Source organism: Callithrix jacchus, chromosome 2 (assembly GCF_049354715.1).
Source record: "Callithrix jacchus isolate 240 chromosome 2, calJac240_pri, whole genome shotgun sequence".
Classification (NCBI taxonomy): domain Eukaryota; kingdom Metazoa; phylum Chordata; class Mammalia; order Primates; family Cebidae; genus Callithrix; species Callithrix jacchus.
This window is the reverse complement of record NC_133503.1, coordinates 87546399-87618487: the sequence shown is the minus strand read 5'-3', so window position 1 is coordinate 87618487 and position 72089 is coordinate 87546399. Positions and strand designations below refer to the sequence as shown.

The following is a 72089-nucleotide window of genomic DNA, read 5'->3' as shown; positions in this document are numbered from 1 at the left end:
ATATAAGAGAGCCTAGTTAAGAATTTTAAGCCAAGAGATTATATTCGATTTCTTTCTTACATGGGGCATTTTAGCTTTTTATTATATAAAACTATGTGTTAATGTTTATAATGCAGAATAATTGCTTGGCACAATTCACAAATTACATTCACTACTTTCTCTATCAAAGCAAAATTTAATTTTTCAATGAACTCAAACTGTACAAATTATAATTGGTTGCCAAAAATGGGCTGGTGGCCTCTCCATCCCCCTGCACACAGCCCAGTGTGACTGATGCCCCATAAAAATACCATCTGCCTCTGGTCTTACAGCTCAAGGGATTTTCTAATGCTGCCTGCCACCCTTATTTACTCTCACTCTGGTCTGCTTTCCATAGTTTCCAACTGTTGGAGCCTACGCAGAATCTGTCACTCTTTCCAATAATAGCCTAGCTGAGCTTTCTGTGGACTTTGGTTTCCAGGTTTCACTGGCACACCTTCAGGTCTGCTTTGCTTCACACTCTGTTCCTAGCAGACAAGTCCCTCCTGCCCACAAGGTTCCCTGGTCTGCAGTCCCAAACCTGATTCACTGTTCCAGGGATAGGAAAGAATCCGAGTGACGCCCAAGTGCTAGTTCAATAAAAGTTGCAATTTTCCAACTCCCTTTGGAGTTTTAAAGAAAATAACAGAAATAAGTAAGAATTAAATTGAAGATTCAGAAGCATGAGTTTTATATAAAAATGTTTAAAAGAACATAAAATCTCTGACTCAAGATTTAAACTGTGAACTATAGCTGTTTGTAAGATTAGGCCATATGATTTAAATGTTTGAATATTTTTATAGAAAAAATTAAGTGTCCATTTACATTTATTCGCACTATCCACAAATTATTGTACACACTGACAGAAATGTATTACACTCACTTTTTTAATGGTGCTTGGCCTGAAGGTTTTTTATTACAAAGTTTCTCAGGACCTAATGCACACAAAACTAACTACAGAATAAAAGCCACTTCAAGTGGTCCAATAGAACTATAATGTGAGCCATGTTATACAAGTATCTTATGTATTTTATACTCACAGAACATCTCAATTACTTAATAACCATATGTGAATAGGGGCTACCATACTGACAGCACAAGCTTAGAAGAATAGATACTTGCTATCAATTTCCTATAAAAAGAATTATTTATGTAATGATAATATATTATTTAAAATAATACATAAAGTTCATGTTTATTAATATCCTCCCAAAGCTAAAATGATTTTACTTCTCAACAACACGTCTATTCTTTACATACTCAGTTACAATATGTAATCACAAGTTATAGTTTTGAATTCCTGTTGCTGCCAGACAAAACTGCTCTCATTCTAGGCATCCACGTGGCTGGGTGTTCCACGTAAAATTGTCTCAGGCCTTGCTATGGAAATACAGCCCTGGGATGAGGTACGGCAGGCTAATGGAATAGTACATTCAGTGAAGAGAATATGTAACAACAAGGACTTAGAAATAGTGCATTTTCAATTTTGTGTGCAATTTCAAGGCTGACAAAACATTTCCATGAATTCTTGCTTCCTTCATTAACTTTTTATGCTCTCTTCTTTCCTTATGTCTAAGCAACTCTACAAATTTAATGAGAATTGATTTGATCACAAGGGTTTTCTAAGAAGAACAACTCTAGTTTTTTAAAGATCATTTTAGAAAAACCTTTTCATTTATAGTAAGAAATACTAACATATTTATTTTTAAAAGCCTAAAACAATATACCAAAAATGCTTTGTGCAATTTATTTAACAACATCACAGTTATGTATTCATTTACTCATTCACTGAAGCAGCATTGAATAGATATTATACACCATATAGTGTGCATGGAACAGAAATACAATGAAGAACATCCCAGCTCCTGCCTAGAAGCTGACATTCTATTGAAGGAGACAGAAATGGGCACTGTCTGTATTCAGAAGCCTACAAGGGAAGTAGCCACAAAGCAGTTGGAGAAACATCAAGAGGACACCTTAACTTGTTTACATGGGCAAATCATCTCTGAAAGTTGTGATAGCTAAGCTGAGCCTTGAATGCTAAGTAGAAATTTCAAGGCCAAGGTAAGAGAAGAGAGAAAACACAAGTGGTGTTGAAAGAACTTCAGTTCACATAAGGTAGTCTTGTATATAAGCTTAAGAAAGTTTGTGTGGCAAGAAATAAGGCTAAGGAATCAAGTAAACAGAAGCCACATTTTGAAGAGTTTAGTAAAACCATTCCAATCATGAGGAGCTACCAGAGAGTTTTGTGCTGGAAAGTGATTTACCATAATGTATTAGTCTGTTTACATGCTGCTGATAAAGACATACCTGAGACTGGGAAGAAAAAGAGGTTTAATTGGACTTACAGTTCCACATGACTGGGGAGACATCAGAATCATGGTGGGAGGCAAAAGGCATTTCTTACCTGGCTGGGGCAAGAGAAAAAATGAAAAAGATGCAAAAGTGGAAACCTCTGATAAAACCATCAGATCCAATGAGACTTGCTCACTACCAAAAGAACAGTATGGGAAACCACCCTCAAGATTCTAATGTTCTCTCTCCTACCCAGTCCTTCCCACAACATGTGGGAATTATGGGAGTACAATTCAAAATGAGAGTTGGGTGGGGACACAGAGCCAAACCGTATCACATATTATGCATTATAAAAGACATTCTGTTCGCTCTGTGGATCCCACATGGCTGGAGAGTAACACTCAATGAGGAAAACTCATTGAGAAAAATGATACACTTCAATAATTGGTGACTATCTAGACATTTAATGATTGGATGTAGGTGAGGGAAGAATTTGATGATTCCCCAGGTGCTTGCTCTGGTAATAAAGGAATAGTAAAGCCATTTATTGAAGCAGAGGATCATAAGAATGCATGTCAAATCAAGCACTTACTCTGTGCCAAGCATTGTACTTGTTTTTCATATCAAGTTATTGAATCTTCACAACAAACATACAAAGGCAGTACTACGATTATCTCAACCATTACAGAGAGACATGGAAAGCTGTAACTTGCCCAAATATTGTACAAATTAAGAGAAGAACACAAATAAATACAGGAGCTACATAATATCATATACATTAGCTACATAATATCAGCATTTGCAGAAGAAAAAGGAGAAGGGAGCAATAAGGAGTCTGACTCAATAGTCAAGAATGATTGACTGGAATGAGCTGCAGCCAACTGGAGAATTGAATCTCAAACACCAGGGATTTTACCCACTCCATTACATGGTAAATGCAAGAGATTTGCTACAAAAATGAAAGGAACTGATGCAGTCTACTCACAAGAAATCTCAAAAGAGTTTTCTTTCTGTACAGGGACCAACATGAATTAAAAAGAAAGTGCTGGGAATAAAATCAAAATTGCAGGAATTACCACATTAGTTGATATAGCTCTTAATGTTATGTTGATATGAAGTGGCAGCTCCACAGACCTCACAAATGATCAAGCATGAGTGAACCAAGTGACTTATATTTGTGTGTCCAAAATAATATATATATATATATATATATATATATTTTTTTTTTTTTTTTTTTTTTTTTTGAGACAGAGTTTCGCTCTTGTTACCCAGGCTGGAGTGCAATGGCGCCATCTCGGCTCACCGCAACCTCCGCCTCCTGGATTCAGGCAATCCTCCTGCCTCAGCCTCCTGAGTAGCTGGGATTACAGGCATGCGCTACCGTGCCCAGCTAATTTTTTGTATTTTTAGTAGAGACGGGGTTTCACCATGTTGACCAGGATGGTCTCCATCTCTTGACCTCGTGATCCACCCGCCTCTGCCTCCTAAAGTGCTGGGATTACAGGCGTGAGCCACCGCACCCGGCCCAAAAAATATTTTACATGAAGCTATTAGAAGCATTTTGAATACAATTACAAGTTTGGTCCTGCCAAAGGTATTTACTAACATCTCCATGAAAATCCCTGGTCAAATATGGGAGACTAGAAGAACAAGAGTGATATATTGTTTCTCACCTTGTCTCTCTTCTCAAAAAAATCTGAAAGTTTTCAATAGTGTATGTCGTTATCTGTGTGTCAGAGTTCTGAGAATTCCTCATTAACAGCTGCATCAAAAAATTTCCATCATTAGTCAGCTCTCAGAACTGAATGGATCTACACTGAAAGAAAATTGTTCATTTTCAAAGCCACTCAGACTAAACGTGGGAAAGCACACATATTTTAAACAGAAATTATATACAATTTCCTTGAATATTATAGTTTACTTCTATCTGCACCACATTAGCACGTGTATTCCTAATGTTTGGGATTCAAACAATGCTCAACAATAGTAATTGTTTTTAACATATATTCTAAATTGCAATTATTTATCTGAACTGCCAAATAATATTGATTATGAAGTTTTTTTGAAATATTTTTTCCTAAGTCATATATGTAATAATATCATCGATAATAAAAATTCATACTCATGACTATTTAAAACCCTTACAAATATCATAAATATACATAGAGAGTATCAATTGCTATCACCACATTCTGGAGAAGCTAGCACCCAGTCCTAAGACTAAGACTGAAAAATACAAATCTGATTTAAATTATATATTCTTTATTTTCCAAAATATACTTTCTTAAAGCAATATTGAAAGTTCAGTTTTGTATTTTGAAAAATGCAAAGAGAGTAGATGTTAAGTGTCCTCACAGTAAAAATGAAAACTATGTGAGGTAATGCATTTGTTAATTAGCTACATTTAACCAATCTACCTATATATTTGCTAGAAAACATCATGGTGTATATAAATACACACAATACTATCTGCCAATTTTTTAAAAAGAAACAAAACGAGAAAAAATAAATGAAACCAAGAAAAACACTATTATCTTTTCACTGAAAAATGCAAATTAAAAAAACAGCATTTTCAGTGGATTCAGGTGAAACCCAAAGTTTAACTCATTCAGGTTTTAAAATGTGATTATAATAATCTGTCTTCTAGAATAGGCAGTTATTTGAGCTGGCAAAAGTTCTTGAATATTAAGAGAAAATGTTATCTTTCAGTTGTGTTGAGCATGAAGATTAGTTTTTTTTTTTAGACGGAGTTTCACTCTTGTTACCCAGGCTAGAGTGCAATGGTGCCATCTCGGTTCACCGCAACCTCCGCCTCCTGGGTTCAGGCAATTCTCCTGCCTCAGCCTCCCGAGTAGCTGGGATTACAGGCACTCGCCACCATGCCCAGCTAATTTTTTGTATTTTTAGTAGAGACGGGGTTTCACGATGTTGACCAGGATGGTCTCGATCTCTTGACCTCGTGATCCACCCGCCTCGGTCTCCCAAAGTGCTGGGATTACAGGCTTGAGCCACCGCGCCCGGCCGAAGATTAGTTTTATAGGTCAATTTGAGTAGACTAAGGGATGCCCCAATGGCTGGTAAAATGTTACTTCTGGGTGTGTCTATGAGGATGTTTCAAAAAAGAACAGCATTGGAATCAGCAGAGTGAGTAAAGAAGACCTGCTCTCACCAATGTGGGCAGGCAGCAGCCAGTTCTTGAGGGCCTGAATAGTACAAAAAGGCAGAAGAAGGGTGAGCTCTCTCTCTCTCTTGCTCTATTTCTCTTTCTCTTCTTGAGCTGGGACTTAGGAGCTTCTGATTCTTGGGCCTTTGGACTTAGACCGAGTTATACTACCTGCCTTCCTGGTTGCAGACAACATACTGTGGGGCTTTCTGACCTCCATAACCACATCAGCCAATTCTCATAATAAATCTCCTGCGGTACATCTATATACAGCCTTTTAGTCCTGTTTCACTGGTTTCAATTGAGAAAAATGACAAGACAAGTCTCAATCATTTTCAGAGATTTCTTTGCTAAAGTTAGCGACTTGTGCCCAGAAGTCAGGTCTATGCCTTTCTCCAAAGATGATTTTGAGGGCTCCAAATTTAAAGGGGAAAGGACAGGATTTTGGAAGTACACAGTTTTCTTGCAAGAGGTGATTAGGGAAAAATAGCCATTCACACCTTTGTCTGGCTCTGTGAATCTGTATTTTTTTACATAAGATGACATAGACAAATAAGGCAGAAAAAAATTGCAGGGAATCTGCATTTTACATAAGATAATAGAGACAAAATGGGGCAGAGGAACAATCAGATTGCATTTGTGTCTGGTGGGCTGGGGATGACCACACCTATAATGATAAGCTATCAGTTTGCATTGCCATGGTGAAATTTTAACAGCTCACTAAGAATTTCCTTGTGGGCAGAATATGGAGGCATGTAGTTTCTCATCTTGTAGCCATTTCATTTAGGAACCAGGTTTGCATGACCCAGTTGCCAGCTTGACTTTTTCCTTTGGCTAAATGAGTTTGGGGTCCCAAAATTTAATATCCTTTCTTACTGGGAAGCCCTGATAATAAATTAGGTAAATAGAAATCAGAAGGTTTTATGTCTATAAATTTGATTTCTGAAAATAATATTCTCCATTTTCTAGCTTCTTAGTACCAAAAGTTTATGCTCAGTTATAGTACCCAAATGTATGCTCTGTAAGAAGAACTGGCTTCTCTACTTATGCTCTGTAAGAACTGACTTTTCTTGAAAATGATATCTATCCAATCATAGCAGTCATTATATTCCAATTTTATATCTAGCAATATTGCCATTTGATTTGAGTTTAGGTACAAATATCTGAATGTGTCAAAGCATTTGTTTCAGAAAGTGGGCATTGGAACCTAAAAACATAAAGGAGTAACTGTTAGCTCAATTAGGAGCACAGAGATACAAAGACCAGGTAAGCAAATAGCTCTTCATTTGCTACTGGAGGGGCACTCTTTTGGGACAATAGGCTATTAGTCCTTTAAAAGCAGAAATAATATGTTTTTACTTTTGTATCCCCAATATTTAACGCAATGCTTGGCATACAGTAGTACTAAATATAAGTGTACACCGACACTTAGGAATTAAAGTGCATATAATGTTATAACTGTAAAAATGTTTTAACTTGTATTCCTTATATAGGATGTATTTATAACAGAAAGTTTTAGATTGTAGGACATGTACTTTTATCTCTCTTTTTTTGAGATAGAGTTTTGCTCTTGTCACCTAGGCTGGAGTACAATGGTACCATCTTGGCTCACTGCAACCTCCACCTCCCGGATTCAAGGGATTCTCCTGCCTCAGGCTCCCAAGTAGCTAGGATTACAGGTGCCCACCACCACGCCCAGCTAATTTTTGTATTTTTAGTAGAGATGGGATTTCTCTATGTTGCCCAGGCTGGTCTCAAACTCCTGACCTCAGGTGATCTGCCCACCTTGCGCTCCCAAAGTGCTAGGATTACAAGCATGAGCCACCGTGACTGGCCTTATCTTGTAAGTTTTAAGTAAAACAAAAATTAACAAGTAACAGCTTCACTGACTTTAGAGCATTTTTAATGCTTAGGGAAAAAACTGTTTTACGTATCCTTCTACCTTAACATTATACCATACTACGATTTATAGATTGCCTTCTAGTGTTTGTCTATGCACATATCTTATGCAGTTATGCCCAAATTTTATATTCATTGCTTTGCTCTGTATTTTTAATTTAACATTTTAATATTGCAATGTTTTCATGTTGATGTATTGTCTGAATAATAATCATTTTTATGGCTTCATAATATTTCAATAAGTAAATGACAAAATTTATTTAACCATATATCCTACTATTACATTTTAGAGGAAATACATATTTATCTGATCTATTCTTTACAGAGCATAATTTCAGATATTTAAAAACATGTTTGGATGCAGACATTTTTCTTTATAAGAGCACTTACCTCTGGCATCTACTAAAGAATGCAAAACAATCAAACTTTAAGGCTAGTATAAATTGGGTCAGATTGTTTGTACCTACTCGGGGATGCCCCTTCATCTATTTTGATTTGAAATGTCGATTTCTTAGCTGGAGGCCTAGGAATAGCTCTCTGACTGGCGTCTTTGAATTGACTATGAAGAAATGGAAGATGACTCAGCTCAGTGTTCAGGTCTGGCATTGGCTTTAATTTTGAAAATATTATGAAACTTTTTCAGGTTCTTGAATTTACCAAATCTAAACTTTGAAAATTCTGAACCTCCATTTCACTTCTCTAAAACAGTTATATTGAAGGCTCATCTGTTACAGACATTTTTCAATTTATTTTTTACAAAGTCAAGCTTCCCTTTCCTAGCAATTCTCTTTATGAAATCGCTTATCTCTGGAAGTAGAGGTAGCCTTAGAGAAAAAAATAAAAGCCAGAGATCTATTTAGTAATAAACATTCTTTAATGCCTTTAAAATCTCAAAGCATTGATAAGAGAATAAAATTATCATAGCTAACACTTATTGAGGGCTCTTAGCCAAGGACAGTGCATAATGTTATATATAATTTAATCATCACAGAAATCTTATAAGATGGATACTATTATTAACTTCATTTTACAAGGGAGAAAAAGGAGTTCTTAAGCTTTGTAAGTAAACTACACAAGATCACATCATTTGTAAATGTTAATGTTGAGCAAGATTGATTCTTAATTTTATTCAGTTGGGGAATCAACAATGTAAACCCAAGAATTAAATACCAGCATTGCACAGAAAAGATAAGAAATGAACGCTTTCTATTATATGAAAATAAACTAAATAATATGTTCCCCAGATCTATTTCTGCGAAGTATGCCATGCTTCCTCTTATTTCCCATGCATTCAGGCCTGGTGGAAAAGCCTGTAAGAGCATCTTCTATAGAGGAAGCTTCAGAATCTTTCTCAAAACAGCAGTCTGGAGGCTACCCCCAATCAACTGGAGCAGGCTAAAGAGATTGCTCCTGTTGTCTATTACTCCTAGGAATGTTGTAATTCAGAAGTGGTGCTGGGAATGCCTCACAGGTTTAACTGCCTCACAGTCACAGTCTAGACATTTCCAGAAAGGCTCTGTGGCCTGTGAGGTAAATAAGACAGGAAGATGATAGTATCATGTACCTCATATAACTGTAGGAAGGATTAAATGAGCAAAACCAAAGTTCCAGATAACATAGGCTTGATAAATATCCCCCACCACACAGACACACACACACACACACACACACACACACACACACAAACACATACACACACACATACAAACATTGTTATGATCCAGGCACTTTTCTATATCCTATTCATCAATGAACATAACAGAAGAAAATCCACCCACCCTGAAGCACCACCTTTCAAATGTTTAAGGCAAGGAATATTCTTCATATTTATTCAGTATTTTACACATGTATGCATTCATATATTCATTTATTTTTCACAATAATTTGATTATCCTGTGCCTAGTAATGCTTTTTATTTGAAGAATATAAATAATGCAACCTCTGCCTTTAAGAACACTGTTAATCAGGACAGACAAAAATAAATGACTACAATAAAATGTATTACACATTGTTATATAAGTAAAGGTAAACAGCTATGGAGATATAAGCAGTAGTGAATCTTCTTAAAGACATAAATCTTGACTGACAGTAGAAAGATATAACCTATTAATACTTGTTTTTAAAAAATTCTCAATGGATCCAAGTATCAATTTTAAAGGCCAGAATCTTTTTCTCTTTCTAACAAAAATTTCATTTCACTTAATTATATGTGCTTGCTTTTAAAAAAGGACAAGATACTGTTGAGTCCACATTGTAGTTAAAAAAATATATAATATATATAGTAATTGACTCAGTGTAATACAACTATCACTTGTCCAATCTTCTTATTTCCCGAAGGAATACTATAATTCAGAAATGGTGCTGGGAATGCCTCACAGGTTTAATTTAACTAGTACAGTTCTGACCTTTTCATAGTATTAACATATAATCTTCTGTCCCAAAGCTTACCGCACATTGATTTCCAATTACTAGTTTATAAAACTGCCAAGTCATCTCTGTCAAATTACTGTTTTCACCAAAGCAGCTTAAAAATCATGCAAGTCAAGTCAAGTAACTGAAGTATTAATTAAAATTTGCAGATTATAAAGATGGACCCAAGAGACATGAAAGCACTGTTCAGGAAGAGACTTGTCTCTAAAATCATCTGCCACTGTAATTAACTGCCATGTCCTGGTCATATTGCCATAGACCAGAAATTTCAGATTTGTATAATGAACAAATAATTGTTCATTATTTGTTCATTATACAAATAATCAGTAAACATCTATGATGTTTAAGCTACTGATAGACATATAAGATTATTTCGTAAACAGTACAATTCTGACTAAATAACCTGAGAACCTTAAAGGCCTTGTGTAAGAATTCAGACATTTATATATTAATATAGATGATGCCCTGTATATTAGTAAGGACTAGAATCACCTGAGAGTAAGGAAGATCTAAGCCATCATTGGTTAAACCAAACAGGAATTTTGTTTCTTAATAGGCCTGAGGCAGAGGGCAGCTCCGGTCCACTAAGTCTTAAGGATCTAAAATCTTTTCCAGCTGTTTGCCTCACCGTCTGTATTCTCATCCTCATGGTTTGAAGGGGAAGTTAGAACCTGGGGATCAGAACAGGAAGCAGGAAAAAAAGAAGGGTTTAAAAAATTGAGCAAAAGTGGGTCATTATATATTAAGAAACCCAGAAGCTGCCACATACAGTCACTCAGCCAGATTTAGTTACATGGTCACTCCTGGCTGCAATGAAGGCAGAAAAATGTTCTTTTTATTCTGACAGCCAACTGCCTCTGCTGACACATGAGCATCCTATGACTGGAGGGTGAAGGGAAAATTGACATTAGAACAGGAGTCTCCAACCCCTGTGCAATGGACTGGCAGTGTTCCATGGCCTCTTAGGAGCTGGGCTACACAGCAGGAGGTAAGCAGCTGCTGAGCAAGTATTACCACCCTAGTTCTGCCTCCTGTCAGCAGAAGCATTTGATTCTCATGGGAGCTCACACCCTATTGTAAACTGTTAGGTTGGACACTCCTTATAAGAATCTAACAAATGCCTGATGATCTGAGGTAAAACAGTTTCATCCTGAAACCATTTCCGTTTTACCCCTGCCACCCCCACCCTTCCACAAAGCTGGTCCCTGGTGCCAAAAAGGTTGGGGACCACCATGTTAGGTCTCCTACTAATCTCTACCACACCCTTTGATTACTGAGTGATTTAAAATATCTTGGTAGTTTAACAATGAACTAAAGATGTATTATTTGTAGACAACAAACTGAGAAAACAGTAGTTTTCTCAGTTTGTTGGCCAAATTAAGAAATAACAAAGAATTAAAATCAACCTTTCTAATAATTTGAAGAATCCTCAAATAACTAAAAAAAGAACTGCCTCATAATCCAGGAATCCCACTGCTGGATATGTATTCAAAGAAAGGAAATCAGTAAACTGAAGAGACACCTGCATGACCATATTTATTGAAGCACTTTTAATAATACCCCAGGTAAGGAATCAGCCCAGGAGTCCATCAACAGATGAATAGATAAAGAAAATGTGGTATACATGAACAATGTATTATCCAGCCAAAAAAAGAAAAAATCCTGACATTTGCAGCAACAGGGATGAGCCTAGAGGCTCATCATGGTAAGTAAAATAAGCTGGCAGAGACAGAGGTCATTCTTCTCAGTCATATGTGTGATAGCTAAGAAAGAGAATCTCATGGAGATAAAACACAGAATGATGGTTTCCACAGGTTGGGAAGGGTATGGGGAGGGACAGATGAAGCGAATTTGGTGAAGGAGTACAAAAATACAGTTAGAATAAGTTCTGTTTGATAACACAGTAGGATGACTACGGTTATCAATAATTTATTGTATATTTTTGAATAGCTAGAAGGAACAATTTGAAATGTTCCCATCACAAAGAAATGATAAATGTTTGAGGTGATAAATATACCAATTACCCTGATTTGATCATTACACATTGTATGCATGTATCAAAATATTATGTGTACTCCATAAATACATACAATTACTATGCATCAATTAAAAATAAATTTTGAATATTAGAAATGGGTGATAAAAAATAATATACCACTTATCAGAATATAAATATAGGGAAGGAAAAGGAAGGAATGTACAAAGCTTTAACAGCAGGTTAATAAGTAAAGAACAAATGTCAAACCAATTGAAGAAGGCAGCATTAAACAGAAAAGCTATAGCCAAGACTCTTAGTGCTCCAGATGACTAAGATTTGATTTTTTTAAAGTAAATTAGATATTTAAAAATACATTATTAGGGCATCTATAAAATTTAAAATTAGAATAGTGCTAGGAGCTCTAAAATATGCAAATATATGTATTGCAATAAAATCTTTTTCATATAGGGCTTTTGAACCTCATACAAGAGATATTTTTATTCACTAATGTTAATAATTCTATAATGAATACATAAATATGGAAGACAATGACAAAATGAGTAACTTTGGAGGAGAGTGCACAAGAGCGGGACCTTGTAGGAAAACAGAGACATCAACAGGCAGCTGCACCTGGGGACTGAGAGAGAGGAATACAACCAGTAAAGCCACTGAGCAGCTTCACCTGGGGGTTCAGGGTATAAAAGATTTATGTCTGCAGAAAAGTTAGGAAAATTACAGTCTACCTTAGACTGCTCTCCTCTCTGTGCTCATATTTGAAACTCATCTCTAAGTAGATTGAGACAAAAGAAATCACCACTGATTAGTAGGTGATCATCATGTACCATTGTTTGGCCTGCCCTCTTTCACTTTTGTAAACATCTCTCAAACCCTGAAAGTCTTATTAAAAATAATATGTTGTGGTAAAATTTAGATCACGCATTAGAGTCCAAGAATATAAAATAAATGTGGATGTGTTAATTCTCTTATATAAAGGTGACTCTGAAAAATAAAATAAAGCCAACCAGCTGTGAGAACTAGGGACAACAGGCTTCTGTCTCCAGTACCCCAGTGTGGAGGAGTGTTCCACAAAAAGCCTAATCACCCCACCCCAAAACAAAACCAGATGTTTTCCTTAAACAATACCAGGCAAACTAAATAAATTAGCATATTTTCTTACTTCTAACAGTATCCATCAAATATATTGTATCATGGCGATTCCAAATCCTGTTGGTTAGTCAACTCTATGTGCCATTGATTAATTAAAAATGGGAAAATCAACTATTATTCAGTAAGTGCTTTGCTGCCAAAACTTTTCAAAAAATGAAATTTTTGAGTTAAAAGTAAAAGACAACTGAAGAGATTCCTGGTGATAGAAAATGGCTGGGGAACACTGAACTAATTTTGAGAAATTATACAATGTTACTCCTTTGTAGAAGATAATTTCAGGTAATAGTACTTTTCTATATTTAGGTTCATTTTCTGGATAGTTGAAAAGGTATCAGTCAATTTTTTAATAATCAGTATTTAATGCAAATATTAAAAATTTACTTTATCCTTCATGATGTTTTTCAAAGGGATAGTTAAGAAAGTTGTCAAGAACAATATTTATTCTCTCATCTTAATCTGCTTTAAGACAGTCATTATAGAAGTCTCTAAAAATAAACTATTAAGATTTTCAAAATATCATTTGTCTTTGTACAGCTACTTTCAATAGAGCCATAGTATTAAGACAAATTGGTGGTTATAATTGATCATCTGATTTTTTGATATTCCTGTCAATATGAGCATTAAGGCTTGCCCCATCAAAATTTTTTGAAAATCAAATGTACATCTGAAATATGTTCATCATGCAAGCCCAGTTTTGATTCTGAAACAGAGTTTTACTATTCTATAGGGAATTATAGAGCAAAACCAAAAGACTAAATTGAAAATCAAGAACTCTGATCTAGTTTCAGATAAGGTACTAGCTTCTAAAGTTAAACCAATTGGAGAACTCAGAGGGAAGAGGCATACCTTGAATAACTCAGGAAAGAACATTAAATCAAGAATTCCTCAGAGAAGTAGATCATATGACATGTTTTGCAATTTTTCCAAATTAATTAAAAATCCAAGCACCCTCTTTTACTTCAAATAATCTGATTTTTTATCTTGGAATGTTATAATTCTCTTTTTAGCTTTATTTCAGATTAATTTTATATTTTCTAAAGAGGAAAAAATGCATTTGTTTGTACAAGTATGAGAGAAATTATCATTTAGAATTTATGTAACAGACATACAGCTTGAAATTTATTAGGAGAAAATAAATATTTTTAAAGATTGCCAGCTTTTCATTACATTAGAAACAATTCTTTGCAACATTTTATCTTTGGTCTTTATGCAAAGAAATGAACATAAAGCAAAGCTATCTAAGCAGTGGAATTCAATAATCAATTTTCCAACATCTAATTTTATATTGCATACTTTTGTAACAAGAGTTGGCAACCTTTGGCCTATGGGCCAAATCTGGTTGTCCACCTGTTTTTGTAAATAAAATTTTATTGGAACACAATCATGCTCATTCATTTATGTACTGTCTATAGCTGCTTTTGCACTTCAATGGCAAAACTGAGTAGTTATGACTGAGATCATATATCTTGCAATACCAAAAATATATGCTACCTGGCCCTTTACAGAAAGAGGGTTGACTCAGGAGGTCTGGGGTGTTCAAATCCTGCACATTCCAATAAAAGGATGGCCCTTGACCAGCTCCTGGAAATAACCTCTAAGCCCAAGATATTTTAGTGAAATAATCTGAAGTAAGTAATAAAAGAGTACAAAGGAGTATTCTGAAATTTTGATACCACAAAGCATCTCCATTTTGATATAGTTCTAACAACATCTTATATTATTAAACTTCTGGTAGGACACAGAGACATGGAATGCCTTGGTTTATCTGGGGCCTTTGGCCATGCCACATAGTTTGTGCTAATAATTGTGATTTATGGTGGGTCCTTAGGCCACACAGTTTTAGTTTGGCCTCTGGAGAACCTAGAAAATAACCTGCAATAAAATATTTCAATACTAAGACTTGGATGAGCTTTGCTGGATAGCAATGTTGTCACACATTTTTGCTGGGGGAATTAAGCACTGGTCATATACCCACTGGAAAAAGACAGGTAGAAGCTTGAGCTTGGTTTCTTCTGCACTTGGCCCCATGCATGCTTTGCTGATTTTAACCACATTCTCCTGCTCTAAATAACTGTCATTGTGAGTATAACAGCTTTTGTGAGTTCTGTGGGTTGTTTCAGTGAATTATTAAATCTAAGGGTGGTCTTCAAGACCTCTAAACTTACTGGACTTTTCCAGAAATGTTTGCTGATCCTTGCCCTGGACATTTTTGAAATTTAAAATGTCAGATAAACAAAACTGATAATACATAAGTTAATAGGATATATTTAAAACTTTTTAGAGTTCACGTTTTTTTCTAACTTATTAGCAATCATCCAATTACATTTTCTAGCAAATTCAATCCCTGAAACAAGACCATTCCATGAGTAAACAACATCAAGCCAACCTATTTTCCTTAATCCAAGTTTGCAGTTCCTTAACAAGTTCTCAGTTATGAGTATTTTCAGCATATAATATTTATGTGGCACCATCACAAGAATAAACAGCTCATGATGCATTCTCTACTGTAGCCAGCAGTGACTGCCAGGATTTAAACTTATAAAAATATAAGGAAATGAACCTTACTGTGAATGGACTTTATTCTTTTTTTTTTTTTTTTTTTGACTCATACAAAAGTCAAGAAAGGTAATAGGAAACTCAGTCCACATATTGAATTACTAAGTTTGGCCTTTAAGCAGTACAAAAATAAATTTGCCATGATCGATTTGTAAAATAAAAAGCAAAATTTAGGCCTAACTAAAGAGAATATATTCAGAAGGATTATTTCAATAAGGAGAGAGGGACAATTGCAATAGAGAGAAAGCCTGACCTAAGATCTACAAGCCTTTCAAAAATTAAAGAGAAAGGGCTTTTCTTTTATAGGAAAGAGTCAACAAGTCTAGAAAGAACCAGACACAAAAAAGTGGGAGGAGGAAGGGTGGCAAGATCTGACAGCACCTCAGAGAATGTTTTCTCAGTGGTCAGCCTATTCTCAGAAGCTTGCAGTTAAGTGTGGGCTGTATGCTGGCTCAGGCCGAGGGAGGATCAAATTTGAGAGCGTATTGGGGAAAGGAAAGAAACTTGAAGTTCAGTTAGTATTTTGTTTCAGTGATCAGTGGGGAAAAGATAGTTCAGCTAATCATATGTCTGGCCTTGTCATAGCTAAATAGGGGCATCCATAAATCTTATCTAACTCATATGGGGAAGGATTTTTTTTCCAGAATATAAAGGTGTGGGGGGATCTCTTAATCCCCACTATGTTCCAGAAGCACGGGGTTCAGGTAAAATTCAATGTTGTCAGATCGTACAATTAACGATGACAACAACAAATCATTTAGGTAGTATGGTGCTGTACAGCATCAGAAATATGAGTGATTCTAATGGGAGAACGGAATTATTTCATAGAAAATCTAAATAAGGTAAAGCAATATTAATAATGTTTTAGCTGAAAAGAATGGCTTCAAAGTCATTTAATATTAAAGACACTACAGGAGTGAAAATATCCTGTTAAAACAAAAAGAAAGTCAACTTTTATGCCTTACTGATGTTGTAGGAGAATCTAAACTGGCTTCTAGAAACCTAGGCTAGTGTTGAGTTACACAGAAAGGGTTCCAAGAGTGGTGAAAAGGACTATGATCCAAGCATCAACCTCAGAGTATGAGCTTAGAACAAGAAATTCCTTACATTTTCTTACATTATTTTTAATATTTGCAAAGCAAAGAATGCAGCAGGAGAATTTTAGTAATAGCAATAATAAATAAGTCTTTTCCATTTGGGAGAAACTATATATATTTCTATTTAAGTAATTTAGTTTAAAAATAAAGATCATTGGCCTATACTCGGAACCAGGCACTTGAATAGGTGGTTGAGAGTGTGCAAAAAACTAGATAAAGCCCTGACTTTGTAGAGTTTTATCTCCAGTGGAGAGGAAAGGTAAAAGAAAGTAAATAAAGAAAAAGATCATATTATTTTAGGTAATTGTCATGGGCTGCATTGCATGCTTCCAAAATTCATATGTTGAAGTCCTAACTCCCAGGATGTCAAAATGTGACTATTTAAAGATAAGGTATTCAAGAGATAATTAAAATGAAATGAAGTCTTTAGGGTTAGCTTTACGCCTGTTTGACTATATGGTGTCCTTAAAGAAGAGGAGACTGGGATACAGAAACACACAGTAGATCATGTAAAGACACAGGGAGAAGACGGTCATCTACAGGCTGAGAGAGGCCTCAGAAGAAATCAGCCTTACCAATACCTTGATCTTGGATTCCTAGCCTCCAGAATTATGAGACAATACATTTCTTTTGTGTGAGCTATGTTTATTATACTTCGTGAGAGCAGCCTTAGCTGCCACAGCTGCACAGCTGTATAGTTTGTTAGAGAAGTCACAGAAGATCTGTCTGAAGAGATGACATTTTGACCTGAACAAATCATGTCAAAACCCAGATAGCCACATTCCTGGCAGAGAATACTGTTTCAAAATCCCCAGAGAACATGAATGAGGCCAATGTGGCTGAAGGAATCGAGAAAACATGAGAGCAGAATGAGATGACTTTGGAAAGGTCACACTTAAATATGGTTCCCTGAATTTTGGCCTCTATAAAACACACAGAGAATATTCCAAGGCCTAGAGATTGTGTTTTGACTCCCTTCTCACTTTTGGAATTCATAAGCACAAATCTTTTGGGTGGCCAAAGTCAAAATTAGGCAAAAACTTAACTGAGGACTGAGGACCTATATGTTACTCTCAAAATGTGAGCAGTAATAAAAATCACAATGAGAATTTGACAGGCTTTTCATCCAAATAGTATATCTTTTGTCCATTGCTACTTGATTACCTCTAAAGGAGATAGAAAATAGCGTGCCAGATTTCTGGCTTCCAGCTACACTGAGTGGCCTTTGCTTTGGAGATTCTCAGTGCTGCAGATTATGTCCGTAAGGCGCAGTCTCTCGTGTCTCTTCTAGACATGAGTGCATTCCATCCTGAAGAAATTGGTTCACTCCATGGCTGTCATAGGAGCCCCATTGACAGAAGGGCAGAAAAGAAAAGAAGTGGAGCATGGTCCCGCTGCTGTAAGAGAAGCTGGCTTGCTGAAAAGGCTCTCCAGTTTGGGCTGCCACCTAAAAGACTTTGGAGATTTGAATTTTATTCCAGTCCCCAAAGATGATCTCTACAACAACCTAATAGTGAATCCACGCTCAGTGGGTCTTGCCAACCAGGAACTGGCTGAGGTGGTTAGTAGAGCTGTGTCAGATGGCTACAGCTGTGTCACATTGGGAGGAGACCACAGCCTGGCAATTGGTACCATTAGTGGCCATGCTCAACACTGCCCAGACCTTTGCGTTATCTAGGTTGATGCCCATGCTGACATCAACACACCCCTTACCACTTTATCAGGAAATCTCCATGGACAGCCAGTTTCATTTCTCCTCAGAGAACTACAAGACAAGGTACCACAACGCCCAGGATTTTCTTGGATCAAACCTTGTATCTCTTCCCCAAGTATTGTGTATATTGGTCTAAGAGATGTGGACCCTCCTGAATGGAGACAAAGACCAATCCATCTGAGTTTTGATATTGATGCATTTGACCCTACATTTGCTCCAGCCACAGGAACTCCTGTGGTAGGAGGACTAACCTATTGAGAAGGCATGTATATTGCTGAGGAAATACACAATACAGGGTTGTTGTCGGCACTGGATCTTGTTGAAGTCAATCCTCAGTTGGCCACCTCAGAGGAAGAGGCAAAGACTACAGCTAACCTGGCAGTGGATGTGATTGCTTCAAGTTTTGGTCAGACAAGGGAAGGAGGGCACATTGTCTATGATCAACTTCCTACTCCCAGTTCACCAGATGAATCGGAAAATCAAGCATGTGTGAGAATTTAGGAGATATTGTGCACTGACATATTTCAGAATGGGCATTCCAGAATTCTGAGGCATTTGAGGGGACAGATACTAAATGGTTGTCTGATCAGTACTGCCTTAATGAGAATATCTGCATATTCTCACAATTGTAAAGTTTCCCCTCTATTTTGGTAACCAATACTACTATAAATGTATTTGGTTTTTCTGCAGTTCACAGGGTATTAATATGCTACAGTACTATGTACATTTAAAGAAGTCATAAACAGCATTTATTACCGTGGTATATATATATTAAAAAAAGAAAATAGCGTGCCATATAAAAGAAGCACAAATAAAAATCGATTCAAGGAAGTACAGAAAGAGTTATATAAACACTGAATTAGGTAATTTGTGCTGAAAGGCATGTTTCCAAAATTGCTTATGATCTCAAATATAAATAAATTAATGGTTAAAGAAAAAGAAAAACATAACATTAAAATGTCCTCCTATCACCTCAACTCCCACAGAGACAGGATTAGACATACTGTGAAAACCTAACTCAATTGCATGCCTAGGAAGACTTTCAGCTTTAAAAAGTATTTCTCAGAACAGGCATATCAAACTCTTTAAGGTTATAAGGAGAAATACAGTTTACACTGAAATTATAAGATAAAATATATCGAGGGGAGAAAATATATGACAGATATTTTTCTCTCCTGTTTTTGGCTCTGAAACTTCTGATAAATATCACCAATCTCTCCTGACCCCCTAATAGCATCCCAATTATGTCCATCGGGATGCACTCAATCATTATAAATAGGTAATACTGTTTAAACTATTTGAATGTTTTTCCCATTTACACTTCTGTCCACGTGACATTCTCTCTAGTTGGCCTAGGCCTTAGAGTTACTCTAGGGAATTACTACAGGGAATGTCACAGGGACATTGGGGAACAGAGAGAAGATTAACAGCTTGTCATAGAAAGAATATAAAGAGATAAAAGAGATAATCTACTTTTATTTGCAATAATACAATAGACTTAAAAGCACAGCTTTGTCGGAGGAAGATAATGTCACACATTCCCCTATCTGCTATTTTGGAATAAGAATATAGACTTAATGGCCTTCATAAAGGAGCTTAATATTAGAGAGATATTGGCCAAATGGCAAGCAAAAGGTGGTAAAATTTCATTACTGACAGAAGCAGACACTCAGACACATGATGTCACATTCTTTCTCATGGCCAAAACCCCAAAGTGGGAAGTTATGTTAGAAAGTTTGGTAAAATCTTAGGACTCTAGAAGTCAATTTTCTTATAGACAACCCCCAAGGAAACCCAGAAGCAGCCATATCAAAATAAACTGAGTGAAATAAACTGAAACAAAGACCTCCATTGGTTCCTATGTGGCATAGTGTACAGAAGCCTAGAGGTCCCCACGTGTCCTGTGGGTACATGGAAGACAGTTGAGTTGACCTGCCCCAAATGGAGGGAAATCCCAGGGCAAAAATTAAGAAGCTAATGGATCAGGTGAGGGAGCTGATTATGTTACCAGGTCAAAATCAACTGGTTGATACCAATTGTGAAACGTTTTAATGCAACAGAGAGACTAGTTGTCATCAGTCAGGTATTAACCCAGACTAGTTATATCTAGCAGCAATCAGCAAGATTACAGAAGATTCCATATAAATTTCTGCCCTTCATCACCAAGAAGACATATCATACCCTTTCCATATGATCAACCTGCAAAGGAACAAGGAAGAGGGTAGAACTCTAAGACTGAGCATTTATCTATAAAGTTCTTTTATTATTACACTAAACTGAATTACCAGTTTGGAGTCAGATCTTTAGTTGTCACTTCCATATACATATTATCCAGCAACATAGAGTTTAATGAGGAAACTCCAACCAGTTAATTATTTTTTCAAAAAGAAGTTATTTTATCTGGTCCTGTCAGTATAAGTAAACTAATAAACCTACTAGACAATAAACTGTAACTATTCAAGTTTGTGGGCCACCTTTTTCTTGAACACAGCTAATGTAAATACTAAAAACATTTTTCTCTATGAGGCTACTTTTTTCTAAATTGACCTAACTGACTTTTCTCTAAAACCAAACAGATTGACACGTTCTATTTGGAAAATGTCAATTCAGACTGGTTATATCAGGTCCCACCATCCTAGAAGACATGCAATTGTTCTTTTGGGAGTTGTTTTCCTAATATCTATGGCATTAACAGTCTTTAACTAGAAGACCAATCTACTTATTTATTCTCAAAGTTCTTTGGAGCATTTGTTGAAGATGGGGTGGGAAAGGCAAATGATGTTTCCAAACTTACAGCAAAAGCAAAATCAGCATATTAAGATATCTTTCACTTAAAGTAGATTTATTTACAAAAGTATCATACAAATTACACTTTTTCTAGTAAATATTAGAACATATATAGACTGGCTATGGGTTCATTAACATACTTTAAACCACTATCTCTTTCCCTGAGATTCTAATTTTATAAATGTTTTTCCTCTTTCCTCCCTGCAACCCCTTCCCTCCCCGTCACAATATTCTCTCATTATTTTTCTAATTGGATTCCCAGGTTTTATCTTGTAGACATAAAAATTCCACCATGGGTTGACAGGATTCACTTTGACTTTCATTTCTTTTATCTCCAGTTTCAAAAGAAGTTCTTCACTGGAGGATCCAAGATGGCCAAATAGGATCGGGATTGCAGTTCCCAGCTAAAACACAGAGAGTGAGTGATCACCACATTTCCAAATGAATTTTTACTGCCCACAGACCAGGAGATTCCCTGGTGGAAAAGCACCACGAGTCTCCAATGCGGCCATTTCAGATGGCGCAGTGGGTCTCTGCACAAAAACTCACACAAATCCGGGTGCCATCTCAACTGGCAACTGGAACACCTGGGAGACAGTCACCCATTTAACTAAAAAAAAGGGGGGGCTGAAACAGGGAGCCAGGTGATCTCCCTTGGCTTGTCCCACCCCGACAAAGACCAGCAACCTGAAATGCTCTGGATTGAGAGTTTCACAGCAAGCACAGCTGGACCCTGGATGGTCCAGCTCTGTGGGGGAGAAGGGTGTCTGCCATTACCGAGGCAGTCCATCACTACCAAGGCAGTTGCCACTACCAAGGCAGTCCACCATTACTGAGATAGTCAACTATTTCCAAGGTAGACTGTCATTACTGAGGCAATTCACCATTACCAAAGCAGTCTACTATTACAGAGGCAGTCCACCATTACTGAGGCAGAGTGCTATTACTGAGACAGTTCTAACTATACCCTTATAAATAAAACTGCAAGGAAGTTCACACAGCAGCTGGGCAAAGCCCACAGCAGCTCAGCAACTGCCTGTGCTAGCAGACTGTGACTAGGCTACTCCTTGCTGGGCAGGGCATCTCTGAGAAAAAAAGATGGTTATGGGTTCCACTGCAGCAGACTTAAACATACCTGCCCAACAGCTCTAACAGAACAATGTCGCTCACGGCTCAGCACTTGAACTCCAATAAGGGACAGATGGTCTCCTCAAGCAGCTCCCTGATCCCCATATAACCAAAGAGACACCTCATAAAGGAGAGCTCATGTTAACATCTGGTGGGTATCATTCTGGGACAAAGATAGCAAAAGAAGAAACTGGCAACAACCCTTACTATTCTGTAGTCACCGCAGGTGATCCCCAGGCAAGCAGGGTCTGGAGTAGACCTCCAGCAGTCCTACAGCAGAGGGGCCGAACTGTTAGAAGGAAAACTAAGAAACGAAAGAAATAACTTCATCATCAACAAACAGGCCATCCACTCAGAGACCCCATTGGAAAGTCAGCAACAACAAAGGCCAGAGGTAGATAAATCCACAAACATGGGAAGAAACCAGTGCAAAATAAGGATGAAAATACCCAAAACCAGAACACATCTCGTTCTCCACGGGATCACAACTCCTCACCAGCAAGGGAACAAGGCTGGATGGAGAATGAGTGTGATGAATTGACAGAAACAGGCTTCAGAAGGTGAGTAATAACAGACTTCACTGAGCTAAAAGATCATGTTTTAACCCAATGTAAAGAAACTAAAAACCTTGAAAAAAGGTTTGACAAAATGCTAACGAGAATAAACAGCTTAGAGAGGAACATAAATGAATTGATGGAGCTCAAAAACAACAAAAGAACTTCATGAAGCATATACACATTTCAATAGCAAAATCGACCAAGCAAAAGAAAGGATATCAGAGATTGAAGACCAGCTCAAAAATAAAATGAGAAGGCAAGCTTAGAGAAAAAAGAGTAAAAAGAAATGAACAAAACCTCCAAGAAATACAGGATTATGTAAAAAGACCTAATCTCCGTTTGATAGGTGTACCTGAACGTGACGGAGAAAATTAATCCAAGCAGGAAAACACTCTTCAGGATATTATCCAGGAGAACTTCTTCAACCTAGCAAGGCAGGCCAACATTCAAGTCCAGGAAATATGGAGAACATCACAAAGTTATATTCCTCAAGAAGAGCAACCCCAAGGCACATAATCATCAGATGCACCAGGGTTGGAATGAAGGAAAACATGCTAAGGGCAGCCAGAGAGAAGGGTCAGGTTACTCACAAAGGGAAGCCCCCCAGACTCACAGCATATCTCTCAACAGAAACCCTACAAACCAGAAGAGAGTGGGGGCCAATATTCAACATCCTTAAAGAAAGGAACTTTCAACCTAGAATTTCATATCCAGCCAAACTAAGCTTCATAAGCAAAGGAGAAAGAAAATCCTTTATGAATACTCAATTGCTGAAAGATTTTGTCACCACTAGGCCTGCTTTACAAGAGCTCCTGAAAGAAGTACTAAACATAGAAAGGAACAACCAGTACCAGCCACTCCAAAAACGTATCAGATGGTAAGAGCATTGACACAATGAAGAGACTACATCAACTAATAGACAAAAAAAACCAGTTAGCATCAAAATGGCAGTATCAAATTCACACATAACAGCATTAACCTTAAATGTAAATGGGTTAAATGTCCCAATCAAAAGACACAGACTGAAAAATTGGATACAAAGTCAAAACTCATAGGTGTGCTGTATCCAGGAAACCCATCTCACATGCAAGGATACACATAGGCTCAAAATAAAGGGATGGAAGAAGATCTACCAAGCACATGGAGAGCAAAAAAAAGAAGTTGCAATCCAAGTCACTGATAAAAGAGACTTTAAACCAACAGAGATCTAAAAATACAAAGAAGGGAATTACATAATGGTAAAAGGATCAATGCAATGAGAAGAGCTAACAAACTTAAATAAATACACGACCAATACAGAAGCACCTAGATACATAAAGCAAGTTCTTAATGACCTAGAAAGAAACTTAGACTCCCACATAATAATAGTGGGAAACTTTAATACTCCAATATCAATATTAGACAGATCAATGAGACAGAAAATTAACAAGGATATCCAGGACTTGAACTCAGACTGAGATCAAGAAAATCTAATAGACATTTACAGAACTTGCCACCTCAAATCCACAGAATATGCATTCTTCTTAGCACCACATCACACCTATTCTAAAATTGACCATATAAATGGAAGTAAATCACCCCTCAGCAAATGCAAAAGAATGGAAATCATGGCAAACAATCTCTCAGACCACAGGGCAATCAAATTAGAACTCAGAATTAAGAAACTAACTCAGAACCACACAACGTCATGGAAACTGAACAACTGGCTCTTGAACGTTGACTGGATAAACAATGTAATGAAGGCAGAGATAAAGATGTTCTTTGAAACCAACAAGAACAAAGATACAACATACTAGAATCTCTGGGACACATTTAAAGCAGTGTCTAGAGGAAAATATATAGCCATAAATGCCCAAATGAGAAGCAAAGAAAGATCTAAAATTGACACCCTCTCCTCAAAATTGAAAGAGTTATAGGAGCAAGATCAAAAAAAAAAAAAAAAAAACTCAAAACCTAGCAGAAGACAATAAATAACTGAGATCAAAGAAGGACTGAAGAAGATAGAGACACAAAAAACCCTTCAAAGAATCAGTAAATCCAGCAGCTGGGTTTTGAAAATATCAACAAAATAGACAAATTAATGAAAAAGAAAAGAGAGAAGAATCAAATAGATGCAATAAAAAATGATAAAGGGGATATCATCACAGATTCCAAAGAAATACAAACCACTATCAGAACCACACAACCTACAAACAAATCTATGCACATAAACCAGTAAACCTGGAAGAAATGGATAAATTCCTGGACACTTATACCCTTCCAAGCCTAAACCAGGAAAAGGTTGAAACCCTGAATAGACCAGTAACAAGGGCTGAAGTTGAGGCAGCAATTAAGAGCCTACCAACCAAAAAGCCCAGGTTCACAGCCCAATTCTACCAGACATACAAAGAGGACCTTGTACCACTCCTTCTGAAACTATTCCAAACAATCTAAAAAGCAGGAATCCTTCCCACATCATTTTATGAGACCAACAACATCCTGCTGCTAAAACCAAGCAGATACTCAAAAACAAAAGAAAACTTCGGGCCAATATCCATGATGAACATAGATGCAAAAATCTTCAATAAAATACTGGCAAACCAATTGCAACAGCACATCAAAAAGCTTATCCATCATGATCAAATAGGCTTCATCCTGAGGATGCAAGGCTGGTTCAACATATACAAGTGTATAAATGTAATTCACCACATAAACAGGACCAAAGACAAAAACCACATGATTATCCCCATAGATGCAGGGACGAAGGCCTTTGACAAAATTCAACAGCCCTTTATGATAAAAACTCCCACTAAACTAAGTATCAATGGAACACATCTCAAAATAATAAAAGCTATTTACAACAATCCCACAGCCAATATCATACTGAATGGGCGAAAACTGGAAGCATTCCCTTTGAAATCTGGCACTAGACAAGGATGTCTTATCTAAACACTGCTATTCAATATAGTATAGGAAGTTCTGGCCAAGAGCAATCAGGCAAGAAAAAGAAATAAATTGTATCCAATTAGGAAAGGGAGAAGTCAATTGTCTCTATTTGCAGACAAGGTGATAGCATATTTAGAAAACCCTATTGTCTCAGCTCAAAATCTCCTTAAACTGAGAAACAACTTCAGCAAAGTCTCAGGGTACAAAATCAATGTGCAAAAATCACAAGCATTCCTATACACCAATAACAGATTTAAAGAGAGCCAAATCAAGAATGAACTGCCATTCACAATTGCTACAAAGATGATAAAATCCCTAGAAATACAACTAACAAATAATGTAAAGGACCTCTTCAAGGAGAACTACAAACCACTCAATGAAATAAGAGAGGACACAAACAGATGGAGAAACATTCCATGCTCATGTTTAGAAAGAATCAATATCGTGAAAATGGCCATACTGCCCAAAGCAATTTACAGATTCAACACTATCCCCATCAAGCTACCAATGACCTTCTTCACAGAACTGGAAAAAAAAAAACCACCTTAAACTTCATATGGCACCAAAAGAGAGCCCGCATAGCCAAGTCAATTCTAAGCAAAAAGAACAAAGCTGAAGGCATCACACTAACTGACTTCAAACTATACTACAAGGCTACCATAAACAAAACAGCATAGTACTGATACCAAAATAGAGATATAGACCAATGGAACAGAACAGAGGCCTCAGAAGCAATGCCACACATCTATAACCATCTGATATTTGACAAACCTGACAAAAACAAGCAATGGGGAAAGGATTCCCTGTTTAATAAATGGTGTTGGGAAAACTGGCTAGCTTGGGCAGAAAGCAGAAACTGGACCCCTCCCTGACACCTTACACTAAAATTAACTCCAGATGAATTAAAGACTTAAACATAAGGCCTAACACCATAAAAACCCTGGAAGAAAATCTAGGCATAACCATTCAGGACATAGGCATAGGCAAGGACTTCATGACTAAAACACCAAAAGCATTGGCAACAAAAGCCAAAATAGACAAATGGGATCTAACTAAATTCGAGAGCTTCTGCAGAGCAAAAGAAATAATCATTAAAGTGAACTGGCAACCAATGGAATGGGAAATAATTTTTGCAATCTACCCATCTGACAAAGGGCTACTATCCAGAATCTACAGAGAACTTAAATCCACAAAAAAATAAAAAACAACCAATTCCTTTAAAAACTGGGCAGAGGATATGAACAGAAACTTATTGAAAGAAGCCATTTATGCAGCCAATAAACATATGAAAAAAGGCTCATCACTGGTCATTAAAGAAATGCAAATCAAAACTACATTGACATACCATCTCATGCCAGTTAGAATGGAGATCATTAAAAATCTGAATACAACAGATGCTGGAGAGGATATGGAGAAATAGGTACACTTTTATACTGTTGGTGGGAGTGTAAATTAGTTCAACCATTGTGGAAGACAGTGTGGCACTTCCTCAAGGACCTAGAAATAGAAATTCCATTTCACCCAGCAATCCCATTACTGGGTATATATCCAAAGGATTATAAATCATTCTATTATAAGGACATATGCACACGTATGTTCACTGCAGCACTGTTTACAATAGCAAAGACCTGGAACCAACCCAAATGACATATACATCATGGAATACTATGCAGCCATAAAAAAAATGAGTTCGTGTCCTTTGTAGGGACACGGAAACCATCATTCTTAGCAAACTGACACAAAAACAGAAAACCAAACACCAAAAGTTCTCACCCTTGGGGAGTGTTGAACAATGAGAACTCATGGACACAGGGAGGGGAGTATCACACACTGAGGTCTGTCATGGGGGACTAGGGGAGGGACAGTGGGGGTAGTGAGTTGGGGAGTGATAACATGGGGAGAAATGCCAGATATAGGTGATGGGGATGGAGGCAGGAAACCACATTACCATGTATGTACCTATGCAACAATCCTGCATGTTCTTTATATGTGCCCCAGTGTTGTGAACTGAATACAAGCCCGGGAATCTCGTCCAGCAAGAGGGTCCCAAACCTGGAAGAGAGCATGCGCCGGAAAAAAAGGAGATAGAAAAGAGCGAGGTCTGGAGGGCTACATGTGCTATGCTCATGCAGCAATTTTATTTTTACAATATGTTCCATTATATACTTTTCTGAAGTTAATGTTGTTTATGCCAGATCAACATACTTAAGTTACAGTAAGCAAGTTACGCCCACTAAGTTACACCCAGTAAGTAAGTTAAGCCCAGCAAGTAAGTTACGCCCAGTAAGTTAAGTTAAGCCCAGCAAGTAAGTTATGCCCAGTAAGTACTTAACAATTGTAAGCAAGTTACAGTTACGCCCAGTAAGTTATGGTAAGTAAGTTACAGTTACATCCAGTAAGTTACGGTAAGTTACCAAGTGTAAATACTTAAGTTAATATTTTACAATGAAGGTAACAAGGGTCCAAAATGAACACAATCAAGCAATAAACCATAAGAAGCTGAAAGTGGACACAATCCCTCCCAAGTCCTCATATCCATAAAGTACTGTCTGTTAATTATTTAGAATAACATAATCCCTCTCTCGGTTCCTGCTTTCCCTCAGCTCGACTCCCCCAACTGGGGATCTGTGTCTGGGTTCAAGCTCACCATATGGCGAGGCCCATTTCCTAGGGGCCTCACACGGGAGCGATCCCCACAGGTCTCCCTTACCCCAGAGCCTAACATACACACGTACACACACACACACACAAAGAAGTTCTTCATGATGAAGAAAGACAACCACATGTTCTTTTTTGTAGAGCTATGCATTTCTATAATTCTGAAAACAAGTGGCATAACTTAATACTATGAAACTGTAGGCTCTGTTCAGGTATTTATGCTTTCTCTGTGCAATGCTAGTCTTACAAATGCATTTCATATTAGTATTCTTAGTGGGCTAGTAATAGTGCTACCTTATAAAGGGAAAAAAAAAAGGAAATATTTCTTTATTTCTACTAAGCAATGGCCTCTTTTGAAACTATACTGCAAATGCTTGAATGGATAGGAGACAAGATTAAAGTGACAAATAAGAACAACCTTTAAAAGCTTTATTTAGTATTTTTCCATTATAGATAGCATGCTGTGCTATAATGTGATTTGTAATTTCATGTATTGTCTTACATGCATAATTAGTACTTTTGTATTTAAATATTATTGCTATTTCTTATAATGAAGTTATCTTAATTATAAAAATACCAGATTTACGTTAGTTTTATTGAAAACACTTTTAAACACTCAATTCAGCAGTTTTCATGAATGAGTTATTTAAGCCAATTATAACAGTAGGTAATATCTTGGTCAATTTGATGAAATAAAAAGAATAACAAATAGAGGGTCTGGATTGTTAACCAAGCATCTCTAGCCAGCAGTTTCCTCATCTGTCAAATGGGCAAATTGGACTTTATCTCTAAATCCCTTTTCAAGTCTACATTCCCCTGGCAACCTATTCTATACTATTGAATACTTTGAAAAGGTGGTTATAATATAACAAAGTTTGGATAATTGTTCCCACCCAAATCTCAGGTTGAAATATAATCCCAAATATTGGAAGTGGAGCCTGGTGAGAGGTATGATGGGCTCATGAGGTAAGATCCCTCGTGGTTTAGCGCTATCCTTGCAATATTGAGTGAGTAGTATTTGTGATATCTGGTTGTTTAAGTGTGTGGCACCCATGCCCTCCTCCCTAGTTCTAACTTCTTCTTGCTCCTGCCTTTGCCATGTGACATGCAAGCCCCTACTTCACCTTCAACATAAGTAAAAGCTCCCTGAGGCCTTCCCAGAAGCTAGGCAGATGTACCATGCATCTTGTACAGCCTGCAGAACCATGAGACAAGTAAACATCTTTTCTTTATAAATTAGCCAGTCAGATATTTCTTTATAGAAATGCAAGAATGGCCTAAAACAGAAAATTAGTACTGAGAGGTGGGGCTTTGTATAAAGATACCTAAAAATGTGGAAGTAACTTTGGAACTAAAGCATGGGCAGAGGTTAGAAGAGTTTGTAGAGCTCCAAAGGAAATAGGAAGATGAGGGAATGTTTTGAACTTCTTAGAGACTGGTTCAATGGTTGTGACCCAAATGCTGATAGTGACATGGACAGCGAAATCCAGATTGACAAGGTCTCAGATGGAAACAAGAAACTGGAACAAAGGTGACCTGTGTTATGCCTTAGCAAAGAGCTTAGCTGCATTCTGCTGAGGCTCTAGAGATCTGTTTAACTTCAGAATGATGACTAAGGGTATTTAGCAGAAGAAATTTCTAAGCAGCAATGTGCTCAAAATTGGGCTTGGGCACTTCAAACATCCTATGTTCATATGTGGGAGCCAAGAAATGACTTAGAGTCAGAACTTACATTTAAACAGGAAGCACAGTGTAAAAGTTTGAAAAACTAGCAGCCTAGCCATGTGGTAGAAAAGAAAAGCCCAATTTCAGGGGATAAATTTAAGTAGAGTGTGGAGCAACAATTTGATAGATAAATTTGCAAAACTAAAAAGGAGCCAAGTGCTAAAAGCCAAGACAATGTGAAAAAGGCCTTGAAGGCATTTCAGAGACCTTCTACCCCTCCCATGGCAAGTCCAAAGGCCCAGGAGTACTAAATGGTTTCAGGAGCCAGGCCCAGGGCTCTGCTACCCTTCACAGCCTCAGGACACTGCTCCCCACTTCCAGGCCACTTCAGCTCCATCCTTAGCTCAGAGGGCACTAGGAACAGCTCAGGCCACAACACTGGAGGGCATAAGCCATGAGCCTTGGTGGCTTTCAATTGATATTAAGCTGGCAGGCACATAGAATGCAAGAGTAGTAGAGGGTTGGTAGTCTCCACCTAGATTCAGAGTATGTATGAAAAAGCCTGGATGCCCAGGAAGAAGCCTGCTTCAGGGGTGGATCCCTCACAGAGAACCTCTACTAGGAAGTGTGGAGGGGAAATGTAGGCTTTGAAGTCCCACACAGAGTCCTCACCAGGGTACTGCACAGTGGAGCTGTGGGAGGGGAACCACCGTCATCCAGACCTTAAAATGGTAGATCTACCAGCAGCTTGAACCCTGTGCCTGGAAAAGTCACAGGCACTCAACAACCTGGAGAACATCCATGGGAGCTGAACTCTTCAAAGCTGCAGAAGTGGAACTTCTCAAGGCTATGGGAGCCCACAAGAAGACTGTTTTGGAGTTTTAAAATTTAATGAATGCCCTGCTGAGTTTTGAACTTGCATGGCCTGTAGCCCCTTTCCTTTTGCTGATATCTCTCTTTTGAAATGGGAACATTTACCCAAGGACTATACCACCATTGTATTATGGAAGTAAATAACTATTTTTATTTTACAGGCTCATAGATGGAAGAAACTTGCTTTGTCTCAGATTAGATTTTGGACTTTAGAGTTAATGCTAGAATGATTTAAGGCATTGGGGGACTGTTGGGAAGCCATGATTGTGTTTTGCAATGTGACCAGGACAAGAGATTTGAGGGACCAGCGCTGCAATAATATAGTTTGTATATTTATCCCCATCCAAATCTCATGTTGAAATATAATCCCCAACATTGGAGGTGGGCCTTGATGGGAGGTGTATTGCTTATGAGGATGGATTCCTTACAACAGAAAATGAGTACTCATAAGATCTGGTGTTCACATATATGACACCCCACCCTGACATTCCCTCTTGCTCCTGTTTTTGCCATATGACATGCAAGCTCCTGCTTCATCTTCCACCATAAGTAAAAGTTCTCTGAGGTCTCCCCAGAAGCCAAGTCAATATCAGCACCATATTTCCTGTACAGCCTATGGAACCATGAGCCAATTAAACCTCTTTTCTTTATAAATTACCTAGTCTCAGGTATTTCTTTATAGAAACTCAACAACAGCCTAACACATAATATAAGTACAAATAAATATGGCTTTTCCTCATTTGGTTTATATATTTGAAGCTGCATATTCAAAACAATATTGGATAGTGTACTTGGCTGAATGGTGGCCCAAAAGAATATGTCCATATTCTAACTCCTGGAATCAGCAAATGTGATCTTATTTAGGAAAAGGGTCTCTCTAGATGTGACTAAGTTAAGGAACTTGAGAAAGAGTATATTCTAGATTACCCAGGTGGGCCCTAAATGTAATCACCTAGAGGCAGAGACATTTTTCACACACAGAGAAGACACAGAAAAAAGAGGTAATGTGACCACAAAGGCAGAGATTGGAGTCAGGTGGCCACAAGCCAAGGAGTTCTGCAGCCATGAGAAGATAAAAGAGGAGTGCTTTCTCTCCTAGAGAGGGTACAGCCCTGTTCATAACTTGATTCAGTCTCTCATCTCTAGTATTGTAAAAGAATAAGTTGCCACCCAGTACCTAGTAATTTGTTTTAGCAGCCTCAGAAAATGAATATATTGCCTTAGATTTCTCTCTTGCTTGACTTCTTGGTTATCTTGAAACAAGATTCTACTCATGGAGTCAGGGAAAGAGTCCAAGTTGCTGCAATGGCAGAGTCTTCCAGTTCCCACTCATGTTTTTTGTACTAGGCTCATGTCTTTATTTCTGCTCCCTCTTCCTTCAGTTTCTAGTGCTGTCCAGCATAGTACCAGTTGCTTATTATATTCAGTGATTTACCATCCAATGGTATTTAAAAAGAAAAGAGGAACATTCCCCAGCTTTCTTGGAGAAAAATTCCATGAAACTAGTAGTTTAATGCTATTATATGTAAAAATCTGTACTACATGAACTTTGAAGAATCAAAAGGGATTATTTCCCAAATTTCTTAAAGAAAATTTCCGTATGGTACTTCTGTTTTTTTGTTTTTGTTTTTGTTTTTGAGACGGAGTTTTGCTCTTGTTCCCCAGGCCAGAGTGAAATGGCACAATCTCGGCTCACCTCAACCTCTGCCTCCTGGGTTCAGGCAATTCTCCTGCCTCAGCCTCCTGAGTAGCTGGGATTACAGGCATGCGCCACCATGCCCAGCTAATTTTTTGTATTTTTAGTCGAGACAGGGTTTCACCATGTTGATCAGGATGGTCTCGATCTCTTGACCTCGTGATCCACCCACCTTGGCCTCCCAAAGTGCTGGGAATACAGGCATGAGCCACCGCGCCTGGCCCGGTACTTCTATAAATCTTCAGCTATGGACTTCTTTACTCTCAGAACTGCTTTTATCTTTCATTCTCTACCTTAACCCTTTGAATAAACAACTGTAAATTTAATACTAAATAAGATCTATAACTTCCAATTTGGTCTTCTCATGAGTTAGTTTCTTTTATCTGTTTGAAAATTGATTATATTCTTCTTTTTTTCAACCTTTAATAATGGCCTAATTTCATCAACTAGCATGCGAGCAAATAGAAATGAAAATATTAAGCCAGGTTTACCCAGGAGGTTCCATATAAAGTAACTTAGATATAAACATGGTGGTCAATTCAAGCAGAAAGAACCACATGAACAAAAACATCTAGATGGGAAAGTACATGGAGAAAGTGGTTTCTGAGAAAGGGCTTAAGAACTACATTGATTGCTCATATCCTAGAAGTTGTTAGTCACAAGTTGTTCCGTGAATAAACCCAGCAATTCATCTCTGGATAACTACTCCCACTCACTCCATCACCAGGTAGTTTTTCTAAGTGTGTCCTCTGTAGTATATATTTTGAAAAGTCTATAAACTCACTTTATTCCTAGAAGTTAAAAAGAAATGTCTTTGGACCTCAGATTTGATATGGTTTTCAATTAGTTTATTTATACTTGGTTTGCATTTGGAAGAACAGAGCAATTTTTACCAATCTAATCTCATTAATCTCCAAGTTATCTTTCTGAGAGAGAAAAGCTACGTAGCAGGCTATTTATTTTCTGTTCAATGAATTCTTGTGTCATTCTCTTTGCAGTTTAATGAGCAGTTTCCCCAAATCCTCAGAGCAATTGAAGTGTTTATTTCAGCAAATAATATGTTTTCAGAAGCACACATTATTACAGAAGTCTTTCCTGGGAATCTTCTCTTCTGATATATTACAGCCTCTTACTCCACTGTGCAAAGGAAGGTCATAGTAAAGCACATTTATGCTTAGCTCAATGCTGCAGACTTTCACTAATAATAAAGTACTGGAATCTGACAAGGCATTTAAATTATCAAATAAAATGATGTTTTTAATATTAGTTTTCTTTCCAGGCAGTCTTGATTTGTTACTTTTTTTTTAAGTATAATATATGTGTAAGTACACATGTATATCTATAAATTTTTTTAAATTGCATGCATTCAAGTTACTAATACCCAAATCAAGAAACAGTCAATTTCCAGCAACCTAGAAGATGCCCTCATGCCACTTTATAAAAACTACCTCTAAGCTCAATACCATTCTGACTTTTATCACCATAGAGTAACTTGTATTAACACTTTATACATTTTTTCATGTCTGACTTATTTTATTAAACATTTATCATATTCTTCCATATTGTTTCATGTTCTTATAGATCTTTCATTCTCATTCTACATAATATGATCTCATTTTGTGAATTTTTATACTTTATTTATCCATTACATTGTTGATGAACATTTGAGTAGCAGGCTACTCAAATGGGATAGATTTAGAAATCAGGTTTTGCTGAACATTCTTGTATACATTTTGGTGAAAATCAGTATCCATTTCTGTTGGATTTCTTCTAGGAGTGAAATTGCAGAATCATTGTATATGTATATGCTCAAGTTTAACAAATAACACGAGTTTTACAAATTAGTCGTCCCACTTGCAACAGTATTTGAGCATTCCAGTTGCTTCACATGGTCATCAACATTTGATACTGTCTTTCATTTAATACATTCTGATAGGTATGCAGTGGCATGACATTGGGGTTTAATTGGCATTTCCTTAATTACTGTGTTAGAACATCATTTTTATATAAACTGGCTACAAATATATATATATGTACGTATATGCATATATTTGGTTTTGTCCAGATACATTGATTCTGTTCACATATATGCATTTTTTTATATATTTGCATTTCATAGGTATGCAAACATATATCATTATTCAAGTGTTTTGCTTATTATTCTACTTAGTTGCTCTCTTTTCTTTAATTTTCAAAATTTCTTTATAAATTGTGGATGTAAGTACTCTGTGAAAAAATGTATTATAAATATATTCTCTCACTCTGGGAGATGCCTTTTCCCTTCTATATGAGACGGAAGAATTTCCCTCTATTCTCTGAGGGCTCAATAACTGAGTGTATGAAATAAACTGACAACAGACAGATTAACAGTAGAACAGGTATACATTTCTTAACTGCACAGGGGCATCACAGCAAAGAAAAATGAAGAGCCAAAACCTCAGTGACACTCAAAAGCTTATATACCCTCTTCACAGGGAGTGGGGGATGTAGGAAACTTAGGGAAGAATAAATGGCTTTTGCAAAAGATAAATCAGCCTTTTGAAAAACAAGTGACACTCTGTGACAATGTTTGTCTGGGTGTGGTGTTGAATTCTAGCCTGGAATGACAATTGAATCCTTTTGAAGAATATGTCCCTAGGTAGATAAGGGGAGCCCAGATAAAGCCTTTTCCTGCGTCCGCTGTGCCCCAGGTGCCCTCAGTTTGAAGTAATCAGTATACTAAGGTGGCATATTTGGGGATGCCATTTTGAAAACCCATTCACTCCCTTAATGCTCTCTCCTGATGAATAAAAGTTCTTCAATTTTACTGTAGATAAATTTTTAAATTTTAACTTCTGTGGTGGACACTTATTTGCATGTTTAAGAAACCTTTGCCTACAAAAGAATCATGAAGATGTTCTCATATGCACGTGTTTTTAATCTTTAGTGATTTAACTTCTTCATTTAGATGGAAATCCAGCTGTAATTAAGTTTTAGATATGGCATAAGATAGAAATAAAGATATTTCCATGGATATGCAATCCATCCAGCACTATTTATTGGAAATCCATCCTTTTGTTTACTATACTTTCAAGACATTAATTTTTCATGACAATCAGTCAGGATCAATCTAGCATATTTTTTAAAATCTTCTCTGTAATCACAAGTTTAAATCTTAATTTGAAAAAAATATAAATCCACTGAGAGACAAATAAATGATATATTTAATTACTAAATTTCAAATCGGGAACAAACAAGATTTTAAAATGTTTGGGGAGGATTATTTCCTTTTTACTTGATGTTTTGTTATTTAAAATGTATCACTGGTCTATAACAATAATCACTAATGTTTCCCCATCCCCTTTGTCTTGAGGTCCAATTTATCCTGAGAATGCCATGAAAACAAGCATTTGACTAGGTCCCATAGAGGGATATGTAAGGAAATTATCACTCCTTTTAGCAGGCACAGCTTTTTGCTCTCTTTTTCACTTCATCTATTCCAATATCCACTTATTTCCAAATGTATTGATGTTTCTTCCTTTTCTAAATGATCTTCAACAACCTTTTTGCCTTAGTCTTGCCAGTGGAAAACATTTAATGAATATTTGTTATGTATTGAGCAGTGTATTATATGTAGACCCAAAGAGTCTCCAAAGGAAAATACTTCTTAATTTTTCAGCTGTAATTATCACTGATATTTTAATGAAGTTATATTCCTTGAAAATTTGATGAAAGATTTAATTTTTATCTCCTGAAAATATACATATATATAAAAAGTTATAAATATAGTTTCAGAGGTTCCCAGGCTACTAGAGGCTATAGGTTGAGAAATTTTCCACTAGAGAAAGTCATTATTTTTCTGTGATGATGATTATCCATGAGCAGCATTAATGATTAAACATCACAGTGTATGCAACACACTGCTTTATTGAGAATAATTTTATGGTCTCGCTTAGGGCTGAATAAATGATTCCATTATAAAAATGTGTCAAACTGAATATAATAGCTACTATTCATTCTAGATAAATTTGGAATACTTCATTTTGATACTAAAAGTTTCTAAAAATCTCCTTTCAAAATGAAGTGTCATTAGAAGTAGACATTTCTTTCAACTATGTAATGAAATACTTAGTGGTTGCCCCTCCAACCTATCTTTAAGAGACATATGTATATACGTATATATACATATGTATATACACATACGTATATATATGTATATACATATATATAATTATATTTTAAGTTCTGGGGTACGTGTGCAGATGATGCAGGATTGCTACATAGGTATACATAAGCCATGGGGATTTGCTACATCCATCCTCCCATCATCTACATTAAATATTTCTTCTAATGTTATCCCTCTATTATACCCCCACCACCTGCTATCCCTCCCCATTCCCTCAACTCCCCGACAGGCCCCGGTGTGTGATGTTCCCCTTTCTGTGTCCATGTGTTCTCATTGTTCAACACCCACTTATGAGTGAAAACATGTGGTGTTTGGTTTTCTGATCTTGTGCCAGTTTGCTGAGAATGATGGTTTCCAGCTTCATCTATGTCCCTGCAAAGGACATTAACTCATCCTTTTTATGGCTGCATAGTGTTCCATGGTGTGTATATGCCACATTTTCTTTATCCAGTCTTTCATTAATGGGCATCTGGGTTGGTTCCAAGTCTTTGATGTTGCAAACAGTGCTTTTTTCAAATAAATAAAAGAACAAAGAATAATTATTTTTGCATAATTATAACAGGGCAAAGCAGCCATCCCTTCCTTTAAAGAATATAGAATAATCAACTATGTCATAAAATATATCAATTATGACCTTCAGAAATTCCACATAGAGCACTTTGCAGTACCATATGGAGCACAGACACACAGAGAGCCTCTCACCCCTAAATGCTAGGCTGAAACAGAAAGCCTACACATGGTGTCAGATACATCTGTGTATGCAAAGAACTGCAACTTCAGTTTCTCATCCTCAAATATTCTCTTACTCGAAATTCCACTCTTTTAATTTTTTTCTTACTGCTCCATGAATTCTAGAGCTGTCAGCGTTGAGTTTTATCTAATAGGAGAATTCTTCACTTCACTGAAATAAAATCATGCTCCAGGAATTAACACCTGCTTAGATGTGACACCATAGAACGAGTAGATTAATCTCCTTGAGCTGGTAACTTCTTCCACATGTTCCAGTTAGCTCTATAAGTCAAGATTTTAAAAAGTCAAAACTATTTTTACTCTAAAGATTTTACATTTAGTCATTTCTAAAATCATTTTGTTTCATGGAACTCTTTTATAATCCTTATACTCCAACAGATAAGGCAGTCTTTATTTCCTGTTGACCTTGTCAACCCATATTAGAATCCCAAGTCTATAGGACAAGAGAATGTTGTGCTGACTTTTTGACACTGACTGTTTGCCAGGAAGAGTAGTGACTACTTTTGTTTCTAGAGGGTATTACTACAGAAGGAAATAAATTAGAAGTTCACAAAATAATTTGAAATTCATTGGAGAAATATGAATTACACAGAATCAAGACTTAAAAAGATAATTAACAATTGAAATATTAAGAAAAGTGTTGCTAAACACTTAAAGATAATTCAATTGTCATCATATCATATTACTCTGACCTCACTTGCCATCATTTTTTTACCTATGTAATCTCCCACAACCACCTATCACTATGAATGTCTACCTTGGATATCTAATTTTTTTTTTTTTTTTTGGTTAGACAACAACTGAATGTTTGAATGACACAAGGAATCTCTGGTGTACAATTTAAAAAATATTTATCAAAATAATGTTCAACAGCAGAAGTTCCCACTATCTTTATACAAGACTAAAAATTAAATACTTAAAATATGATAATGTAATATATTATGACCAGGAATGTAAAAATGATATATCCTATCTATTAGAAAATTACATGGAAGGCAAATATTAAAACAGCCTTAAAAATGAGCTCAGAATATATAAAACTTTTTGTCCTTCCTCCAATCTCTACCTGTTTTTTAAGGCTTGAATGGCCAGGTATCTGCATAGTGACTTTTCCTTCTTGCTCCCGTCTTTCCCCATAAGTGGAGAGGATATTTAGAATGTCTAAGTAAACAAGCTTCTCTTAAAACCCTGGACTTTTAACCCTGGGAGTGTTTGTTTTGTGTGAGAAAACCAATTTCTGTCTTGTTTGAGTCACTGTATTTTGGAGTATCTTTGCTACATACAGCAGCTTACCCTGGACTGTCACTGACACAGAGAGAGAGAGAGAGAGAGAGAGAGAGAGAGAGAGAGAGAGAGAGAGAGAGGAGAGAGAGAGAGAGAGAGAGAGAGAGAGAGAGAGAGAGAGAGAGAGAGAGAGAGAGAAAACACAGAAAAGGAGCAAAAGAAAAAGAAAGGAGTAAGAAGAATTTAGAGTTCATTGAAATATAAATAACACCCTTACATTTTCAAACAACAGAATAGCTGAGAATACAACATAATTAACATATTATCAGGATGAGGTTGGATTTTACCCTTGACTGAAAATCGGTATCACTGCTTATGTCCCACATAGAGGAAAAGCAGAACAGAAAGAGAATTCCGAAAATTTTCCCAAAATAGAAAATATACTTTCTTAAAGTGTCTAAAAGCACCACTGACCTTGTAATTATGCATTTTCATTAGTCTTCTCCTATTACCCAAGTAGGTTTCCATGGTCCATTATTCTATTCACTCTCTCATTTACTCACAACTTCCTCACCTCTTTTATATTTCAAACTCACCTTTACAAACCTCAGTTAAGACAAAAATCTAACTTTCTCATCATTTTGAACCTATTTCTGAAAAGCTAAATGGCTAGCACAAAACCATTCAAGCATTCTGACTTTAAATTAATGATCACAAACCTGGAGTAAGCTCTTAATACTGCCCTGCCATCCTACTATATTTCCCTAGCCAATTCATACTGCCTCTTCTGAATTGATTATTTTCTACCTTTTCCTAGTTCTTACTCCTTCCAAATCCTCCTTCCTCTCAGGAGATGACATGGTTAATATTTTAATGAAAAAAACACAAACAATTTGAAGAGAACTTCTGTATCCCTCCAAGTTGGTCTAAAATTTCCAACTTGCCAGCAACTGCACTCACATGTATAATCATCACTTCTGTCACAAAGGTTTAAAGACAGTAACTCTACTTTAGCAATGGGACCAATTTTGAAATACTTCACTTCTGCAAGTGATCACTGTCTCCTACATCACCTTTTCCTTTCAATAGATTTATTTCCATCACCATACAAACATGTTTCAATATTGTTTATCTAAAAAAAAATAAACATGCTCCCCTTTAGCCCCTACCAACTCCTTCCAGAGGGCATTAACAAAGAAGGAAAGAAATTAGAATCTTTCTTCCTGTGAAGCAAGGCTCTTCTTAGAATTCATAATTGCTTTTGGTACTTCCTCTCCACTCATCATCCAAAGTAGGTCCTCTTCCTCATTGTCACCACTTCACTAAAATCACTTATGATAGGATCACAAATTATAGGATCTCCATGTTGTGAAATCCGTGATTATTTATCTGCCCATCCCCATGTCTTTCTCTATCATTCAGTGCCTTTAGCACAGTCATCTCTCATCTTTGAAATATTTTCTTCCAATTACTTTCTAGACACCACACTCTCTCGATTCTGCTTCTATCTTACTAGTTGTTTCCTTTTGGTCTCCTTGACCCTCCAAGGACCTAGCTCTCAAATTTTCATTATATATCTCATTTATACATATTCTTTTTATGATTGTATCCATTCATGTGCTTTACACAGTCTATATACTGATAACTTACATTTTTTTTAATTCTAACTCAAGCCCTTCGACTAAGCTCTGTCCTTCTATATCCATCAGGGTAGCTTGGTGTCACCTCTTTGGTGCCAAATAGGCAAGTATAACAAACTTAATACATAAAATTGAAGTCCTGACATCCTCTCGTATCTTCTCCAAATTTTCTCTATTTCAGAAAATGGCACTATTATTCACCCAAGTGCCCAGGTCAAAAATCCTGGAGTCATCCTTAACTTCTCCATTTCTTTCTTACTAACATACAATGCAATAGCAAATCCTGTTCTCCCTCTCTTCAAGATGTATCCAAAGTCTAGCCAAATCTCATCTTCTCTACTAATACTACTCCACTCCAAGTCGCTAACAGTTCTCACACAGACTACTGCAGTAGACTCTTACAATCCTTCTATCTGTACATTACACAGAAGTAAGAATTATTAATTTACTTATTCAATTAGTAAATTGATAATTATTAAATACATAATTAATATAGTAATTATAATTACCTACTTAATTAAGATCATGTCCTTTATATGCACAAAACTTTCCAACAGCTTTTCTTCACACATAAAATAAAATCAAAAATTTTTACCTTAACCTATAAAATTATACATGACTGAGTCCCGGGATACCTCTCTGACCTATTCTCAGATCACTTCCCCCTTGATCATCATACTCATACTCTAATAACTGTTTGTTGCAAGAATACAACAAGCATATTTTCTCAGGGCCCTTGTCTTTCCTATTTCCTCTGCCTGGAATGATCTTCTCCCAGATAGCCACATGGTCTACCTTTCCATTCCTTTAGGTCTCTTTTCATATTTCACTTCTCACTCTAACTAAAGTCACAGACCATTTACCCTTTATCTTCTTTTTCTGTTTTATTTCCTTAATATAACTTACTACCTAATATTGATTTACATGATTATCTTATGTTTAAATATAAGCTTCATGAGGGTGAGCATTGTGTTAGTTTACTGTCATTCCATTGTATCTAGAACTGTGCTTGGCAAATAGGAGATGCTCAACAAGCATTTGTTAAATGGATGAATGCTTCCTGAATCTTAACAAAGGATTAATTTGGTAATTTTTAACAAGAACAAAGGCTTTATGTATACCATTATAAACAGTTTAGTAACTCAATAATTTCAACATTTTTTTCAAATGAAACAAATATCAAGAGTATTCAAACAAAAGGGAAATAACTATTTTCATGAAATTTAATTCATTGCAAATACGAAGAGAACACACTAACATAGCAAATGACTTTTGCTATGTTATTCTACAGCAATTGTCATTCTACAGCCATTTTCAAAAAGCAATTATCATTCTACAGCCATTTTCAAAAAGCAATTGTCATTCTACAGCCATTTTCTATGTATCAAAGTATTTCCTTTCTCTGAATCAAACTATACAGTAGGAACCTATTTTTGGAATAGGAATAGCATACTTATGTAATAATTATTTCACTAAGAAATTTTAACACCATCTCTGTTAAGGGCTGCTTACTAAGATGAAGTAGATGGCCAGCTTTTCCCAGATAAATTGTCTGCACAGAACTGGGGTTGCATGCTCAGCCCTATACCATAGCATATACGCATCCATTTGGCATACTGCAGATGCCAGTGGGACAACATACCAGGGTGTGAGTCTAACTCTTCCTGGTAATTTTCATAATTCCCTCAGTTATTACCTTCTAATAATAAGCTGGTAATCATCCCTGATTGTTTCTGAGTCATCCCAATACAGTCATGTAATAATAACATGTATTTTAAATGAAACTTGGGGATTTTCCTCCACACTCAAATCTCTAGTATTCAAATAAATGAAAATCAGAGTTAGGATAAGTTAGTGTCAAACATTAATGGATTTTTACAATGCTAATTAGTGTTCCATTTTAAATTATTGCTGCCTACAGACACATAGCTACAGTTCCATGCACTTTCAATCACTAATGTTCCCAGGCTAGTAAAGCAATTAACTTATATTTGGCGTTAATTATCAGAATCACCATAAAACATTCTTTTTTTAATTTTTAATTTTTTAAAAATTTTCCATAGGATATTGGGGTACAGATGGTGTTTGGTTACCTGAGTAAGTTCTTTACTGGTAACATGAGAGATCTTGGTGCACCCTATTTGTAGTCTCTTATCCCTCACCCCCTACCACCTTTCCCCCCAAGTCCCCAAAGTCCATTGTATCATTTTTATGGTTTGTATCCTCATAGTCTAGCTCCCACATATTCATGAGGACATATAATGCTTGGTTTTCCATTCCTGAGTTGCCTCACTTTGAATAGTAGTCTCCAGTATTATCCAGGTTGTTGTGAATGCTATTAATTCATTCATTTTTTTTGACTGAGTAGTACTCTAGTGTGTGTGTGTGTGTATATAGATATATAGATATAGATATATATATGGTTATCTTATGATATATACACCAACCACAGTTTCTTTATCCACTCATCAATTGATGGGCATTTGTGTTGGTGCCACATTTTTGCAATTGTGAATTGTGCTGCAATAAACATGTGTATGCAAGTATCTATTTCATATAATGACTTCTTTTCCTTGGGGCAGATACCCAGTAGTGGGATTGCTGGATCAAATTGTAGTTCTACTTTTAGCTCTTTAAGGAATCTCCACACTGTTTTCCATAGGAGCTGTACTAGTTTGCATTCCCATCAGCAGTGTAGAAGTGTTCCCTGATCATGGCATCCATGCTGAAAGATCTCTACCAGGAAAACTACAAAACACTGCTGAAAGAAATCATAGATGACACTAATGGAAATACATTCCATGTTCATGGATGGGTAGAATCAATATTGTGGAAAATGACCATACGGTCAAAAGCAATTGACAAATTCAACACAATTCCCATTGAAGTACCACCATCATCCTTCATGGAATTAGAAAAAAAGAAATTCTAAAATTTATATGGAACTATGAAAAGATCAAAACCAAAACAGAGCCCATATAGCCAAAGCAAGACTAAGCAAAAAGAACAAATCTGCAGGCATCACACTCCATATTTCAAACTATACTATTAGGCCATAGTCAACAAAACAGTGCGATACTGGTATAAAAATAGGCACATAGACCAATAGAACAGAATAGAAAACCTGGAAATAAACCCAAATACTTACAGCCAACTGATCTTCAACAAAGCGAACAAAAACAAAGTGAAGAAAGGAAACCCTTTTCAACAAGCGATGCTGGAATAATCAGCTAGCCACATGTAGAGGAATGAAACTGGATCCTCATCTCTCCCCTAATACAAAAGTCAACTCAGGAAAAATTAAGGATTAAATCTATGACCCGAAACTATAAACATTCTGGAAAATGACATGGGGGAAACCCTTTTAGACATTGGCTTAGGCAAGGATTTCATGAACAAGAACCCAAAAGCAAATGCAATCAAAACAAAGATAAATAGCTGGGAATTAATTAAAGTAAAGAGCTTTTGCACAGCAAAAAGAACATTTAGCAGAGTAAACAGAAAACCCACAGAGTTGGAGAAAATCTTCACAATCTATATATCTGACAAAGGACTAATCTCCAGAATCTACAATGAAATTTAAATTAGCAAGAAAAAAATGAACAATTCCATCAAAAAGTGGCCTAAGGACATGAAGAGACAGTTGTCAAAAGAAGATACACAAATGGCCAACAAACATTTGAAAAAATGCTCAACATCACTAATGATCAGGGAAACACAAATCAAAACCACAATGCAATATCACCTTACTCATGCAAGAAAGTATATATATACAAAAAAAAAAAAAAACAGAAACAAATTTCTGATGATTAGAGCAGTTCCTGTGCCATGTAACAGTAGTATTACTTTAAGATCAAATTAACTTTATTTGAAAATAATTTTTGAGTTTCTATGTGTTTAGCTCTCAATTTATTAAGAAGTGTGGTTTCTATAGGTGGGAACATTAAGTTTGGCTGTGAAGGAAGTTTGGGAAATAGAATTAGGTTGTAAGATGGGACAGACATTTATGAAGAAAAAAAGGATTTGAAAGTATTGAAGGGAAAATCTTAAAAGATTAGAGTGGGCCAAAATGGGCACTGCATGAGAGAAGGAAAGAGGTGACAACTCAGGTGACATGATGGAAAACAGCAGAAATCCTTTGGTAGTTTGCTGTTTGGCATATAATATATACTTTCTTATCTGTTCCTCCTGTGAAATTCTTATTAAAAGATACTCAGTCACTAATGGTGACACCTGCATGGTTTGATTCCTTAGGAAAACTGGAAGAAAGTCTGACCAGCATACATACGGATTGGGGATTAACAGGCAAATCATTCATAAACATAGAATTTGAGATGGTAAGAGTGCTGATATCTGGATTAGGTACTCTTTTTGATTCACCCTATTTCCAGAATTCAAACAACCACTATCTGCTTTCACCAAAAGCCTGGTTTTCCACAACAAAATAACTTAGAAACAGTTTTAATACCATACTTACAGAACTCCATTTACAAAACTGAACATTAATGAATTTTGCCTTTGAGAGAATTATGCCCAGATAGCAATTTAATATAATCTATTCAAGACTTCCAGTCAGTGTATTTGAAAATATTTTAAATAAAAAGATACTAATGATGTCCACGCATAGTGAATTCTCAGCAACCTTTAACTCTATTAAGGTCATTAGCAAATTCCATGCCAGAAGCCACTAAAAATAGGAAATAATCTATATTTCCCTTCAATAGTACTCCTTTTAATCAAGATATCACCCTTCAAATACAATTGTCCCAAGCAGCTTTCTCCAGTGATAAGTTTATGACTCAATAAAGCACACATTATCCTGCCCCCAAATTGAAGATGCTGCACTACAGACATAAATAATAAAGTTTAACAGACAAGTCCCTTGCCTCACGACAGAAGGCTTCTACTGTTCTTACAATAACTAAATGTTCCTAATTTACTTTAATTCAAATAAAGAAACTACACTATCTGATTGATCACCTAAACCCAACTTAACATTAGAAGACATTTCATATGTTAAAAACAAAATCACACAGAGGCTGACAGTCTTGTGAATAGAAAATACACACAGTAATGTAATCATTTCTCAATTTTTGCTTTCTGAAACTGAGAGTCATTGGGCACAGCTGCAGCTACTGAGAACTAAGCAAGTGAAAGAGGAATAAGGAGAGTTGAAAGGGCAGAGCTTTGTTTGCCTCTCTGTAATAAGAAAGATTGTCCTTCACACATCACACATAGAATAGAGTTTGGGGAGATATTTATTTTGGAAGGAGAGGAAAGAAATGGAGAGCCAATGTGAAGACACTGCAGTCATCACTGAAATATCTATTCAATAGAAAAAGAGATTAGAATAATAAATTACAAAGTGGTATAGATGTCAAATATAAGGAAAAGTAATTGACTAAATAGAGAACTTTAAGTGTTACTAGCACTGAGTTGCATAAAAAGAAACAACTATTCTTCAGATGCTGTATTTAAGTTCCACATTTAAAACTAAACAAAAAAATCATTCTTAATTCAATAATTGGTATGGCATTTTCCTCTGAAAATGTTCTATAACTCATGGTGATATCTCTCTTCTCTGTTTTGCTTTTTCCCAAGGTTATTTATTTTAAATGATAAATGAATAAAAATCATAGTACTTTGTAAATAGAGACCATTTTTGTTAGCAATTTAAAATATAATTTCTTAGTTTGTAATATATAGGAATGTAACCATCATCTTTACCACTGACATAAGGTCTATTTTCACATTTTATGGGAAGAAATACTTCTATTATGTGAAATTTATTAAGGGCACCTACAATGTTTCATTGGAACTAGAGTTTATAGCTGCTATAGGAGAGAATATGAATAGTAAGAATAATAAAAGTTTTGGTAAATAAATAATTTATTTCTACTCCTACAGTGGTAAAGGAAATTCCTTGGGACTTTCCATAAGTTATTTTTAGGTCAACATCTATTCTCACATTTACAAGAAAATGCTTTACTCATGCCAATACATAAACACAGACTTTAAAAATTCTATAGCAGTATTTCTTCAGGCATGTTATGTAGAATTTTTCCATGATACATCAGTTGGTGTTTCAGAGAAAAAGTAATCTTGTTTAACTAAATTTGAAATCACTAGATTAGCAGATTTCTTGTTTACTTGAAGACTTCTCACAACATTTGGTGTGCTCAAGCATTTAGTGAATTTGAGAGGCAATAGATTATGCAGGCTTTCACATTATTTTAAATCAGAAAACCATTACACTAAGCATGTATCCTGTGCTATTAGTGTTGTGCAGAACATGCTTTAGCAAATGCTATTATTCTATTTATTCAAAAAATGGATAAACTTATGATAGGTAAATGTGCTGTTGCAAATCTATAGACTGTTTATTCCTAGATGTTGTATGTTAGAGATCACAAAATATATTAACCCTAATCTTTCGAACATCACATGCAATGAGAAGTCTTTGCTCTACACATGTGGAAATGTAATCATGCTCAGCAAATGGAGAGAAACTAACTGATGTCAGATTCCTTCAGCCAAGATTTATATTTTCCCCAATAGTTTCTATGAGCTAATACAAAAAGTATTCTCCAGTCCTTCAATTCACATCTCTGTAGAAAGGAACAGCTAGGAGGAATGGGGTAGATTTTAGGTTATAAGGTTGTGTTTTGGGTCACAGTGTTATTTAAAGTGAAGGTTTATTTGAGAAAGTATAATCTAATACAGTTTACTGATTTTTGTAAAATAACTCAAAGTCATAAAATGAAATTCAGGCACTAAATATGCCAATCATTTTTGGCATATTTAGTGCCTGAATGAAGATGTGGTTCATGCTCAAATTGTGCCCTAAGCTGCTTATAAGATTAGTTTTCACATTTAGTGTTCAGGTATGTATTTCTTTAGATAATCCTACAAAATGCAGGCTAAACTATATTATTCAGATAAGCACAATGTATCTTTGTTCATACGTTAGGCCTCCATTTAAGTCACTTACTAGGGTATGATCTTGGGTGAAATACTTAACTTTTCTGCATCTCAGAGTCTTCATAAGTAAAATAGGAAAAATAATAATCATCATATGCACACACATACACACGCACCATAAAGTTACTGTGAGGATTAAGTGAGTTAAAAAAAAATAAAGCATTTAAGACACTTATTGGCACAGAGTAAACATTCAATACGCTTTAGACTATCACATATGAAGTACTATGCTAGTTACTGGGGATGCACACAATAGTGAGCAAGGCAGACACACTCTGTGACCCCTAGGTCCACTAGGAAGGAGAAAAAAATAAATTAAAGAAAGAAATACAGCAAGGCAAGTGTAAATGATGTATTAGAAACAATGTATGGCCATTGAAAACTATATTAGGGATCCCACCATATTGTATCTAGGTCAAGGAAAACACCTCAGAAGAAGACATTTCCACAGATATTTAGAAACAAACATGACCACTATGTGAAGAATGTGAGAAAGCACATTCCAGATAAAAGAACAGAATGCAGAATTGCCTTGAAATAGGAGTGAATTGAGAGAACCACTGTTCTGGCAGGAATAAGTGGCATGCTTACAGTAGGCTAATTAGATGATGAATTAATAAAGGGATGATTTGCAGTTATGAGCAGGGAACACAGTGTTCTGGACTTAGTAGGTGGAACTTTTACCATCCCTAAAAGTGTGATATTGGGCAGCGGTTACCAGACCCCAAAAGAAGGAATATATGTAGATCAGGGCACCTTGGAAGGACTTGACCTTCCAATGAGTAGAGTAAGCCAGAGGCTACTGCACAGGGAGAGAGCAAGGGAAAAAATAATCTCTCCCTCACATCTCCTCCTAAGGCAACCTTTCAGTCAACCCAGGGAGCCACAAGGCAAAGAGAGCATTGATGTTGTCTATAAAGACCTACTAGGACAGAGAGCAAGGTGGTGAAAGAAGAGAGGAAAAACACAGGAACACTGAAAGAAATCTAGTATGAATGAAATATAGCTAGTGAGAAGAGTCCTACAAATGAGAGTAGACAGGCAAAGAATAAATTACTCAGAAGACAAAAGGGATTTTTATCTTATTCTAAATGCGATGAGAAGTCATAGAAGGATTTTAAGGGAATGACATAATCCAATTTGTATTTCAACAGATTACTCTGCTTGGTATGTGAAAAATACCTTGGAAGGTGTAGCAATAAACTAGAAAAAAATCTGATGATGGCTTGCATTTAAGTGAGGACAGTGGAGAGGGAAAGAAGTGGGCACATTCGACGACAGAACTGACAAGATCTTCCCTAGAATTTGATGTTGGGTAACAGAAAGGGAGAAATCAAAGATGACTACTAGATTTTCAGCTTGAGCAACAGGTTGAATGTTGCTCAGTGGGTAGAAACAGACTTGGGAGGATAAGGGATTCAACCTGGGATATGTTAAGTGTGAAATGATCTGGGACATCAGATAATAATGTCAAATAAGTAACAGAATACCTAAATTCCAACTGAGAGAGGTTGTCTGGCCTGGAACAAAGTTATCAGAATGTGTTAGTAATTAACACCATGCCAAAAGAATTAATGAGATCACCTAGAGAGAGTATTATGAGGAAAAAGAAAAGATTCACTCTGATTTATCCAAACCATTTTTATATAAATTAATTGGATTTAGAGCAGAGATACTAACATTTTTATGCCACAGATGCCTTTGGTGGTCTGATGAAACCTACAGACCCCATCTGAGAATAATATTTCTCAATGAATAAAGTAAAATATATAGGGTGACATAAAAACTAATAATTTTGAAGTACATATTTCAAAATTTAAAATCAAATTTATAATGTAAGTTAATTATTTTATTTTTAATGCATTAAATAACTGTGCAGGTTAAGTCTAGTCATTACCATAATTTCAATATAATAATGAATACAAATTATATTTTGTAGTGTCTGTAACAACGGGAATAGGATATAACAATCTGTAATTTCTAGTCAACATATTCTGATTCTATTGTGTGCATGCCTTCATTTAAAATGAAGGAAATATTAAATATCAGTTGGGAATATTTTTTCCCCAAGGAGGTAATGGTCTTGGTAATATTGGGAGTAGGGTAAAGTGGGGAGGACAAACAGGTCATTAGATCATTGTGCTATGACGAGAGAACATTAGGGAAACAGGAAGGTATCATGAGTGATTGGAACACAGTGGCAGTCCTAGAAAGCCTTCTCAGAGATGTCTCTATAGTCATACAAATAAGGAAGTGTGTGTTTAGCATTTCATATGAAACAGTAATATGAGAATGCATACAGAATCTGAAACAGTAATGAAAAGCAGCAAAATCACAGTTACGCCATGCATTATCCTTGTGTTCTGAATGAGAATACATGGCAGGGAGTCTTACAACTGCTGTTTCTTCCGCTCTCCCAAAGAGCATCCTGAGCATTGTCTGCCTGCATCAAAATATCTCACATACCCTATAAATATGTATACCTACTATAAACTCACAAAAATTTAAAATTAAAAAAATATAGCATTCTGACCTGACAATAGAACCAGAGTATAAAGAATCCTTTACACTCTATATGAAACCTACTTTATTCACTTACATTATTGCACAGACTGGCTTCTCACTTCATTCAAATTTTTGTTCATAAATCACCTTACCAATGAGGCCTTTCCATACCACTCAATACAAGACAGCCCATTTTCCCATCATTCTCTATCTGCTTTGTTCCATATTACTTATCACTGCCTAAAATTATATTCTGAGAAGAGAATAGTAGATTATCATCAGGCTCCCCACCATAAGGCAAATTTCATAAAGGCTATGATTTGGTCTTATTCAGAGCTGTTTCCTTAGTACCTAGATGAGTGATTGTCACATGGTAATAACAGTACTAATTGTTGTCAAAAAAAGTAGTTAACAAACACATTAAGGATGTATTTGTGCCCCCCCCCGCACCAAGGTGTAACCATGATTAAAACGTCGTCTCACATGTCCATTTCTCTCAGTATCCTTGTCTTGTTTAAGTGACATAGCACACCCCTTATTCTTGTAGAAACCATAGAAAATATTCCTTGCTATTAATCTTCCTATTCCATCCCCACCTTCTGTTGAAGTATCCTGCCTCCACCCACTGATAAGCTAACATTCTGTAGTGTAAGTATCTTTAAATATCTTACTCCAATATAATATCCTGCTTAGCTCTAAAGATGGTGATACCATCACACTCTACATCCCTACATCAGGTGAGACTGAGACCTTCTCTGATAATCCTACTGGCAATATGACTTCACAATCCACAGTAGACACCAAGCTAAGACTTCACAGCAACACTGGATTCTACTTGTTTCTGTTTCTTGTCCACCCCACCGCAACTCTGTTCCAGTGATCTATTTTCTCTCTAAGCTCTATTACATTTGTTCCTTTATTTTTTCTCCATTTTTATTTTTTTTGCATAATAACATGCACAACTGAGCTGAATATTTCTATTTTGAAACTTCCACCAAGATGGCTGAATAGGAAGAGCTCTAGTCCACAGTTCCCAGTGAAAGTGATCCAGAAGGCAAGTGATATCTGCATTTCCAACTGAGGTACCAAGTACATCTCACTGAGACTGGTTAGACAGTGGGGGCAGCCCAAAGAGGGCGAGTCAAATCAGGCTGAGGTGTTGCCTAACTAAGGAAGTGTAAGAGGCTGGAGAACTCTCTCTCTTAGCCAAGGGAAGCCATTAGGAACTTTTCCAGACCCTTTGGCACTCTGGCTCAGATACAGCACTTTTCCCATGGTCTTCACAACCTACAGACAAAGAGATTCCCTCTAGTGCCCACAATAGTAGTGCCCCAGTTTCCAGCACAAAACTGGGTGGCCATTTTAGCTGCAGCAGTTTTTTCTTTCCTCATATCCCAGTCGTGGCTGGAATACCAGCAAGACAGAACTGCACATTCTCATGAAAAAGATGGCTGAAACCAGGAAGCCAAGTGATCTGGCTTGGTGGGTTCACCCCCATGAAGACCAGATCCACTGGCTTGAAATTCTCACAGCCAGACAGCAGAGCTTGACATGGCATATTAGAGCTTGGTGGGTGGGGGCTGGTGTGGCTGTTTGGGCCGGTGCCACAGCGCAGTGGCACTCCGTACAAAATACACTGGTTTGGTTGCCCTGTTAAACCAGCAATTGGAGATTTCAGAAGGCAGATTAGCACATTCATCTGATTAAACAGGACTTAAACAGAAAGCCAGGCCAGGAGATTCCTCGGCAGCAATGTTGTTTCAGCTGGCACCGTGGGTCGCCACACAGGAAATCACACAGATCCCGGTGCCCTTTCAGCAGGCGACTGGAACACCTGGGAGAGAGTTAACCATTCAACTTAAAAAAAAAAAGGGCTCTGAGGCAGGGAGTCAGGAGATCAGGCTCGGCGGATCACCACCCCCACAAAAACAAACAACACAGCAATTGGAAACACTTGGGGTTGAGAGTTTCACGGCAAGCACAGCTGAACCCAGGATGGTGCAGCTCAGTGGGGGAGGGGCGAACGCCATTATCAGGGCACTAGACCCCTATGGAGGTACTCTGCCATTGCTGATGCAGCCTGCCATTGCAGAGGCAACCTGCCATAACAGAGAGAGTCCGCCATTACAGAGGTGGGCCACTATCACCATGGCAGTTCTAACCTCACCCATATAAACAGGACTACAGGAAATTACACATGGCAGCAGGGCAGAGTCCATGGCAGCAGGGTGGAGCCACTACAGGCTGGCAGTGACTAGACTCCCTCCTTGCTGGGCAGGACAGTGCAATGGATACTCATAAATAAAGCCCTAAGTCCCAGGGACAGAGCACCTGAGGGAAAAAAGGGGCTTTATGAGTTCTGCTGCAGCAGACTTAAACGTACCTGCCTAGCAGCCCTGAATGAACAACGGACCTCACAGCTCAGCACTTGAGCTCCTATAAAGTACAAACTATCTCCTCAAGCAGCTCTCTGACCCCTGTATATTCAAAGAGTCACCTCACAAAGGACTGATCAGACTGACATTTGGCGGGCACCATTCAGTGACAAAGATAGCAGAAGAAACTGATGGCAACCCTCATGGTTCCGCAGCTGCTACAGGTGACCCCCAGTCAAGCAGGGCCTGGAGTGGACCTCAGCAGTCCTACAGCAGAGGGGACAGACTGTAAGAAGGAAAACTAAGAAACAGAAGTACTTCATCATCAGCAATCTTTACATCCACTGAGAGACCCAATCAGAAAATCAGCAACTACTCAGACGACAGGTGAATAAATCCACAAAGATGGGAAGAAACCAGTGCAAAAAGGAGGAAAACACCCGAAACCAGAACATCTTGCCTCCTACAAGGGACCACAACTCCTCACCAGCAAGGGAACAAAACTGGATGGAGAATAAGTGTGATGAATTAACAAAATTAGACTTCAGAGGGTGGGCAATGAGAAACTTCTGTGAGCTAAAAGAACATGTTCTAAATCAATGCAAAGAAACTAAGAACCTTGAAAAAAGATTTGGGGAAATGGTAACAAGAATGGAAAACTTAGAGAGGAATATGAGTGAATTGAAGGAGCTGAAAAACACAACATGAGAACTTCGTGAAGCATGCACAAGTTTCAACAGCTGAATTGACCAAGCAGAAGAAAGGATATCAGAAGTCAAAGATCAACTCAATGAAATAAAACGAGAAGGCAAGATTAGAGAAAAAAGCACAAAAAGGAATGAACAAAGTCTCTAAGAAATGTGGGAATACGTGCAGAGACCTAATCTACGTTTCATAGGTGTAACTGAATGTGACGAAGAGAATGAATCCAGGCTGTAAAATGTCCCCAACCTAGCCAGGCAGGCCAATATTCAAGTCCAGGAAATACAGAGAACACCACAAAGATTCCGCAAGAAGAGCAACCCCAAGGCACATAATCATCAGATTCACCAGGGTTGAAATGAAGGAGAAATGCTAAGGGCAGCCAGAGAGAAAGGTCGGGTCACCCACAAAGGGAAGACCATCAGACTCACCGCAGATCTCTCAGAAGAAACCCTGCACACCAGAAGAGAGTGGGGGCCAATATTTAACATCCTTAAAGAAAAGAAATTTCAACCCAGAATTTCATATCCAGCCAAACTAAGCATCATAAGTGAAGGAAAAATAAAATCCTTTGTGAACAAGCAAGTACTCAGAGATTTTGACACCACCAGGCCTGCTTTACAAGAGCTCCTGAAAGAGGCACTACACATAGAAAGGAACAACCAGTACCAGCCATTCCAAAATCACACTAAATGCTAAAGAGGATCAACATAATGAAGAATCTACATCAACTAATGGGCAAAACTTCCAGCTAGCATCAAAATGGCAGGATCAAATTCACACATAACAATATTAACCCTAAATGTAAATGTGCTAAATGCACCAATCAAAAGACACAGACTGGCAAATTGGATAAAAAGCCAAAACCCATCGGTGTGCTGTATCCAGGAAACCCACCATCTCACATGCAAAGATACACAAAGGCTCAAAATAAAAGGATGGAGGAAGATTTACCAAGCAAATGGAGAGCAAAGAAAAGCAGGAGTTGCAATTCTCATCTCTGATAAAATAGACTTTAAAGCAACAAAGATCAAAAGAGACAAAGAAGAACATTACATAATGGTAAAAGGACCAATACAACAAAAAGAGCTAATGATCCTAAATATATATGGACCCAATACAGGAGCACCCAGATATATAAGGCAAGTTCTTAATGACTTACAAAGAGACTTAGACTCCCATGCAATAATAGTGGGAGACTTTAACACTCCACTGTCAATATTAGACAGATCAACCAGACAGAAAATTAACAAGGATATCCAGGACTTGAACTCAGACCTGGAGCAAGCAAACCTGATAGACATTTACAGAACTCTCCACCCCAAATTCACAGAATATACATTCTGCTCAGCACTACATCACACCTACTCTAAAATTGACCACATATTTGGAAGTAAAGCACTCCTCAGCAAATGCAAAACAACTGAAATCATAACAAACAGTCTCTCAGACCGTAGTGCAATCAGGTTAGAACACAGAATTCAGAAACAAACTCAGAACTGCACAGCTTCATGGAAACTGAACAACTGGCTCTTGAATGTTGACTGGGTAAACAATGAAATGAAGGCAGAAATAAAGAAGTTCTTTGAAACCAACGAGAACAAAGACACAACATACCAGATTCTCTGGGACACATTTAAAGCAGTCTCCAGAGGAAAATATATAGCAATAAGTGCCCACATGAGAAGAGTGGAGAGATCCAAAATTGACACCCTATTATCAAAATTGAAAGAGCTACAGGAGCAAGATCAAATAAACTCAAAACCTAGCAGAAGACAAGAAATAACTAAGATCAGAGCAAAACTGAAGGAGATACAGACACGAAAAACCCTTCAAAAAATTCATAAACCCAACAGCTGGTGTTTTGAAAAGATAAACAAAATAGACAGACCACTAGCCAGATTGATAAAAAAGAAAAGAGAGAATAACTAAATAGATGCAATAAAAAACAATAAAGGGGAAATCACCACAGATTCCACAGAAATTCAAACCATCATCAGAGAATATTACAAACAACTCTATGCACATAAACTAGTAAACCTGGAAGAAATGGATAAATTCCTGGACACTTGTGTCCTCCCAAACCTAAACCAGGAGGAAGCCGAAACCCTGAATAGACCAATAACAAGGTCAGAAGTCTAGGCAGCAATTAGAGCCTACAACAAAAAAAAGCCCAGGTGCAGATGGGTTCACAGCTGAATTCTACCAGACACACAAAGAGGAACTGTTACCATTCCTTCTGAAACTATTCCAAATAATCCAAAAAGAGGGAATCCTTCCCAAATCATTTTATGAGACTAACATCATCCTGATACCAAAACCCGGCAGAGACTCAGCAAGAAAAGAAAACTTCAGGCCAATATCCATGATAAACATAGATGCAAAAATCTTCAATAAAATACTGGCAAGCCGATTGCAACAGCAAATCAAAAAGCTTATCCGCCATGATCAAGTAGGATTCATTCCAGGGATGAAACGCTGGTTCAACATATGCAAGCCTATAAATGTAATTCACCACATAAACAGAACCAAAAAAAAAAAACCACATGATTATCTCAATTGGCACAGAGAAGGCCTTTGACAAAATTCAATGGCCCTTTATGCTAAAAGCCTTCAATATACTCAGTATTGATGGAACGTATTTCAAAATAATAAAAGCTATTTATGACAAACCAACAGCCAATATCATACTGAATGGGCAAAACCTGGAAGCATTCCCTTTGAAATCTGGCACTAGTCAAGGATGCCCTCTCTCACCACTCCTATTCAGTATAGTACTGGAAGTTCTAGCCAGAGCAATCAGGCAAGAAAAAGAAATAAAGGGTGTTCAAATAGGAAAGGAGGAAGCCAAATTGTCTCTATTTGCAGACGACATGATAGTATATCTAGAACACCACATCTTCTCAGCCCAAAAACTCCTGAAATAAATAAGCAACTTCAAAGTCTCAGGATACAAAATCAATGTGCAAAAATCACAAACGTTCCTATACAACAATAACAGACTTAAAGAGAGCCAAAATCAAGAATAAATTGCCATTAACAATTGCTACAAAGAGAGTAAAATACCTAGGAATACAACTAACAAGGAACGTAAGGGACCTCTTCAAGGAGAACTACAAAACACTGCTCAAAGAAATAAGAGAGGACACAAACAGATGGAGAAACATTCCATGTTCATGGTTAGGAAGAATCAATATCATGAAAATGACCATACTGCCCAAAATAATTTACAGATTCAATGCTATCCCATCAAGCTACCATTGGCTTTCTTCATAGAACTGGAAAAAACCACCACGAACTTCATATGGAACCAAAAGAGAGCCCGCATAGCCAAGTCAATTCTAAGCAAAAAGAACACAGCAGTAGGCATCACCCTACTGGACTTCAAACAATACTACAAGGCTACAGTAATCAAAACAGCATGGTACTGGTACCAAAACAGAGATATAGACCAATGGAACAGAACAGAGTCAGCGGAGGCAACACAACATATCTACAATCATACAATCTTTGATAAACCTGATAAAAACAAGCAATGGGGAAAGGATTTCCTGTTTAATAAATGGTGTTGGGAAAACTGGCTAGCATTGTGCAGAAAGCAGAAACTGGACCCCTCCCTGACACCTTACACTAAAATTAACTCCAGATAAATTAAAGACTTAAACATAAGACTTGGACCCATAAAAACCCTAGAAGAAAATCTAGGCAAAACCATTCAAGACACAGGAGTAGGCAAGGACTTCATGACCAAAACACCAAAAGCACTGGGCAACAAAAGCCAAAATAGACAAATGGGACCTAATCAAATGCTGCAGCTTCTGCACGGCAAAAGAAACAGTCACTAGAGTAAATTGGCAACCAACAGAATGGGAAAAAATTTTGCAGTTTACCCATCTGACAAAGGGCTGATATCCAGAATTTACAAATAACTAAAACAGATTTCCAAGAAAAAAACAAACAAGCCCATTCAAAAATGGGCAAAGGATATGAACAGACACTTTACAAAAGAAGACATACATGAGGCCATCAAACATATGAAAAGATGCTCATCATCACTGGTCATTAGAGAAATGCAAATCAAAACTACATAGAGATACCATCTCACGCCAGTTAGAATGGCGATCATTAAAAAATCTGGAGACAACAGATGCTGGAGAGGATGTGGAGAAAAAGGAACACTTTTACACTGCTGGTGGGACTGTAAATTAGTTCAACCATTATGGAAGACAGTGTGGCGATTCCTCAAGGACCTAGAAATAGAAATTCCATTTGACCCAGCAATCCCATTACTGGGTATATATCCAAAGGACTGTAAATTGTTCGACTGTAAGGACACATGCACACGAATGTTCATTGCAGCACTGTTTACAATAGCAAAGACCTGGAACCAACCCAAATGCCCATCGATGAAAGAGTGGATAGGGAGAATGTGGCACATATATGCCAAGGAATATTATGCAGCAATAAAAAATGATGAGTTTGTGTCCTTTGTAGAAACATGGATGAATCTGGAGAACATCATTCTCAGCAAACTGACACAAGAACAGAAAATGAAATATCGCATGTTCTCACTCATAGGCAGGTGATGAACAATAAGAACACATGGACACATGGAGAGGAGCACTATGCCCTGGGGTCTCTTGGAGGGAATAGGGGAGGGAGAGTGTGGGGGGCGGGTGTTGGGGAGTAACAGCATGGGGAGAAACTCCAGATATGTGTGAAGGGGAGGAAGGCAGCAAATCACACTGCCACGTGTGTACCTATGCAACTATCTTGCACGTTCTGCACATGTACCCCAAACCTAAAATGCAATAAAAAAAGAAGTAATGAAAGAAGACAAATCCTCCCCCCCAAAAAATCACTAGCATTTCTATACACCAATAACAGAGTACCAAATCATGAGTGAATTCCTATTCAAAATTGCTACAAAGAAAATAAAATACCTAAGAATACAACTATCAAAGGATGTAAAGGACATCTTCAAAGAGAACTAGAAACCACTCCTGAAGGAAATAAGAGAGGACACAAACAAATGGAAAAACATTCCATGTTCATGGTTAGGAAGAATCAATATTGTGAAAATGACTATACTGCCCAAACTAATTTATAGATCCAATGCTATCCCCATCAAGCTACCACTGATGTTCTTCACAGAATTGGAAAATACCACCTTAAACTTCATATGCAACCAAAAAGGGCTCGCATAGCCAAGACAATCCTAAGGAAAAATAAAGCTGGAGGCATCACACTATCTGACTTCAAACTATACTACAAGGCTACAGTAACCAAAACAGCATGTTACTAGTACCAAAACAGAGATATAGACCAATGAAACAGAACAGAGGCCTTAGAAATAATGCCACACATCTACAACCACCAGATCTTTGACAAACATTATAAAAACAAGCAATGGGTAAGGATTCCCTATTTAATAAATGGTGTTGGGAAACCTGGCTAGCCATATACAGAAAACTGAAACTGGATCCCTTCCTTACATCTTAGTCAAAAATTAACTCCAGATGGATTAGAGATGTAAACATAAGACCTAGCACCATAAAAACCCTAGAAGACAACTTAAGCAATACCAGTCAGGACATAGGCATAGGCAAGGACTTCATTACTAAAACACCAAAAGCAATGGCAACAAAAGCCAAAATAGATAAACGGGATCTAATTAAACTAAAGAGCTTCTGCACAGCAAAAGAATCATTAGAGTGAACTGGCAACCAACAGAATGGGAAAAGATTTTTGCAATCTACCCATCTGACAAAGGGCTAATATCCGGAATTCAAAAATAACTTAAACAAATTTACAAGAAAAAAACAACCTCATCAAAAAGTGGATGAAGAATATGAACAGACACTTTTCAAGAGAAGACATTTATGCAGCCAACAAACATGAAAAAAAGCTCATCATCACTGGCCATTAGAGAAATGCAAATCAAAACCACTTTGAGATACCATCTCATGCCAATTAGAATGATGACCATTAAAAAATCAGGAGACAACAGATGCTGGAGAGGATGTGTAGAAATAGGAATGCTTTTACACTATTGGTGGGAGTGTAAATTAGTTCAACCACAGTTGAAGATAGTGTGGCAATTCCTCAAGGATCTAGAACTAGAAATATCCATCAATCTCATTACTGGATTTATACCCAAAGGATTATAAGTCATTATATTATAAAGACACATGCACATGTATGTTTATTGTGGTACTGTCCACAATAGCAAAGGCTTGGAACCAATCCAAATGCCCATCAATGATAGACTGAATAAAGAAAAGGTGGCACATATACACCATGGAATATTATGCAGCCATATAAAAGGATGGGTTTATGTCCTTTTCAGGAACATGGATGAAGCTGGAAACCATCATTCTCACCAAACTGATGGAACAGAAAATCAAACCACACATTTTCACTCATAAGTGGGTGTTGAACAATGAGTACACATGGACACAAGGAGGGGAACATTACACATCAAGGCCTGTCAGGGGGTGGGAAGCTAGGGAAGGAATATCAGGAGGTGGGGTGATTGGGGAGGAATAACATTAGGAGAAATACCTAATGTAGAAGATGGGGGGATGAATGCAGCAAACCACCATGGCACGTGAATACCTAGGTAACAAACCTGCATGTTCTGCACATTTACCCCAGAACTTAAAATATAACTTAAAAAAAAACACAGGCAAACATAAAAGAATTTTAAAAATTCATTCTTAGTCACCCACATGCCTACTTTAATCATTGTTCATTCATTGATTATGGTTTATCTGTCCATGACAGATATTATTATAGCAGTATAGAACTACTGGCCATGTGGCCAAAATAGTGCTCAATTATTTTTGTAAGAAGATAGACAGAAAGAGGTAAATAAGATCTTCATTTATTTATTTAGTGTGCATTTGTTGAGCGCAGTCTTATGTTCCAGGTATTGTTCTGTGGACTGTTTACAGAGTGGTGAACAACATAGGATAAAAATCTATTGTCACAATGCTTATATTCTAGTGGGTAAAGAAATAAGATAAAAAATAAATATATAACATAGCAACTCATGATAAGGGCTATTTTTAAATTTAAAGCAAGCTAAGGGACTGAAAAAGATGGGTAGAAATGAGCTATCTTAGATAGAGTGATCAGTGAAATCCCTATGGAGAGGAGATATTTAAACAGAGATGAAATATAGGTAGAAGTAATGACCAGCACATACGGATCTGGCCCAAACAAACCTCTGGAAATATTTTTTTACTCTTCTTTTTTTTTCCTCCAACACTTGAGTGGATATTGACTCAAGAGCAAGTTTTAAGGCAGCAGGGTGTCCTTCAGCCTGAGCTCCTCATTATTGCTTTAAACAGAGAGCCCTCTTCCCCATTACCTCCCATAAGATGCCACTCCCATAATGAATATCCTAATACTTTAAAAACGTAATGCTGTATATAATGTATATACTTTATATAATATATATGTGCTTCTGTACATGGTAAGTGTAGTACATTTCATGAAGGTAAAATAGAGTTCTGTTTTTTTAGCCACTGAGACTATGAAGTTACTACTATGAAGTTAGCTACTTCTAAGATCTCACATTACAGTAAATAATAAAAACTTTCTAGGCTTTTACTACATGCAAAGACTTTGAGGCAATGAGGCAATAGTGTGGCTGTGTGTTCCACTCCAGGCAGAGCAAGGAAAGTGCAGCTGCAACCCAGCACCTTAGAGGAAGAGCTGTGAGAGGTGAGATCCAAGTGTGGATGGTTGATGATAGAACTTGGGATTTTACTTGGTGTGAAATTAATAGGCCTTAGCTTAGCTGTGTCCTAGAACTTTCTAAATTGATGAAAACAGCTGCACTGTCCAAAAAGGCAGCTACTAGGTACAAGTGATAAACACATTTTAATTTAAATTTGTTAAAATTTAAAATTATGGAGTCATATGTGACTGATGCCAATATATTGGACAGTGCAGCTCTGGTGGCTTTCAGCAGGGAAGTGGCATAACTTATCTTACATTTAAAAATAAAAATCCTGATTACTTTGTAGGGAATACGTTATAGCACCACAGGCCTGGGAGCAAGGCTAATAAATAGGAGAAAACGTTGGTAAAATTGTTCAGTTGAGATAAGATATCTTGGACTATGATCATTGTAGTGAAAGCATGAAGTGGCTGGATTTTGAACATTTCAAACGTGCAACCAATAGGACTTTTAATATCCATGATGTGAGTCATACAAGTAAAAGAAGAATCAAGGATTACTCAAATAATTCCCTCCCAACCTTGTCCCTTAAGCAGCTAGATAAGCAAAAGGCGTTCTCTAAAATGAGAAGCTTAAAGAGAGTACATTTGTTCTGACGTGGTTTGAGGTGTGCACTAGATATCTAAATGCAGATATAAGGGGTCTGGAGTTCAGGGGAGAAAGTTAGATAAGATGATGAGCTACTAAATGCTAAGTTGTTAGGGAGAAAATTATTTTGGTCCAAGTTATGTTAATGTCAGTGCATGATGTGACTTCACTCAAAATGCTTGTCACTTTTATTTCTGTCCAAATATTTAACTTAGGAAATCTCCAATTCCTAAAATTCATACATTTTTTTAAAATGTATAATTCCAGATTTATATAATATTGTTTGTTTAAAACTGAATATTTTACAATAAGAAATTCAATTATCTACATAGAATACAAAAATAGCATAAAGGTACTCTTGTAGTGCCCCCCAAAAAAAGTGACTATTCATGAAATTTAATTCTATCAGAAGCAGACATTGATGGCAGTCAATAAGAATATAATACATATTTGAATGTTATCCTTTTTTGTTCTAAGTATTATCTAAAATGTTCATGCATATGTTCAAAAACTGTTTCCATTTCTGGATAAGTGTGATCACATCGTCTGCACCTTTTTCAGTGTCAGTTTTTGCTTTGGTTTTCCATTTCCTTTACTCTTTACCTCTTCCGCTCCTCCCCACATCACATGGCATACTCATGCAGGTAAATCATGTTAAAATCTGCTTTGTAGCTGTTCTTATTTTTCTCCATGATCATGGAATAGTAAACGGAACATTTGGTCTTATGATTTGTTTTAGAAAAATAAAGGACACACCCTTTTATCTGCTCTCATGAGAAATAATTCTTCCAAATCTCTTGACTTTAAATAATGTGGTTCTAATTAATTTTTTAATGGCATAACCTTGAACATTGTTAATTCCATAATTTACTCAACTATCCCCTATTAGGTACATTCACTTGGTTTTCAGTATTTTTGTCAACATAAAAACATGAATGTACCTATATTCTAATGTATCTCCTTACATATTGATGTTTTGGTTTCTATGAGAAAGAGTCCTAACAGTGGCATTTCTAGGTCAAATAGCATACACATTTTTAAAATGTCAATAATTTTTCCCCAAAATGTGAAAAAACAATTGGCATTTCCATCAACACTATATAGAAATTACCTTTTTCTTATAACACCACTAGAAGTAGGTGTTATAGAGCTTTAAAATTTTTACTTTAATTTGCATTTCACTAACTTCTAGTGATTTTTAAACAACTGTTTGCATGTAGGGAGAACATATGAATATGCTTTGCAATAAGGTACATACTTTTCTACCCAGTTGTTTATCATCTTTTGTCAATCTTTTGAAAATTTTTTTAAGATACGTTATCATCTGCACTAAAAATGTTTTCTCAAATTAAGCATCTGTGTATTTCTTTATGGCATTTTGTCATTACAAGTTTAAATTTTCTATCTTCTCTTTCATAAATCAGAATTTTTTTCTTAATTAAAAATTCTTCTCCACACTTAGCTGTAGTCTCCTAGATTTTCTTGCAAGGGGAAATTATTTTTTACATGTAGGTCTTTCATTCATTTAGAATTGTTCTTGTTTCTGGTTAAAGAATGGTTTCTTTCATATCCTTTCAGATGGAAAGCCAGTAGTCAAAGTACTTTTTAGCAAATTATTCTATTATCATAATTTTGTATTTTTCTATAAAAAATATATTGTAAATACATTAAATAGTCACCAAAGGATCCTTAATAGGATTTTAGATGGTTTTACCAAACTAGAAGGTAGGGGAACCATTGGATAGTAAAATAAACTAGCAAACTCCCTTTTTAAAAGGGAATTTTTTCAGAAGTTCCACATACTACATCAGTATTTATTTACAACATGAAAATGGAAGAGCCAAAGCCTTCCATCCTGGTAAATGGATCCTTTTCTATTTATAGTTAGACTGTGAATTAGTTGAAGGCATGTAGGTACAAACCACCATTCCAGAAAGTAATCAAAACAATTGGTTTAATAAATGGATGAACAAATGAGTGAATGGATAAAGAAAGTGAGGGCAGAGATGAAAGACAATTTCCTATGGGTATTTTGCATTTCTGAACATTTTATGAAAAGGCATCGACAGCTTTTGTTCCATATCTTATCAAGAATGTATGTATAGGAAACAATCTTGGAAAAAGGTATTACCCCACTCTAAGAAAGAGGACTATTTGTTTTCTGACCAGAATAGTAATAATAATGTCTAAGGCAAAAGTGTTCCTCTGAAGCAAAGGTCGGGTAGATTTTGCTTAGAGTCCTCTTCATAAGATTGAGGCTTTCCTCAACTCAAGTTTCTCCAGTTGTGGTATAAATCCATGTGTGCAAACTGTGTCCACCTAGGCCTGACTTTGCGTGACCTCTGCAGAACTTGGGTGGCAACAGGAACGAAAGATATCATGAATTTCATGCTCAATGTGATCATTAAGTTCATGTATCATCAGTAATAACACTCTTTGTTTTTTACCTTGGTAGGAGTCTCATGCCTTTTGTTGTCATCCATAAAACTATGGCAGGCAAACTTGATAGCTTGCAAGTATGGTAAAACCTCACACCCTTCACCGTTCTTAAAAGAAGGACTTATCCCCTCACAAAATTTCTTACCTGATATTTCTGAAACATGATATTTCATCCTATTCTCTGGATTAACTCTATCCCTTAAATTCCAAATATTTCTGGACACAAAAAATAATTACTACATAGAAAAAAGATTTTTAAAAAACATAGGAACCCAATTCTAAGGAAAATATTGAAAGATTTTAACTGAGCCACTAATGGAAGAAGTGGCTACACGAAAGGGCTTGGAATTATCCAAGGCAAACTGTGTCTGTAACACATAACTATTTTGAAATCAATAATTGTGTGTTATGGTGTGTTCTAGTTAACAATTTTTATATTTCCAAAATTCATTCTGATTTTTCTCTAAAGTGACCAACCACAGCCCTGCAGAAAATATATATAAACCACAGTTTTCAACTTTCGATAAAATAACCTCTTAATTGTTGACTTATTACCACAGTCCTTCTAGAGTTTCAAGAAGATTTTGGTTTCTAAAATTGTAGTGCATTTTAATGTTAAACTAATTTACAGGGCGAATTCTTAAATTGACAATTGGGATTAATCAGTGAAAAAAGTTAAGATGACCTGACTAGGACATATATTTTAAATTTTTACTGAAAAGTTTTAAGTAAATATTAGCTTAGACTTGTGAAACAAGATTAATAAAAATAAAAATTTTGTTCGTAATACCTTCCATTTAATGTTAAAAGGCTTCAAATGTCTTATGGTGTGATATAATTAATGCTTACATTGCTCTTGGGAAATTAGAAAGCATATAAGTTATTCTCTCTCTACTACTCAGTTAGGAACCCGAAGAACTCACCCAAGTGTTCAGTCACTTTTCTAAGAAACATAACTTTTTAAAATATAAACAGAACTCAACACTCTACCAGACTGCATCTTGACAGAGTCTATAATAAGGCCCAGTGGGCACAATGATAGGGAAGCTTCTATGAATTTTAACAGCTTGCTGAAATCTTTATGCTGGAAACCTGTGTTTATGCTTTCAATTACCATGAATTTGGCAGTAATATTCAGGTAAATATTTCCGGCATTCTGTATATGGGAAAGCATACATGTGCCAATTTACACTGACAAAATTTGTTCTTTTAATTTATCAACTAACTAACTAGCTTTCAGTACAATGCTTTAAAGATTTTCCTGGGATTTCAGATCAGTAGTCTGAGAGCTCTCTATCGGTAATGTATTCGCAGCAAAACTTGTGAAGTTGCCACCAGAAAGATGGAATTCATGAATGAGAGAGGAAGGCTATGTCAATCTTGTGCAAAGTGAGGGAGATGTTAAAATTGCATCTCAGAGTGTGCTTCTTAGAAAACACATCTTCAACAGTTGGTACCAAGTTGGTCCAAGAAACACAGGCAGTAAAATGGAAAAGTGTATCAGTTGCTGCCCACTTGCAATAAGAACCTCGACACCTGCGGGCAGATAGAGAACTATAGACCCTGACACAGCTGACAAGTCATCTGTTAAAAACTTTCACCAAGGGCCAGGCACTGTGGTTCATGCCTGTAATCTCAGCACTTTCGGAGGCCTAGGCGGGCAAATAACCTTAGGTCAGGAGTTCGAGACCAGGCTGACCAATATGGAGAAATCCCGTCTCTACTAAAACATACAAAAAACTAGCCAGGCATGGTGGTGCATGCCTGTAATCCCAGCTACTCAGGAGGCCGAGGGAGGAGAATCACTTGAACCCAGGAGGCAGAGGTTACAGTGAGCCCAGATTGTACCATTGCACTCCAGCCTGGGCAACGAGAGTGAAACTCTGTTTCAAAAAAAAAAAAAAAAAAACAACTCTCACCACTGGTAAACTGGGATGATATTCCAAGGGAGGAAAATACATTTGTTGATGCATTTTTGTCAAGCATTTGGAAAATGTGGGCAAATAGTAACTGTGTGGACAATGCAATTGGGTAGTTATTACTAAGAGTAATTGATGATGTAAGAAAAGATAAAAGTTGAGAGCAATTAGTCCCCAGCTGATAGTGAAGAGTGAAAGCCAGAGGGTCTCCTTGGCTTTCTTGCATAAAAATAAAGAGCCCAAGTGAGAAGCAAGGAAAGGTCTAAAATCGACACCCTATCATCAAAATTGAAAGACCTAGAGGAGCAACATCAAAAAAACTCAAAACCTAGCAGAAGACAAGAAATAACTAAGATCAGAGAAGAACTGAAGGAGATAGAGACACACATAAAAAAAAAATCAAAAAATCAATAAATCCAGGAGCTGGTTTTTTAAAAAGATCAACAAAATAGACAGCTTAACAAAAAAGAAAAGAGAGAAGAATCAAATAGATGCAATAAAAAATAATAAAGGGGATATCACCAAAGATTCCACAGAAATAAAAATCATCTTCAGAGATTATTACAAACAACTCTATGCATATAAACTAGTAAACCTGGAAGAAATGGATAAATTCCTAGACACTTGCATCCTCCCAAGCCTAAACCAGGAAGAAGTTGAAACCCTGAATAGACCAATAACAATGGCTGAAGTTGAGGCAGCAATTAAGAGCCTACCACCCAATAAAAGCCCAGGTCCAGATGGGTTCACAGCCGAATTCTACTAGACATACAAAGAGGAGCTGGTACCATTCCTTCTGAAACTATTCCAAACAATCCAAAAAGAGGGAATCCTTCCCAAATCATTTTATGAGACCAACATCATCCTGATACCAAAACGTGGCAGAGACTCAGCAAGAAAAGAAAACTTCAGTCCAATATCCATGATGAACATAGATGAAAAATGTTCAATAAAATACTGCAAACCGATTACAACAGTACATCAAAAAGCTTATCCACCATGATTAAGTAGGCTTCATTTCAGAGATGCAAGGCTGGTTCAACATACACAAGTCTATAAATGTAATTCACCACCTAAGCAGAACTAAAGACAAAAACCACATGATTATCCAATTGATGCAGAGAAGGCCTCTGACAAAATTCAACAGCGCTTTATGCTAAAAAACCTCAATAAACTCGGTATTGATGGAACGTATCTAAAAATAATAAAAGCTATTTACGGCAAACCAACAGCCAATATCATCCTGAATGGGCAAAAACTGGAAGCATTCCCTTTGAAACCTGGCACTAGACAAGGATGCCCTCTGTCACCACTCCTATTCAACATAGTATTGGAAGTTCTAGCCAGAGCAATCAGGCAAGAAAAAGAATTAAGGGGTATTCAAATAGGAAAGGAGGAAGTCAAACTGTCTCTATTTGCAGATGATATGATAGTATATCTAGAAGACCTCATCGTCTCTGCCCAAAATCTCCTGAAACTCAGAAGCAACTTCAGCAAAGTCTCAGGGTACAAACTTAATGCGCAAAAATCACAAGCATTCCTAAACACCAATAACAGACTTAAAGAGGGCCAAATCAAGAATGAACTGCCATTCATAATTGCTACAAACTGAATAAAATACCAAGGAATACAACTAACAAGGAATGGAATGGACCTCTTCAACGAGAACTACAAACCACTGCCCAACGAAATAAGAGAGGACACAAACAGATGGAGAAACATTCCATGTTCATGGTTAGGAAGAATCAGTATCGTGAAAATGACCATACTGCCCAAAGTAATTTACAGATTCAATGCTATCCCCATCAAGCTACCAATGACCTTCACAGAACTGGAAAAAACTACCCTAAACTTCATGTGGAACCAAAAGAGAGCCCGCATAGCCAAGTCAATTATAAGCAAAAAAAAAAAAAAAAACAAAGTGGGAGGCATCACACTACCAGACTTCAAATTATACGACAAGACTACAGTAATCAAAACAGCATGGTACTGGTATCAAAACAGAGCTATAGACCAATGGAACAAAACAGAGGCCTTGGAGGCAACAGCACACATCTATAGCCATCTATTTGACAAACCTGACAAAAACAAGCAATGGGGAAAGGAGTCCCTGTTTAATACATGGTGTGGGGAAAACTGGCTAGCCATGTGCAGAAAGCAGAAACTGGACCCCTCCCTGACACCTTACACTAAAATTAACTCCAGATGGATTAAACACATAAACATAAGACCTAACACCATAAAAACCCTAGAAGAAAATCTAGGCAAAACCATTCAGGACATAGGAGTAGGCAAGGACTTCATGACTAAAACACCAAAAGCATTGGCAACAAAAGCCAAAATAGACAAAAGGGATGTAATCAAAACTCCACAGCTTCTGCACAGCAAAAGAAACAGTCATTAGAGTGAATCAGCAATCAACAGAATGGGAAAAAATTTTAGTAATCTACTCATCTGACAAAGGGCTGATATACAGAATCTACAAAGAACTAAAACAAGCCCATTTAAAAGTGGGCAAAGAATATGAACAGATACTTTTCAAAAGAAGACATATATGAGGCCTACAAACATGAAAAAATGCTCATCATCACTGGTCATTAGAGAAATGAAAATCAAAACTACATTGAGTTACCATCTCATGCCAGTTAGAATGGCGATCATTAAAAAATCTGGAGACAACAGATGCTGGAGAGGATGTGGAGAAATAGGAACACTTTTACATGTTGGTGGGAGTATAAATTAGTTCAACCATTGTGGAAGACAGTGTGGCGATTCCTCAAGGACATAGAATCAGAAATTCCATTTGACCCAGCAATCCCATTACTGGGTATATATCCAAAGGATTATAAATCGTTCTACTATAAGGACATGCACACGAATGTTCATTGCAGCACTATTTACAATAGCAAAGAACTGGAACCAACCCAAATGACCATTGATGAAAGACTGGACAGGGAAAATGTGGCATATATACACCATGGAATATTATGCATCCATCAATAACGATGAGTTCATGTCCTTTGTAGGGACATGGATGAACCTGGAAACCATCATTCTCAGCAAACTGACACAAGAACAGAAAATCAAACACCGCATGTTCTCACTTATAGGTGGGTGTTGAACAATGAGAACACATGGACACAGGGAGGGTAGCATAACACACTGGGGTCTGTCAGGGGGAAACAGGGGAGGGACAGTGGGGGGTGGGGAGCTGGGGAAAGACAGCACGCAGAGAAATGCCAGATATAGGTGATGGGGAGGAACGCAGCAAATCACACTTCCTATGCAACAGTCTTGCATGTTCTTCACACGTACCCCAAAATCTAAAATACAATTTAAAAAAAAAAGCACAGCAGGCAGACCTTGCCATTTATCCTATGATGATATGCTGCCTGAAGAACAAAGTCAACGTACAACATTTATTATTTTCCTCTTATGTTAAAATTTTTTATAGAATGAACAACAATATTAAAATGAAACAAAATAAAATAAAACAAAATAGTCACTGATTTCTTGAGTAAAACAAAGCAAGTTGAGAACCAGGCCTACAACTTAATAGCTGGAACAGCCTAACTCTGAAGAAAGTTAAATGTTCAACCAATGTAAATCTGTTCTGCCAAGATAAAAGCTCTATTTACAAAAGAATGTGACCCTAGAAGCTTTTTATGGACTTAGAACAGAAAGAAAACCCACTGAACGCCCATTACACTGCAATGTAAACAGCTCAATCACTAGGGCAAACGAACTGGCAGACTCTACGGCATAAGACGTTTTGATGGGAGAAAAATATGCCACATGAAACTTATGGAAAAGTCCAACAGGAGAATCACAAATCAAACTACTAGAGGTGCTTGCCATCTGCAACTAAAATTATGCATCTTTTGATAAAGCAACTCCTGCCACATTTCTAAGATAGAGAGCTGGCTGGGCACGGTGGCTCACACCTATAATCCCAGCACTTCGGGAGGCCAAGGTCGGTGGATCACGAGGTCAAGAGATCTAGACCATCCTGGTCAACAAGGTGAAACCCCGTCTCTACTAAAAATACAAAAGTTAGCTGGGCATGGTGGTGAGTGCCTGTAGTCCCAGCTACTGGGGAGGCTGAGGCAGGAGAATTGCTTGAACTCAGGAGGCGGAGGTGGCGGTGAGCCGAGATCACGCCATTGCACTCCAGCCTGGGTAACAAGAGTGAAACTCCATCTCAAAAAAAAAAAGAGAGCTTGTCCATGGGGCACTAAATGATTATACAGCATATTTGCCAATCATGAGTTGGGAATTTTCATATGAATAGGAGGATCAACATCAGTCATAAAATGAAATGGCACATCGGTGTTCTAGCACAAGCAGAACCAATCACAAGCAAGCTGCATACATATGTGGCCCCAACCTCTACATCATTGCTGTTGCACAAGTAAACCTCCTTCTGCTTACACCCATGGCTGTATGAGGAATCTCCTAAGCAGTTGACTAAAGAGGAAAAGTTTGAGCTTGGTTCGGAGATGGGTAAGCTTAGTATGTGGATGCAGGTACTCAAACGGACAGCAGTTACACTACCCTCACTCAGGAATGGTGTGCCAAACAGTGGCCAGGGAAAATCCTTCCATTGTGCAGAACTCTGGCATGCACTTGGTGATCCACTTTGTATGACAATAGTGGTCCAAAAAAAAATTTTAAATGGGCTCCCCACTCCAGGGAAATATTATACTGCTGAATTGCATCACATGCTTTGACTCTAGTCAAACTCACATGCTTCCCTTTTGTTAGTTTTATAACCAGAAATATTTAATAAACCATGTCTTCACTTACTTTTTGGCTTCCTGAAAACTTAGAGACAAATTTAAAGCCCAAATATGACACCTTTGCTGGTTCACATTGTTAATATAGTTGTGTTTTCTTCCACAGGATTTTGATTTTTCTATTAATAAGTATTTTCTCTCATTCTAATTTTCCATCTAGACTTCTTTTTAAATATAATGCCTTGCTGTGCCCCTCAGAGATGATTTGTGAAAAAGAAACTGTTGATTGATGTATAATAAATTGACAGACAGATAGGATTTGCTACATATTTTTAAAAGCAAACAAAAACATGAGACTAACCCAAAAACAAAATTGTTAATTGGGATAATATCTCTTGGACATTCTCCTAGACTTACTGTAGCCTCTACCTTCTATTCTCCAATTTCTTGCTCTCCTTTTCCATTTTCACCCCAGAGTCTCTATATCTCTTTGTCAAAGAAATATGGGCTCAGCCAACCAGGGTCAGCCAAGGCACTACTCAATAATACCTTGAAGAGTTGCCCTTCCCACGACTACTTTTATTTTAGTAGAAATCTGTTGAAGACAAATAGGCTGAATGCCCAAAGAGATGACTGAATTTAACACATGCAGAGAGATAATTTGTTCCTCTATCTTACTTTGCATCATCTTCTGTATTTGGAGCATGAGAATTATGTTAACCATGAAGATCACAAAATTCTTATGTCTAGCTCAAAACTAGCTTGACAAGTGTTATCAAGCCTCAGAAGATGAAGGAAAAGGGCCAAATTTTTTACAGCTATTCTGTCATTCCTTTCCTCTAAATTTTTGTAATAATATGAAAGAATCTCATTTTTAAAAAAAATAAAATAGTGCTCTAAGCCACTACTTGAACAAAACTATTTTACTTTTTAAAATTTCATTTATGCCTTTGCATAATACAAATATGTTGCATAGCTATAATCTCAGCTCCAGGTAAGTTTGTATATGCTGCTTTAGGTTGCTTTTAGAATATAGTTTCCCATGCTTCTATATGGTTTCTACAGCTACTCATTTTAACAGGGTAACTTTTCATAAGTTGATATAACATAATTTATCAAATCATCCTTTATGTTATTAAAATTAGGCTATTTTTATGTTTCTTGCTATTTTATATAATGTTACAATGAAAATTTGGCACAACTTTATATTACTGTTGCATTAGTTCTGCAGAATTAAATATCAGAAGATGTACAAGTCAAACATCAATATTTCTATCTATCTTAATTATCTATTACTTTTCTCTTCAAAATTCTTGTAGAAATTATAATTATTTAAACCATCTTAATAGAGCATCAGATTGTTGAGTACCCTTCCCAACACATAGGCTTGAATTAGTAACAGAGCAGATATTGTAATCCTGTCTCTTGAGTCCCTGACATCAATTTATTGGATGCACAGTTATACATACAAGAAAAAAGGAAACAATGAACTCAATTTTGCCAAAGAGAAGGATGTAGATTTTACTAAATTCCAAGGATAATAGAGATTTCATTTGATTATGTTTTCTGGCCATAAAATATTTTTTCCCAAATTTCTTCCTTATACATTTTTACACATTCTTTTCTCTCTAGTACAGAACTCAAATTCTACTTTAATAAATCTCCAGCCAGGTGCGGTCACTTATGCCTGTAATCCCAGCACTTTGGGA

General features: G+C 36.8%; 1 pseudogene; it reads left to right on the top strand.

Annotated features, from left to right (window-relative positions):
* Positions 1 to 17858: 17858 nt before the first annotated feature.
* LOC100412789 (arginase-2, mitochondrial pseudogene) lies at positions 17859 to 18823 on the top strand (annotated as a pseudogene).
* Positions 18824 to 72089: the final 53266 nt, after the last annotated feature.